Here is a 62,500-nt window from a genome sequence, read left to right on the forward strand (position 1 = left end):
CTCTGCGGGACAGGATTCCCTTCTCCCAATTGTCGCTTTCCTCTGTGTACTGCTTCTCTCTGTATATTAGAGTGTAAGCTCTGAGGGGCAGGATTCCCTTCTCCCAATTGTCGCTTTTATCTCTGTACTGAGTGTATCTGTATATTAGAGTGTAAGCTCTGTGGGCAGGATTCCCTTCTCCCAATTGTCGCTTTTTATCTCTGTACTGAGTGTATCTGTATATTAGAGTGTAAGCTCTGCGGGGCAGGATTCCCTTCTCCCAATTGTCGCTTTCCTCTCTGTACTGCATCTCTCTGTATATTAGAGTGTAAGCTCTGCGGGGCAGGATTCCCTTCTCCCCATGGTTCCTTTCGTGTCCTCCCTCTCACCAATACGTGCCACGGCGAGAGCCCGCAACCTCCCCAGTGCCTCGGGTCACGTTGCCCTTTCTCGCCCGCAGACGACGAGCACCCGAACACCAGCTTCAGCCCGTGCGGCCTGCAGGACCGGAAGTGCCTGCAGCGGCAGCACGCCAAGCTCCACCGCAGCCAGGGGCAGAGCGCCACCAAGCTCGTCAAGAACGGAAACGGCGCGGCGCCCGTCCCCGACGTCAGGATGGTGAGAGGGGGTCGTCTCAGCGGGTCACAGGCGCGCTCTGCGGGTTACTGACTCGCTCCGCGGGTTACAGGCACGCTCTGCGGGTTACAGGCACGCTCCGCGGGTTACAGGCTGGCGGCGCTCCGCGGGTCACAGGCGCGCTCTGCGGGTCACTGACGCGCTCCGCGGGTTACTGACGCACTCCGCGGGTTACTGACGCGCTCCACGGGTTACAGGCTGGCGGCGCTCCACGGGTCACAGGCACGCTCTGCGGGTCACTGACGCGCTCCGCGGGTTAATGACGCGCTCCGCGGGTTACTGACGCGCTCCGCGGGTTACAGGCACGCTCTGCGGGTTACAGGCACGCTCCGCGGGTTACAGGCACGCTCTGCGGGTTACAGGCACGCTCCGCGGGTTACAGGCTGGCGGCGCTCCGCGGGTCACAGGCACGCTCTGCGGGTCACTGACGCGCTCCGCGGGTTAATGACGCGCTCCGCGGGTTACTGACGCGCTCCGCGGGTTACAGGCACGCTCTGCGGGTTACAGGCACGCTCCGCAGGTTACAGGCGCGCTCTGCGGGTTACAGGCGCGCTCTGCGGGTTACAGGCGCGCTCTGCTGGTTACAGGCGCGCTCTGCGGGTTACAGGCGCGCTTCGCGGGTTACAGGCACGCTCTGCGGGTTACTGACGCGCTCCGCGGGTTACAGGCACGCTCTGCGGGTTACTGACGCGCTCCGCGGGTTACAGGCACGCTCCGCGGGTTATTGACGCGCTCTGCGGGTTACAGGCACGCTCCGCGGGTTACAGGCATGCTCTGTGGGTTACAGGCACGCTCCGCGGGTTACAGGCATGCTCTGCGGGTTACAGGCACGCTCCGCGGGTTACAGGCATGCTCCGCGGGATACTGACGCGCTCTGCGGATTACAGGCGCGCTCCGCAGGTTACAGGCACGCTCTGCGGGTTACAGGCACGCTCTGCGGGTTACAGGCACACTCTGCGGGTTACAGGCTGGTGGCGCTCCGCGGGTTACAGGCACGCTCCGCAGGTTACAGGCACGCTCCGCGGGTTACAGGCGCGCTCCGCGGGTTACTGACGCGCTCTGCGGGTCACAGGCGTGCTCTGCGGGTCACAGGCATGCTCTGCGGGTCACAGGCATGCTCTGCGGGTCACAGGCGTGCTCTGAGGGTTACTGACGCGCTCCGCGGGTTACAGGCACGCTCCGCGGGTTATTGACGCGCTCTGCGGGTTACAGGCACGCTCCGCGGGTTACAGGCATGCTCTGTGGGTTACAGGCACGCTCCGCGGGTTACAGGCATGCTCTGCGGGTTACAGGCACGCTCCGCGGGTTACAGGCATGCTCCGCGGGATACTGACGCGCTCTGCGGATTACAGGCGCGCACCGCAGGTTACAGGCACGCTCTGCGGGTTACAGGCACGCTCTGCGGGTTACAGGCACACTCTGCGGGTTACAGGCTGGTGGCGCTCCGCGGGTTACAGGCACGCTCCGCAGGTTACAGGCACGCTCCGCGGGTTACAGGCGCGCTCCGCGGGTTACTGACGCGCTCTGCGGGTCACAGGCGTGCTCTGCGGGTCACAGGCATGCTCTGCGGGTCACAGGCATGCTCTGCGGGTCACAGGCATGCTCTGCGGGTCACAGGCATGCTCTGCGGGTCACAGGCATGCTCTGCGGGTCACAGGCGTGCTCTGAGGGTTACTGACGCGCTCCGCGGGTTACTAACCCGCTCTGCGGGTCACAGGCGTGCTCTGAGGGTTACAGACGCGCTCCGCAGATGACAAAACGCAGAACTGAATATTAGTGGCTAGTGGGCGGCAGCATCTTTAACCATTACACCGCTCCCTGTCACTCGCAGGGATCCTGTCACGGGGAACTCAACAGGGCACTGGAGAGACTGTCTGCGTCTCACAGCCGAACGCAGGAGGACTTCCTGAGTATCCCCATCCCAAACTGTGACCGCAGCGGAAACTTCCACCCCAAACAGGTAATCAGGGAGGCTGGCACTGCCCACTGTGTGAGGGGGAGGCTGGCACTGCCCACTGTGTGTGTGAGGGGGAGGCTGGCACTGCCCACTGTGTGTGTGAGGGGGAGGCTGGCACTGCCCACTGTGTGTGAGGGGGAGGCTGGCACTGCCCACTGTGTGAGGGGGAGGCTGGCACTGCCCACTGTGTGAGGGGGAGGCTGGCACTGCCCACTGTGTGTGAGGGGGAGGCTGGCACTGCCCACTGTGTGTGTGAGGGGGAGGCTGGCACTGCCCACTGTGTGTGAGGGGGAGGCTGGCACTGCCCACTGTGTGTGTGAGGGGAGGCTGGCAATGCCCACTGTGTGAGGGGGAGGCTGGCAATGCCCACTGTGTGTGAGGGGGTCTGGCACTGCCACTGTGTGTGAGGGGGAGGCTGGCAATGCCCACTGTGTGAGGGGGAGGCTGGCACTGCCCACTGTGTGAGGGGGAGGCTGGCACTGCCCACTGTGTGAGGCGGAGGCTGGCACTGCCCACTGTGTGTGAAGGGGGGAGCTGGCCCTGCCCACTGTGTGTGAGGGGGGAGCTGGCACTGCCCACTGTGTGTGAGGGGGGGGAGCTGGCCCTGCCCACTGTGTGTGAGGGGGAGGCTGGCACTGCCCACTGTGTGTGAGGGGAGGCTGGCACTGCCCACTGTGTGTGAGGGGGAGGCTGCACTGCCCAGTGTGTGTGAGGGGGAGGCTGGCACTGACCACTGTGTGTGTGAGGGGAGGCTGGCCCTGCCCACTGTGTGTGTGTGTGTGTGAGGGGGGAGCTGGCACTGCCCACTGTGTGTGTGTGTGAGGGGGGGGCTGGCACTGCCCACTGTGTGTGTGTGTGAGGGGGAGGCTGGCACTGCCCACTGTGTGTGAGGGGGGAGCTGGCACTGCCCACTGTGTGTGTGTGTGTGTGTGAGCGGGGAGATGCACTGCCCACTGTGTGTGTGTGTGTGTGTGAGGGGGAGGCTGGCACTGCCCACAGTGTGTGTGTGTGAGGGGGAGTCTGGCACTGCCCACTGTGTGTGAGGGGGAGGCTGGCACTGCCCACTGTGTGTGTGTGTGTGTGTGTGTGTGTGAGGGGGAGGCTGGCACTGCCCACTGTGTGTGTGTGTGAGGGGGAGGCTGGCACTGCCCACTGTGTGTGAGGGGGAGGCTGGCACTTCCCACTGTGTGAGAGGGAGGCTGGCACTGCCCACTGTGTGTGTGAGGGGGAGGCTGGCACTGCCCACTGTTGTGAGGGGGAGGCTGGCACTACCCACTGTGTGTGAGGGGGGGAGCTGGCCCTGCCCACTGTGTGTGAGGGGGAGGCTGGCACTGCCCACTGTGTGTGAAGGGGAGGCTGGCACTGCCCACTGTGTGTGAGGGGGAGGCTGGCACTGCCCACTGTGTGTGAGGGGGAGGCTGGCACTGCCCACTGTGTGTGTGAGTGGGAGGCTGGCACTACCCACTGTGTGTGAGGGGGGGAGCTGGCCCTGCCCACTGTGTGTGAGGGGGAGGCTGGCACTGCCCACTGTGTGTGAGGGGGAGGCTGGCACTGCCCACTGTGTGTGTGAGGGGGGAAGCTGGCCCTGTCCACTGTGTGTGAGGGGGAGGCTGGCACTGCCCACTGTGTGAGAGGGGGAGGCTGGCACTGCCCACTGTGTGTGTGAGGGGGGGAGCTGGCCCTGCCCACTGTGTGTGAGGGGGAGGCTGACACTGCCCACTGTGTGTGAGGGGGAGACTGGCACTGCCCACTGTGTGTGTGAGGGGGGAGCTGGCCCTGTCCACTGTGTGTGAGGGGGAGGCTGGCACTGCCCACTGTGTGTATGAGGGGGGGAGGCTGGCACTGCCCACTGTGTGTGAGGGGGAGGCTGGCACCGCCCACTGTGTGTGAGGGGGAGGCTGGCACTGCCCACTGTGTGTGTGAGGGGGGGAGCTGGCCCTGCCCACTGTGTGTGTGAGGGGGGGGGAGCTGGCCCTGCCCACTGTGTGTGAGGGGGAGGCTGGCACTGCCCACTGTGTGTGAGGGGGAGGCTGGCACTGCCCACTGTGTGTGTGAGGGGGGAAGCTGGCCCTGCCCACTGTGTGTGAGGGGGAGGCTGGCACTGCCCACTGTGTGTGAGGGGGAGGCTGGCACTGCCCACTGTGTGTGAGGGGGGGAGCTGGCTCTGCCCACTGTGTGTGAGGGGGAGTCTGATACTGCCCACTGTGTGTGAGGGGGTGGCTGGCACTTCCCACTGTGTGTATGTGGGGGGAGCTGGCCCTGTCCACTGTGTGTGAGGGGGAGGCTGGCACTGCCCACTGTGTGTGTGAGAGGGGGTGGCTGGCACTGCCCACTGTGTGTGAGGGGGAGGCTGGCACCACCCACTGTGTGTGAGGGGGAGGCTGGCACCGCCCACTGTGTGTGAGGGGGAGGCTGGCACTGCCCACTGTGTGTGTGAGGGGGGGAGCTGGCCCTGCCCACTGTGTGTGTGAGGGGGGGGGAGCTGGCCCTGCCCACTGTGTGTGTGAGGCAGGAGGCTGGCACTGCCCACTGTGTGTGAGGGGGAGGCTGGCACTGCCCACTGTGTGTGAGGGGGAGGCTGGCACTGCCCACTGTGTGTGAGGGGGAGGCTGGTACTGCCTACTGTGTGTGAGGGGGAGGCTGGCACTGCCCACCGTGTGTGAGGGGGAGGCTGGTACTGCCCACTGTGTGTGAGGGGGAGGCTGGCACTGCCCACTGTGTGTGTGAGGGGGGGAGCTGGCCCTGCCCACTGTGTGTGTGAGGGGGGGGAGCTGGCCCTGCCCACTGTGTGTGAGGGGGAGGCTGGCACTGCCCACTGTGTGTGAGGGGGAGGCTGGCACTGCCCACTGTGTGTGTGAGGGGGGGAAGCTGGCCCTGCCCACTGTGTGTGAGGGGGAGGCTGGCACTGCCCACTGTGTGTGAGGGGGAGGCTGGCACTGCCCACTGTGTGTGAGGGGGAGGCTGGCACTGCCCACTGTGTGTGAGGGGGAGGCTGGCACTGCCCACTGTGTGTGTGAGGGGGGAGCTGGCCCTGTCCACTGTGTGTGAGGGGGAGGCTGGCACTGCCCACTGTGTGTGTGATGGGGGGAGGCTGGCACTGCCCACTGTGTGTGAGGGGGAGGCTGGCACCGCCCACTGTGTGTGAGGGGGAGGCTGGCACTGCCCACTGTGTGTGAGGGGGAGGCTGGCACTGCCCACTGTGTGTGTGATGGGGGGAGCTGGCCCTGCCCACTGTGTGTGTGAGGGGGGGGGGAGCTGGCCCTGCCCACTGTGTGTGAGGCGGGAGGCTGGCACTGCCCACTGTGTGTGAGGGGGAGGCTGGCACTGCCCACTGTGTGTGAGGGGGAGGCTGGTACTGCCCACTGTGTGTGAGGGGGAGGCTGGCACTGCCCACTGTGTGTGAGGGGGAGGCTGGTACTGCCCACTGTGTGTGAGGGGGAGGCTGGCACTGCCCACTGTGTGTGAGGGGGAGGCTGGCACTGCCCACTGTGTGTGAGGGGGAGGCTGGCACTGCCCACTGTGTGAGGGGGAGGCTTGCACTGCCCACTGTGTGTGAGGGGGAGGCTGGCACTGCCCACTGTGTGTGAGGGGGAGGCTGGCACTGCCCATTGTGTGTGAGGGGGAGTCTGGCACTGCCCACTGTGTGTGAGGGGGAGTCTGGCACTGCCCACTGTGTGTGAAGGGGAGGCTGGCACTGCCCACTGTGTGTGAGGGGGAGGCTGGCACTGCCCACTGTGTGTGAGGGGGAGGCTGGCACTGCCCACTGTGTGTGAGGGGGAGGCTGGCACTTCCCACTGTGTGCGAGGGGGAGTCTGGCACAGCCCACTGTGTGCGAGGTGGAGGCTGGCACAGCCCACTGTGTGTGAGGGGGAGGCTGGCACTGCCCACTGTGTGTGAGGGGGAGGCTGGCACTGCCCACTGTGTGCGAGGGGGGGGCTGGCACTGCCCACTGTGTGCGAGGGGGAGGCTGGCACTGCCCACTGTGTGTGAGGGGGAGGCTGGCACAGCCCACTGTGTGTGAAGGGGAGACTGGCACAGCCCACTGTGTGTGTGTGTGTGTGTGTGTGTGTGTGTGTGTGTGTGTGTGTGTGTGTGTGTGTGTGTGTGTGTGTGTGTGTGTGTGTGTGTGTGAAGGGGAGACTGGCACTGCCCACTGTGTGTGAGGGGGAGGCTGGCACTGCCCACTGTGTGCGAGGGGGAGGCTGGCACTGCCCACTGTGTGTGAGGGGGAGGCTGGCACAGCCCACTGAGTGTGAGGGGGAGACTGGCACTGCCCACTGTGTGAGGGGGAGGCTGGCACAGCCCACTGAGTGTGAGGGGGAGACTGGCACTGCCCACTGTGTGTGAGGGGGAGTCTGGCACTGCCCACTGTGTGTGAGGGGGAGGCTGACACCGCAGCTGCCGTACCCGCTCACCCAAACATGTCCCCTCCCCCCCCCCTCACAGTGCCACCCAGCGCTCGACGGGCAGCGCGGAAAATGCTGGTGCGTCGATCGGAAAAGCGGGACGCGGCTGCACGTCCCCTACGACCCCAGCGCAGACCCCGACTGCCAGATGACATCCGAGGGCGTCCGGGACTAAGAGGGGGGGCCTGGGGTTCCCCCGGCCGAAATCCTCCCACCCCCATCCTAAGGGACTCAATTCTAACCCGGACATCTCATACCCGGGCCGAGCTCAGAGGCACCGACAGGACCCAGAACCCCTCGGACTTCGCAGGGAACGGGTCCAAGTGCCACTCGCAGGACACGGGTGCCGGGGTCTGCCGTTCGGGGGGCTTATGTTTTTGTTATTTTTCTTAATTTAATTGTTTATTGCGGGGGGGAGGGGGAGGGGGGGGTCGGACGTGACCCCGCTCCAGGAATGAGCTGGGTGTTCAGGCCCAGGTTGGCTAAACGGTGCGAACCCAGGGGCGGTTCTGCGGGAGCGGGTAGGGCTTTTACCACCCTCTAGTCAATTTGGACGTAAGTGAGCAGGGGCAATGGGGGGGGGTGGAGCATTACTTTGTGTGAGTGTGTTAGGTGGCTTTGGGTCGAGTCTGAGTGCTTGGGGGCAATAGGACGAGTTATATGGGGCAATAGGAGGAGTTGTAGGGAGAGGTTATATGGGGTAATAGGAGGAGTTATAGGGAGGGGTTATATGGGGTAATAGGAGGAGTTACAGGGAGGGGTTATATGGGGCAATAGAAATTCTAGGGAGGGGTTATATGGGGTAATAAGAGGAGTTACAAGGGGCAATAGTAGGAGTTATAGAGAGGGGTTATATGGGGCAATAGGAAGTGTTATAGGGAATGGTTATATAGGGCAATAGGAAGTGTTATAGGGAGGGGGTATGTGGGGCAATAGGAAGTGTTATAGGGAGGGGGTATATGGGGCAATAGGAAGTGTTATAGGGAGGGGGTATATGGGGCAATAGGAAGCATTGAGGGGCGGTATTACAAGTGTTTGTACAGGATCAGTTTTAAAGCTAAAATGAAACGTTTTTTTGTGGGGGCCGCGCTGAAAATGACGCGAGCTTTTCACGTCCCCGTGGCCCCTGAAACCTTTCCTCCTCCTCCCCCGCGGGCCGACGACGAGCAGACCGCAGCTACGCACGCGCCCTGACGTGGGGATAGCCAGCCGCCCGGCACACCATCCCCCCGAGGCACTGCAGGGGTTAGTGGCCCCACGCACACGTTCGCACTTGAGTGTTTGAAATAAATGTAAATAAACCACTTCAGTTCGAAATTAAAATGTGAGCGAGAAAAGCTGCATCACTGGTTGCGCCCTTCTGGTCCTCCGCAGGCTGCGGCGTGTAGAGATTCCTCGCAGGACGCCGCGCTTTGCGCGTGACAGTTCCCCCGCCGCGCTCTGAACATGACAGCCCGCCGCGCTCTGCATGCGAAAGGTAATACCGGTATACACAGACACGTTCAGAATTACCTCTACATTTGTTACTGGACAGAGCGTCCAAATACAGAACAGTCCAGTTCAATACTGGACACATGGTCACCCTACGTCATTCTCGGGTGTATTCAGAGAGAGAGAGAATGAGAGAGAGAGAGAATGAGAGAGAGAGAGAGAGAGAGAGAATGAGAGAGAGAATGAGAGAGAGAGAGAATGAGAGAGAGAGAGAGAATGAGAGAGAGAGAGAATGAGAGAGAGAGAGAGAGAGAATGAGAGAGAGAGAGAGAGAGAGAATGAGAGAGAATGAGAGAGAGAGAAAATGAGAGAGAGAGAGACTGAGACACAGAGAGAGAGAGAGAGAGAGAGAGAGAGAGAGAGGCTGAGAGAGAGAATGAGAGTTAGAGAGAGAATGAGTGAGTGAAAGAGACAGAGAGTTAGAGAGGGAATGAGAGAGTAAGAGACAGATAGAGAGAGTGAGAGAGAGTAAGAGACAGATATATAGACAGAGAGTGAGAGAGAGTAAGAGACAGATATATAGACAGAGAGAGTAAGAGACAGATAGAGAGAGTGAGAGAGAGTAAGAGACAGATATATAGACAGAGAATGAGAGAGAGTAAGAGACAGATATATAGACAGAGAGAGTAAGAGACAGATAGAGAGAGTGAGAGAGAGTAAGAGACAGATATATAGACAGAGAATGAGAGAGAGTAAGAGACAGATATATAGACAGAGAGTGAGAGAGAGTAAGAGACAGAGAGAGTGAGAGTGTGAAAGAGATGTTTTGGGTATCAAGGTCAAGGGCAAGATGAAGGTCACTGAGCATGTCCCGTGTGTAACGGTGCCCGACTGTGTCAGCGTGCTACAGAGGGAGTCGCAGCGGCACTTTCTGGGTGCTGTAATATACGCAGCCTATATAATATATATACTATACGCAGCCTATATAATATATATACTATACGCAGCCTATATAATATATATACTATACGCAGCCTATATAATATATATACTATACGCAGCCTATATAATATATATAATATATATAATATATGCTGCCTATATAATATATATACTATACGCAGCCTATATAATATATATACTATACGCAGCCTATATAATATATATACTATACGCAGCCTATATAATATATATACTATACGCTGCCTATATAATATATATAATATATATAATATATGCTGCCTATATAATATATATATACTATACGCAGCCTATATAATATATATATACTATACGCAGCCTATATAATATATATACTATACGCAGCCTATATAATATATATACTATACGCAGCCTATATAATATATATAATATATATAATATATGCTGCCTATATAATATATATACTATACGCAGCCTATATAATATATATACTATACGCAGCCTATATAATATATATATACTATACGCAGCCTATATAATATATATACTATACGCTGCCTATATAATATATATAATATATATAATATATGCTGCCTATATAATATATATATACTATACGCAGCCTATATAATATATATATACTATACGCAGCCTATATAATATATATACTATACGCAGCCTATATAATATATATACTATACGCAGCCTATATAATATATATAATATATATAATATATGCTGCCTATATAATATATATACTATACGCAGCCTATATAATATATATACTATACGCAGCCTATATAATATATATATACTATACGCAGCCTATATAATATATATACTATACGCTGCCTATATAATATATATAAAATACGCAGCCTATATAATATATATAATATATATAATATATGCTGCCTATATAATATATATACTATACGCAGCCTATATAATATATATACTATACGCAGCCTATATAATATATATATACTATACGCAGCCTATATAATATATATACTATACGCTGCCTATATAATATATATAATATATATAATATATGCTGCCTATATAATATATATATACTATACGCAGCCTATATAATATATATATACTATACGCAGCCTATATAATATATATACTATACGCAGCCTATATAATATATATACTATACGCAGCCTATATAATATATATAATATATATAATATATGCTGCCTATATAATATATATACTATACGCAGCCTATATAATATATATACTATACGCAGCCTATATAATATATATATACTATACGCAGCCTATATAATATATATACTATACGCTGCCTATATAATATATATAAAATACGCAGCCTATATAATATATATACTATACGCAGCCTATATAATATATATACTATACGCAGCCTATATAATATATATACTATACGCTGCCTATATAATATATATAATATATATAATATATATAATATACGCAGCCTATATAATATATATACTATACGCAGCCTATATAATATATATACTATACGCAGCCTATATAATATATATATACTATACGCAGCCTATATAATATATATACTATACACTGCCTATATAATATATATAAAATACGCTGCCTATATAATATATATAATATACGCAGCCTATATAATATATATACTATACGCAGCCTATATAATATATATACTATACGCAGCCTATATAATATATATACTATACGCAGCCTATATAATATATATACTATACGCTGCCTATATAATATATATAATATATATAATATATATAATATACGCAGCCTATATAATATATATACTATACGCAGCCTATATAATATATATACTATACGCAGCCTATATAATATATATACTATACGCTGCCTATATAATATATATAATATATATAATATATGCTGCCTATATAATATATATACTATACGCAGCCTATATAATATATATACTATACGCAGCCTATATAATATATATATACTATACGCAGCCTATATAATATATATACTATACGCTGCCTATATAATATATATAAAATACGCTGCCTATATAATATATATAATATACGCAGCCTATATAATATATATACTATACGCTGCCTATATAATATATATAATATACGCAGCCTATATAATATATATACTATACGCAGCCTATATAATATATATAATATACGCAGCCTATATAATATATATACTATACGCTGCCTATATAATATATATACTATACGCAGCCTATATAATATATATAATATACGCAGCCTATATAATATATATAATATACGCAGCCTATATAATATATATAATATACGCAGCCTATATAATATATATACTATACGCAGCCTATATAATATATATAATATACGCAGCCTATATAATATATATAATATACGCTGCCTATATAATATATATACTATACGCAGCCTATATAATATATATAATATACGCAGCCTATATAATATATATACTATACGCAGCCTATATAATATATATAATATACGCAGCCTATATAATATATATACTATACGCAGCCTATATAATATATATAATATACGCAGCCTATATAATATATATACTATACGCAGCCTATATAATATATATAATATACGCAGCCTATATAATATATATAATATACGCAGCCTATATAATATATATACTATACGCAGCCTATATAATATATATAATATACGCAGCCTATATAATATATATAATATACGCAGCCTATATAATATATATACTATACGCAGCCTATATAATATATATAATATACGCAGCCTATATAATATATATAATATACGCAGCCTATATAATATATATAATATACGCAGCCTATATAATATATATAATATACGCAGCCTATATAATATATATACTATACGCAGCCTATATAATATATATAATATACGCAGCCTATATAATATATATAATATACGCTGCCTATATAATATATATACTATACGCAGCCTATATAATATATATAATATACGCAGCCTATATAATATATATACTATACGCAGCCTATATAATATATATAATATACGCAGCCTATATAATATATATACTATACGCAGCCTATATAATATATATACTATACGCAGCCTATATAATATATATAATATACGCAGCCTATATAATATATATACTATACGCTGCCTATATAATATATATAATATATGCTGCCTATATAATATATATAATATATGCTGCCTATATAATATATATACTATACGCAGCCTATATAATATATATAATATACGCAGCCTATATAATATATATACTATACGCAGCCTATATAATATATATACTATACGCTGCCTATATAATATATATACTATACGCTGCCTATATAATATATATACTATACGCAGCCTATATAATATATATACTATACGCTGCCTATATAATATATATAATATATGCTGCCTATATAATATATATAATATATGCTGCCTATATAATATATATACTATACGCAGCCTATATAATATATATAATATACGCAGCCTATATAATATATATACTATACGCAGCCTATATAATATATATACTATACGCTGCCTATATAATATATATACTATACGCTGCCTATATAATATATATACTATACGCTGCCTATATAATATATATACTATACGCTGCCTATATAATATATATAATATACGCAGCCTATATAATATATATACTATACGCTGCCTATATAATATATATAATATACGCAGCCTATATAATATATATACTATACGCTGCCTATATAATATATATAATATACGCAGCCTATATAATATATATACTATACGCAGCCTATATAATATATATAATATACGCTGCCTATATAATATATATAATATACGCAGCCTATATAATATATATACTATACGCTGCCTATATAATATATATAATATACGCAGCCTATATAATATATATACTATACGCAGCCTATATAATATATATACTATACGCTGCCTATATAATATATATAATATACGCAGCCTATATAATATATATAATATACGCTGCCTATATAATATATATACTATACGCAGCCTATATAATATATATAATATACGCAGCCTATATAATATATATACTATACGCTGCCTATATAATATATATAATATACGCAGCCTATATAATATATATAATATACGCAGCCTATATAATATATATAATATACGCAGCCTATATAATATATATACTATACGCTGCCTATATAATATATATAATATATGCTGCCTATATAATATATATAATATATGCTGCCTATATAATATATATACTATACGCAGCCTATATAATATATATAATATACGCAGCCTATATAATATATATACTATACGCAGCCTATATAATATATATACTATACGCTGCCTATATAATATATATACTATACGCTGCCTATATAATATATATACTATACGCTGCCTATATAATATATATACTATACGCTGCCTATATAATATATATAATATACGCAGCCTATATAATATATATACTATACGCTGCCTATATAATATATATAATATACGCAGCCTATATAATATATATACTATACGCTGCCTATATAATATATATAATATACGCAGCCTATATAATATATATACTATACGCAGCCTATATAATATATATAATATACGCTGCCTATATAATATATATAATATACGCAGCCTATATAATATATATACTATACGCTGCCTATATAATATATATAATATACGCAGCCTATATAATATATATACTATACGCAGCCTATATAATATATATACTATACGCTGCCTATATAATATATATAATATACGCAGCCTATATAATATATATAATATACGCTGCCTATATAATATATATACTATACGCAGCCTATATAATATATATAATATACGCAGCCTATATAATATATATAATATACGCAGCCTATATAATATATATAATATACGCCGCCTATATAATATATATACTATACGCTGCCTATATAATATATATAATATACGCAGCCTATATAATATATATACTATACGCTGCCTATATAATATATATAATATACGCAGCCTATATAATATATATAATATACGCCGCCTATATAATATATATAATATACGCAGCCTATATTATATATATAATATACGCCGCCTATATAATATATATAATATACGCCGCCTATATAATATATATAATATACGCCGCCTATATAATATATATAATATACGCCGCCTATATAATATATATAATATACGCCGCCTATATAATATATATAATATACGCCGCCTATATAATATATATACTATACGCAGCCTATATAATATATATAATATACGCAGCCTATATAATATATATAATATACGCAGCCTATATTATATATATAATATACGCCGCCTATATAATATATATAATATACGCCGCCTATATAATATATATAATATACGCCGCCTATATAATATATATAATATACGCCGCCTATATAATATATATAATATACGCCGCCTATATAATATATATAATATACGCCGCCTATATAATATATATACTATACGCAGCCTATATAATATATATAATATACGCAGCCTATATAATATATATAATATACGCAGCCTATATTATATATATAATATACGCCGCCTATATAATATATATAATATACGCCGCCTATATAATATATATAATATACGCCGCCTATATAATATATATAATATACGCCGCCTATATAATATATATACTATACGCAGCCTATATAATATATATAATATACGCAGCCTATATAATATATATACTATACGCAGCCTATATTATATATATAATATACGCCGCCTATATAATATATATAATATACGCCGCCTATATAATATATATAATATACGCCGCCTATATAATATATATAATATACGCCGCCTATATAATATATATACTATACGCAGCCTATATAATATATATAATATACGCCGCCTATATAATATATATACTATACGCAGCCTATATAATATATATACTATACGCAGCCTATATAATATATATAATATACGCTGCCTATATAATATATATACTATACGCAGCCTATATAATATATATACTATACGCAGCCTATATAATATATATAATATACGCAGCCTATATAATATATATACTATACGCTGCCTATATAATATATATAATATACGCAGCCTATATAATATATATACTATACGCAGCCTATATAATATATATAATATACGCAGCCTATATAATATATATACTATACGCAGCCTATATAATATATATAATATACGCAGCCTATATAATATATATACTATACGCTGCCTATATAATATATATACTATACGCAGCCTATATAATATATATAATATACGCAGCCTATATAATATATATAATATACGCTGCCTATATAATATATATAATATACGCAGCCTATATAATATATATACTATACGCTGCCTATATAATATATATAATATACGCTGCCTATATAATATATATAATATACGCAGCCTATATAATATATATACTATACGCAGCCTATATAATATATATAATATACGCAGCCTATATAATATATATACTATACGCTGCCTATATAATATATATAATATACGCAGCCTATATAATATATACTATACGCAGCCTATATAATATATATACTATACGCAGCCTTTCATTACCTTTAGTGAAAACGAATTACCTAAGCAGCCGATCGATTCGTTCTCCCGCGATCGATCAGCAACGATCCGGCTTCCCTGGGTTCATTAAATGGCCGCCTTTCAGTTTCCATCAATCCTTCAGCCAGTGTAACTCAGCAGCTACAATGTATCCTGATGTTTCTAAAATAACATTATGTATTGTTACAGCTCGCAGCTACAAACTGCTGGGAACATTGGCAACAAATTATCCCAAACAGGAAAGTGTTGCAAAGATCTTGCACTGCTGGGGAGGTGTGCCATAGAAATCAAAGGATGCTCATATTAAAGCTCATTAAAAATGGCATTAAGAGTTGAATTAAAAACAAAATGCAGTAAGATATACCACAGAACTGATTTATTTAAAAACAGATGTAGGATATTGCATGGATAACATGAAGAACCATATGATAATATGCAGAGAGATATAATAACACACAGAGAGATATAACGCGCAGAGAGATATAATAACACACAGAGATATAATAACACGCAGAGATATAATAACACACAGAGAGATATAATAACACACAGAGAGATATAATAACACGCAGAGAGATATAATAACACGCAGAGATATATAATAACACCCAGAGAGATATAATAACATGCAGAGATATAATAACACACAGAGAGATATAATAACGCGCAGAGAGATATAATAACACGCACAGAGAGATATAACGCGCAGAGAGATATAATAACACACAGAGATATATAATAACACGCAGAGATATAATAACACACAGAGAGATATATAATAACACGCAGAGATATAATAACACACAGAGATATAATAACACGCAGAGAGATATAATAACACGCAGAGAGATATAATAACGCGAGAGATATAATAACACGCAGAGAGAGATAATAACATGCAGAAAGATATAATAACGCGCAGAGAGATATAATAACACGCAGAGAGATATAATAACACGCAGAGATATAATAACACGCAGAGAGATATAATAACACGCAGAGAGATATAATAACACGCAGAGATATAATAACACGCAGAGATATAATAACACGCAGAGATATAATAACACGCAGAGAGATATAATAACACGCAGAGATATAATAACACGCAGAGATATAATAACACGCAGAGATATAATAACACGCAGAGAGATATAATAACACGCAGAGATATAATAACACGCAGAGATATAATAACACGCAGAGATATAATAACACGCAGAGAGATATAATAACACGCAGAGATATAATAACACGCAGAGATATAATAACACGCAGAGATATAATAACACGTAGAGCTATATAATAACACGCAGAGATATAATAACACACAGAGAGATATAATAACGAGCAGAGAGATATAATAACACGCAGAGATATAATAACATGCAGAGATATAATAACACGCAGAGATATATAATAACGAGCAGAGAGATATAATAACACGCAGAGATATAATAACATGCAGAGATATAATAACACGTAGAGCTATATAATAACACGCAGAGATATAATAACACACAGAGAGATATAATAACGAGCAGAGAGATATAATAACATGCAGAGATATAATAACACGCAGAGATATAATAACGGGCAGATATATAATAACACACAGAGAGATATAATAACGCGCAGAGATATAATAACACGCAGAGATATAATAACGGGCAGATATATAATAACACACAGAGAGATATAATAACACGCAGAGATATAATAACACGCAGAGATATAATAACACGCAGAGCGATATAATAACACGCAGAGATATAGTAACACGCAGAGCGATATAATAACACGCAGAGATATAATAACACGCAGAGATATAATAACACGCAGAGAGATATAATAACACGCAGAGAGATATAATAACACGCCGAGCGATATAATAACACGCAGAGATATAATAACGCGCAGAGATATAATAACACGCAGAGCGATATAATAACACGCAGAGATATAATAACACGCAGAGATATAATAACACGCAGAGATATAATAACACGCAGAGATATAATAACACACAGAGAGATATAATAACGAGCAGAGAGATATAATAACACGCAGAGATATAATAACACACAGAGAGATATAATAACGCGCAGAGAGATATAATAACGCGCAGAGAGATATAATAACACACAGAGAGATATAACGCGCAGAGAGATATAATAACACACAGAGATATAATAACACGCAGAGATATAATAACACGCAGAGCGATATAATAACACGCAGAGATATAATAACACGCAGAGATATAATAACACGCAGAGATATAATAACACGCAGAGATATAATAACACACAGAGAGATATAATAACGAGCAGAGAGATATAATAACGCGCAGAGATATAATAACATGCAGAGAGATATAATAACGCGCAGAGAGATATAATGACACACAGAGAGATATACTAACGCGCAGAGAGATATAATAACTCGCAGAGAGATATAATAACACGCAGAGATATAATAACATGCAGAGAGATATAATAACGCGCAGAGAGATATAATAACACGCAGAGAGATATAATAACTCGCAGAGAGATATAATAACACGCAGAGATATAATAACATGCAGAGAGATATAATAACGCACAGAGAGATATAATAACACGCAGAGAGATATAATAACACGCAGAGAGATATAATAACACGCAGAGAGATATAATAACACGCAGAGAGAGATAATAACACGCAGAGATATATAATAACACACAGAGAGATATAATAACGCGCAGAGAGATATAATAATACGCAGAGATATATAATAACACGCAGAGAGATATAATAACACACAGAGCGATATAATAACACGCAGAGAGATATAATAACACGCAGAGAGATATAATAACACGCAGAGATATATAATAACACGCAGATAGATATAATAACACGCAGAGAGATATAATAACACGCAGAGATATAATAACACGCAGAGATATAATAACACGCAGAGAGATATAATAACGCGCAGAGAGATATAATAACACGCAGAGATATATAATAACACGCAGAGTGATATAATAACACGCAGAGAGAGATAATAACACGCAGAGATATATAATAACACGCAGAGAGATATAATAACGCGCAGAGAGATATAATAACACGCAGAGATATATAATAACACGCAGAGAGATATAATAACACACAGAGCGATATAATAACACGCAGAGAGATATAATAACACGCAGAGAGATATAATAACACGCAGAGAGAGATAATAACACGCAGAGATATATAATAACACACAGAGAGATATAATAACGCGCAGAGAGATATAATAACACGCAGAGATATATAATAACACGCAGAGAGATATAATAACACACAGAGCGATATAATAACACGCAGAGAGATATAATAACACGCAGAGAGATATAATAACACGCAGAGATATATAATAACACGCAGATAGATATAATAACACGCAGAGATATAATAACACGCAGAGATATAATAACACGCAGAGAGATATAATAACGCGCAGAGAGATATAATAACACGCAGAGATATATAATAACACGCAGAGAGATATAATAACACGCAGAGAGATATAATAACACCCAGAGAGATATAATAACGCGCAGAGAGATATAATAACACGCAGAGAGAGATAATAACACGCAGAGAGATATAATAACACGCAGAGAGATATAATAACACGCAGAGATATATAATAACACGCAGATAGATATAATAACACGCAGAGAGATATAATAACACGCAGAGATATAATAACACGCAGAGATATAATAACACGCAGAGAGATATAATAACGCGCAGAGAGATATAATAACACGCAGAGATATATAATAACACGCAGAGAGATATAATAACACGCAGAGAGATATAATAACACGCAGAGAGATATAATAACACGCAGAGAGATATAATAACACGCAGAGATATAATAACACGCAGAGATATAATAACACGCAGAGAGATATAATAACGCGCAGAGAGATATAATAACACGCAGAGATATATAATAACACGCAGAGTGATATAATAACACGCAGAGAGATATAATAACGCGCAGAGAGATATAATAACACGCAGAGAGAGATAATAACACGCTGCACAATTTAACGCCCCTAACTGTTTCTAGCACAAAAATATCATTATCTGAACTTTCCCACAGAGAGAAACACAGACCGTTCCCTTAATCTTTAACATGTCCCGCGTGTCCTCTCCCGATCCCGCACGGTACTACTGCCGCCCAAAGTGCTGATTCAGGCGTCTGCAATAATGAACCCGCCATCCCTCGCTTCCCCCATTAATTAATGTAAAACCAGGAGGACGCGGACCGGCAGCCATGTGTAACGAGACGCTTTCTCGTCTAGAAAAGCTAATGAATGGCTCAGACACGGAGTGGGTTCAAACGATGCCACATTCCTCCCTGTCTGGGGAGTCACAGGGCCTGTCCCACGTAGGGGCAAAGTGACCTAATGACAGGGACGTGTGTAATGGGTAAAAGGGTCAGTCCCACGTAGGGGCAAAGTGACCTAATGACAGGGACGTGTGTAATGGGTAAAAGGGTCAGTCCCACGTAGGGGCAAAGTGACCTAATGACAGGGACGTGTTTAATGGGATAAAGGGTCAGTCCCACGTAGGGGCAAAGTGACCTAATGACAGGGACGTGTTTAATGGGTTAAAGGGTCAGTCCCACGTAGGGGCAAAGTGACCTAATGACAGGGACGTGTTTAATGGGTTAAAGGGTCAGTCCCACGTAGGGGCAAAGTGACCTAATGACAGGGACGTGTTTAATGGGTTAAAGGGTCAGTCCCACGTAGGGGCAAAGTGACCTAATGACAGGGACGTGGTCAATGGGTTAAAGGGTCAGTCCCACGTAGGGGCAAAGTGACCTAATGACAGGGACGTGGTTAATGGGTTAAAGGGTCAGTCCCACGTAGGGACAAAGTGACCTAATGACAGGGACGTGTGTAATGGGTAAAAGGGTCAGTCCCACGTAGGGGCAAAGTGACCTAATGACAGGGACGTGTGTAATGGGTAAAGGGGTCAGTCCCACGTAGGGGCAAAGTGACCTAATGACAGGGACGTGTTTAATGGGTTAAAGGGTCAGTCCCACGTAGGGGCAAAGTGACCTAATGACAGGGACGTGTTTAATGGGTTAAAGGGTCAGTCCCACGTAGGGGCAAAGTGACCTAATGACAGGGACGTGTTTAATGGGTTAAAGGGTCAGTCCCACGTAGGGGCAAAGTGACCTAATGACAGGGACCTGGTCAATGGGTTAAAGGGTCAGTCCCACGTAGGGGCAAAGTGACCTAATGACAGGGACGTGGTTAATGGGTTAAAGTTTCAGTCCCACGTAGGGACAAAGTGACCTAATGACAGGGACGTGTGTAATGGGTAAAAGGGTCAGTCCCACGTAGGGGCAAAGTGACCTAATGACAGGGACGTGGTTAATGGGTTAAAGGGTCAGTCCCACGTAGGGGCAAAGTGACCTAATGACAGGGACGTGGTTAATGGGTTAAAGGGTCAGTCCCACGTAGGGGCAAAGTGACCTAATGACAGGGACGTGGTTAATGGGTTAAAGGGACAGTCCCACTGTAAGAGACACGTGGAGAGGTACAACCAGGGAGACATATTTGGGGGAAATAGGAGGATACACCCCTTATCCCACCTACCCCTGTGTAAGGGATAACTCACTCTCCCAGTCCCTATCTGCAGGGCCAAAGTCCAAATGGGCACCTGTAACCCGGGGGCTCTGTATGCCATTCTCTGGGTTGCTATTTGTTGGGGGGGTGGGGGGGTTTGGGGGGGGGCACCCTCGGGTGGGTTGCAGGATCGGCTGCGCCCTGAATGTAGAGGGTTGGGGTTCAGGGTGTCTTGCTGGCAGCACACAGTCCTTCTGTGCTGATGAGTTCCCCCTGCAAGATGGCGGACGCGACAAACGCCAACCTGTTCAGAGCCACCATAGCCGAGGCCCGACGTGCAGGGGCAGAGGTGGGAGGGAGAGGTGGGCCACGGGACGGGAGAGGTGGGAGGGGTGGGGCAGGGGTGGACGGGAGAGGTGGGAGAGGTGGGCCACAGGATGGGAGAGCTGGGAGGGCTGGGGCAGGGGTGGACAGGAGAGGTGGGAGTGGTGAGCCACGGGACGGGAGAGGTGGGAGGGGTGGGGCAGGGGTGGACGGGAGAGGTGGGAGGGGTGGGGCAGGGGTGGACGGGAGAGGTGGGAGGGGTGGGGCAGGGGTGGACGGGAGAGGTGGGAGGGGTGGGGCAGGGGTGGACGGGACAGGTGGGAGGGGTGGGGCAGGGGTGGACGGGAGGGGTGGGGCAGGGGTGGACAGGAGAGGTGGGAGGGGTGGGGCAGGGGTGGACGGGAGAGGTGGGAGGGGTGGGGCAGGGGTGGACGGGAGAGGTGGGAGGGGTGGGGCAGGGGTGGACGGGAGGGGTGGAGCAGGGGTGGACGGGAGAGGTGGGAGGGGTGGGGCAGGGGTGGACGGGAGAGGTGGGAGGGGTGGGGCAGGGGTGGGCGGGAGAGGTGGGCCACGGGATGGGAGAGGTAGGCCACGGGACGGGAGCTTCTGTAGTATCAGTTGTGAACCGTTGCTCAGTGATCACAACGGGGTTCGCCAAAACACATCAGTAATGGCGGCTCCCGGGCAGTATAACGGGGTCTTGAGCCCGTGCGGGGGCCGCGCGCACTTTGTAAGGACCCAAGCTGCACCTTGGTGGGTGGGGGGGGTCTATAGCTGTCATTTACAGCAGGAGCTTCCCACACTGCTTAGCGTCCACAGCAGCAAGGCATTGTGGGGCGCGACTCTGGAAGTTCCATTAGTGACAGCTATACCCACTATAGCTCAGGACACTATACTGCCTGGGATCGGTCACACAAAGTGGAGAGAAGAGAGAAGAGAGAGGGGAAAAGAGAGGGGAAGAGAGAGGGGAAGAGAGAGAGAGGGGAAGAGAGAGGGGAAGAGAGAGAGAGGGGAAGAGAGAGGGGAAGAGAGAGAGAGGGGGAGAGGGGAAGAGAGAGAGAGGGGGAGAGGGGGAGAGGGGAAGAGAGAGAGAGGGGGAGAGGGGAAGAGAGAGAGAGAGAGAGAGAGAGAGAGACAGAGAGAGAGAGAGAAGGAGAGGGAGAGAGAGAAGGAGAGAGAGAGAGAGAAGGAGAGGGAGAGAGAGAGAGAAGGAGACAGAGAGAGAGAAGTGGAAGGGTTAAGCTGTTGCTGTGTTTGCATTGGCTGCCTGGTCTTCTATAGGACCTGCTGTGTTTATTGAAACCACATGCAATGTATTCCCTTGTACATCAGGTCTCACACACAGTGCAGCTGCCAGCACCGTCTTACCCTATACGAACTCACAGAGAGGAGGGGACGGGTACTCCGAGAGAGAGGAGGGGACGGGTACCCGGGGAGAGGAGGGGATGGGTACTCCGGGAGAGAAGGGGACAGGTACCCAGGGAGAGGAGGGGATGGGTACTCCGAGAGAGAGGAGAGGACGGGTACTCCGAGAGAGAGAAGGGGACAGGTACCCGGGGAGAGGAGGGGACGGGTACTCTGAGAGAGAGGAGGGGATGGGTACTCAGAGATAGGAGGGGGCGGGTACTCAGAGAGGGTAGGGGACAGGTACTCAGAGATCGGAGGGGATGGGTACTCCAAGAGAGAGGAGGGGATGGGTACTCGGGGAGAGGAGGGGACGGGTACTCGGGGAGAGGAGGGGACGGGTACTCCGGGAGAGAAGGGGACAGGTACCCAGGGAGAGGAGGGGATGGGTACTCCGAGAGAGAGGAGAGGACGGGTACTCCGAGAGAGAGAAGGGGACAGGTACCCGGGGAGAGGAGGGGACGGGTACTCCGAGAGAGAGGAGGGGATGGGTACTCAGAGATAGGAGGGGGCGGGTACTCAGAGAGGGTAGGGGACAGGTACTCAGAGATAGGAGGGGATGGGTACTCAGAGATAGGAGGGGACGGGTACTCCGAGAGGAGGGAATGGGTAATCGGGGAGAGGAGGGGACGGGTACTCGGGGAGAGGAGGGAACGGTTACTCTGAGAGGAGGAGTGGACAAGTACTCAGAGAGGAGACAGTATTCCGATAGGAGGAGATGGTACTCCAAGAGGAGGAGGGGACAGGTACCCCGGCGGGAGGAGGGGGACAGGTACTGGTTCATATGGGATAGTCAGTGTACGTATGACGGGACTGTCCTCAATTTATGTCCCTCTCTTTAAACCAACCTCAACCCTTTGCCCCAACCCCAAACCCATCTCTGAACCCCAATCATGGGGGAAATGGCCACAGCTTGATTTGAATTCCAACCTCACCGATAATGCCCGGTCAAATTAGCCTTCGACCAGGGTCCCTGACCCATGAAACCACATCAAGCACCACTTAAACCAACTAGCCACCCGGCCTAGTTGTGATCTTCCAAGGCCACAAGAAGGACACCGCCAGGGCCTGCCACTGCCCCCCCCCCCAATATACCCCCCCAAATCCAAGCTGTATGGATCAGCCCAGGAGCCATCTGATCAACTACATCGCTGTAACCTTAAGGAATGATAAAGAACACATTCGCGCCTCGGACAGGTCCCCGAAACCTGCCGCGCCCCCCCCCCCCCATAATCACACAGAATACAGCGATTCCCCCTGCAGCAGAGGGTTCTGGGTAATGACATGCAGATGAGCGCCTGCGTCACTGGCGAGAGAACCATGGCACTGCAATGTAAACGTACGTACGTGTGTGTGTGTGTGTGTGTGTGTGTGGGTGTGTGTGTGTGTGTGGGTGTGTGTGTGGTGTGGGTGTGTGTGTGTGTGTGTGTGTGTGTGTGTGTGGGTGTCTCTATGTGTGTGTCCCTGAATTATCCCTTTAATTTAAGAGGGTACACTAACCCCCCGCAGCGCTGACGTTCTGGCTGCACGAAGCGTGATCACTGAGCACTAATTGCATACAATACATTCAAATATACCGGTTTTATTGTGAACAAGTATACAGAGAAACCTAGTAGCACATTGCGCACATTACAAAAACAAATATATATATATATACAGTATATAAATAGTATCTCGGACACACAAAGTGATGCGGCCTGCCGGCCAGCAGGGTCAAAGTGCACTGAGAAGAACCCAACCTAAAACAAGTATTTAAAGAGCCAAGAGAAACAGCGCTGGGATCAGAGACCCGACCACGTGCAATCTCTCCCGGTGTGGCGCCGATGCAATCTCTCTCGGCGCGGGGCCGATGCAATCTCTCTCGGCGTGGCGCCGATGCAATCTCTCTCGGCGTGGCGCCGATGCAATCTCTCTCGGCGCGGCGCCGATGCAATCTCTCTCGGCGTGGCGCCGGTGCAATCTCTCTCGGCGTGGCGCCGGTGCAATCTCTCTCGGCGTAGGATCAGGGTTCAGAACGGCAGAAATTAGCACGGACAAATCCGCTCAGTACAACGCTGGGTATACACAATTACGCTCATTAAGTGCAACATTCAGATGTGTATTAGTAAACACACACACTCTCTCACACTCTCTCTCTCACACGCACTCGCTCTCTCGCACGCACGCACGCACTCGCTCTCTCGCACGCACGCACGCACTCGCTCTCTCGCACGCACTCGCTCTCTCGCACGCACTCGCTCTCTCACACTCGCTCTCTCTCGCACGCTCTCGCACGCACTCGCTCTCTCTTTTGCACGCACGCACTCGCACTCTCTCGCACGCACGCACTCGCACTCTCTCGCATGCACGCACGCGCACGCACGCACTCGCACTCTCTCGCACTCTCTCGCACGCACACACTCACACTCTCTCGCACGCACATACTCGCACTCTCTCGCACGCATGCACGCACTCTCACTCTCTCGCACGCACGCACTCTCACTCTCTCGCACGCACTCACACACTCTCGCACGCACGCACTCTCGCACGCACGCACACTCTCTCGCATGCACACTCTCTCGCACGCACACTCTCTCGCACGCACTCTCTCGCACGCACACTCTCTCACGTCCCCTTGGGAGCCCGATGGGACTAAAACAGCAGGTACCATCTACAGCAAAACCTTATTTACGGGACAGGTGTAACCAGCAACGACGAGTTTATTCTGCCACTACACCGCTGTGACCTTCAGGGATGATAAAGAACACATTCACGCCTCGGACAGGTCCCCGAAACCTGCCGCGCCCCCCCCATAATCACACAGAATACAGCGATTCCCCCTGCAGCAGAGGGTTCTGGGTAATGACATGCAGGTGAGCGCCCGCGTCCCTGGCGAGAGAACCATGGCACCGTTGCCCCCGGTGGCAGCGGCAGGAACTACACCCGCTCTTGCTGCTGGATGAGGTGCGTCAGGAAGCTGATTAGCGGCGAGGCGGGCTGGATGACGTCATACTCCGCGAAGAGGTGGCACACGTTGTCAGAGGGGTCGGTCGGGCTCTTTGCCACGAAGCCGAAAATCCTGGAGGCGGGAGGAGAAAGAGGGGGGGGGTCGGCGTGAGAGGCGTCGGCTAAAAGGGGAGACAATGCCCCACTAAAGCCGGTGGGTGGGCCAACGCCACCTTCAACTCTTCAAGGGTCACCTGCCCAATCAGGTTTTCAGGATATCCCTGCTTCAGCACAGGTGGGCCATTGACTGAGCCGCCTGCGCTGAAGCAGGGATTCCCATAAAACCCGATTGGGCAGGTGCTCTCATGCAAATAAAAGGATGTGGGGGGCGTGTAGGGTTCTGGAGACCTGGACGGAGATGTGCTGGGGACTGTGGCAGGGCGGGGGTTAACTGGCATGGACACAGGTCAGAGTATGTCCTCTGTCCCCTCTGCTTCCTCTCACTCTGACCTCCTGTGTCACTGCCCCCCTCCCCTCCCCCCCGGAGTCCAGGAAACTACCCCGCTGTGTCCGTGCCCCCTATGGACAGTCTCAGATAACGTGGTCAGATCGGGGGGCTGGAGCTTCGTTCAAAAATAAGGGGGGCTGGGTCTAAATCCGAGTATGTGAGTGTGACTGTGTGTGTGTGTGACTGTGTGTGGGACTGTGTCACATTCCTGGGCTCCCTTACCTGGATGAGCGGCAGTGTATATATATGTGTGTGTGTGTGACTGTGTGTGTGACTGTGTGTGTGAGTGTGTGTGTGTGTGTGTGTGTGTGTGTGTGTGTGTGTGTGACTGTGTGTGGGACTGTGTCACATTCCTGGGCTCCCTTACCTGGATGAGCGGCAGTGTATATATATGTGTGTGTGTGTGACTGTGTGTGTGACTGTGTGTGTGAGTGTGTGTGTGTGTGTGTGTGTGTGTGTGTGAGTGTGTGAGTGTGTGTGAGTGTGTGTGTGTGACTGTGTGTGTGTGTGTGTGTGACTGTGACTGTGTGTGTGTGTGAGACTGTGTGGGACTGTGTCACATTCCTGGGCTCTCTTACCTGGATGAGCGGCAGTGTTTTTGCCACCTGAAATACAATAAAACACAAGTTACAGAATATGAAGCAGGAAGGTTTCCCTCTGGTGGCAGGAGAGCAGAATTACAGTAATACCTGGGAACAACTGCCCCAAAACCCAGCACCTGTACCTGAGCTGCCCCTAAACCGCCTGTAAGTAACCGTCGTGCAATTACTGTATCATCGCTGCGAACAGGAAGAATATCAACGCACAGTCTGCTAATTATTCCTCTTACACTCGTCAGTGCTAGAAGAATTAGCAATGTAATGCAGTCTCGTTCACTGGGGGGCAGTCTCACTCACTAGGAGGGGCAGTCTCGCTCATTAGGAGGGGCAGTCTCGCTCATTAGGAGGGGCAGTCTCGCTCACTAGGAGGGGCAGTCTCGCTCACTGGGGGGCAGTCTCGCTCACTAGGAGGGGCAGTCTCGATCACTGGGGGGCAGTCTCACTCACTAGGAGGGGCAGTCTCGCTCACTAGGAGGGGTAGTCTCGTTCACTGGGGGGCAGTCTCGCTCCCTAGGAGGGGCAGTCTCGCTCCTTAAAACTCCTTAGTTAGGAGGACAGTCCTATTCACTTGAGGTCAGTCTCACTCACGGAAGGGAAACCTCACTCAATTGGAAGTCAGACACACGTATTGGAAGCCGTCTCACTTATAAGGGCAGTCTAGCTCGTTGGAAGACAGTCTAGCTCATTGGAAGACAGTCTAGCTCATTGGAAGACAGTCTAGCTCATTGGAAGACAGTCTAGCTCATTGGAAGACAGTCTAGCTCATTGGAAGACAGTCTAGCTCATTGGAAGACAGCCTGGCTCATTGGAAGACAGTCTGGCTCATTGGAAGACAGTTTGCTGGCTCATTGGAAGACAGCCTGCTGGCTCATTGGAAGACAGCCTGGCTCATTGGAAGACAGTCTAGCTCATTGGAAGACAGTCTAGCTCATTGGAAGGCAGTCTAGCTCATTGGAAGACAGTCTGCTGGCTCATTGGAAGACAGCCTGCTGGCTCATTGGAAGACAGACTGGCTCATTGGAAGACAGCCTGGCTCATTGGAAGACAGCCTGGCTCACTGGAAGACAGCCTAGCTCATTGAAAGACAGCCTGGCTCATTGAAAGACAGCCTGGCTCATTGAAAGACAGCCTGGCTCATTGGAAGACAGCCTAGCTCATTGGAAGACAGCCTAGCTCATTGGAAGACAGTCTAGCTCATTGGAAGACAGTCTGCTGGCTCATTGGAAGACAGTCTAGCTCATTGGAAGACAGTCTAGCTCATTGGAAGACAGTCTAGCTCATTGGAAGACAGTCTAGCTCATTGGAAGACAGTCTAGCTCATTGGAAGACAGTCTGCTGGCTCATTGAAAGACAGCCTGGCTCATTGGAAGACAGTCTAGCTCATTGGAAGACAGTCTGGCTCATTGGAAGACAGCCTGGCTCATTGGAAGACAGCCTGGCTCATTGGAAGACAGCCTGGCTCATTGGAGGACAGCCTCGCCCATTGGAAGACAGTCTAGCTCTTTGGAAGGCAGTCAAACTCTTTGGAAGAGGTCTCACACACTTCCATGGACTTTCCCACTTACAGTATCATTGTTTGATATTGCCCCCCCCCGCGCGACCCCCGACCCCCCAGATCCTGACATCTACTGTCTCCGGATTTCCGGATTGCATCATCCTGGTGCTGTTAATCACAGCCGGCTCAAGCTCCCCCTCCGGCTACACGTCTCCATAGGGTGGGAATCAGCGCCTCGCCCTGACCATGTCCCAGCAAGTCCTACAGTCTATAAATCACGTGGCACGTGGGGGTGATATCACGGGAGCAGCCACGCACACCCTGCACTCTCACTTTACTCCCCCTTCTGGTCATCAAGGCAAAGACAGCCTATTGCTCCCAATAACTCCTCCTTTTGCCCCATATAACCCCTACCTAAAACTCTCTATATTGCACCATATAACCAACCGCTCCCTATAACTCCTCCTATTACCCCATATACCCCCTCCCTATAATTCCTCCTATTACCCCATATAACCCCTCCCTATAACTCCTATTACCCCATATACCCCCTCCCTATAACTCCTCCTATTACCCCATATACCCCTTCCCTATAACTCCTCCTATTACCCCATATAACCAACCGCTCCCTATAACTCCTCCTATTACCCCATATACCCCCTCCCTATAATTCCTCCTATTACCCCATATAACCCCTCCCTATAACTCCTATTACCCCATATACCCCCTCCCTATAACTCCTCCTATTACCCCATATACCCCCTCCCTATAACTCCTCCTATTACCCCATATACCCCTTCCCTATAACTCCTCCTATTACCCCATATACCCCCTCCCTATAACTCCTCCTATTTCCCCATATACCCGCTCCCTATAACTCCTCCTATTACCCCATATAACCGCTCCTTATAACTCCTCCTATTACCCCATATACCCCCTCCCTATAACTCCTCCTAGTACCCCATATACCCCCTCCCTATAACTCCTCCTAGTACCCCATATACCCCTCCCTATAACTCCTCCTATTACCCCATAAACCCCTCCCTATAACTCCTATTACCCCATATAACCCCTCCCTATAACTCCTCCTATTACCCCATATACCCCTTCCCTATAACTCCTCCTATTACCCCATAAACCCCTCCCTATAACTCCTATTACCCCATATACCCCCTCCCTATAACCTGCTCTGTTGATGGCAGAAACCTATTCTCTGACTAAAAGCTGCTCTGCAGTGAAGCCCAGCAGCCATCTTTATATAACCCCCTAGCCAAGGTGTGAGATTTAGTGCGGGCTGATTTCTTACTTCCTCAGTTCGGGATCCACGCTGCAAAAGCTCAGGGACGAGACGGGGTAGTGACGGCGGAAAAACACTCTGAGGGGGAGAAATACAGGGTCAGTCCCACGTAGGGGCAAAGTGACCTAATGACAGGGACGTGTGTAATGGGTTAAAGGGACAGTCCCACGTAGGGGCAAAGTGACCTAATGACAGGGACGTGTGTAATGGGTTAAAGGGACAGTCCCACGTAGGGGCAAAGTGACCTAATGACAGGGACGTGTTTAATGGGTTAAAGGGACAGTCCCACGTAGGGGCAAAGTGACCTAATGACAGGAACGTGGTTAATGGGTTAAAGGGTCAGTCCCACGTAGGGGCAAAGTGACCTAATGACAGGGACGTGTTTAATGGGTTAAAGGGACAGTCCCACGTAGGGGCAAAGAGACCTAATGACAGGGACGTGGTTAATGGGTTAAAGGGTCAGTCCCACGTAGGGGCAAAGTGACCTAATGACAGGGACGTGTTTAATGGGTTAAAGGGTCAGTCCCACGTAGGGGCAAAGTGACCTAATGACAGGAACGTGGTTAATGGGTTAAAGGGTCAGTCCCACGTAGGGGCAAAGTGACCTAATGACAGGGACGTGGTTAATGGGTTAATGGGTCAGTCCCACGTAGGGGCAAAGTGACCTAATGACAGGGACGTGTTTAATGGGTTAAAGGGTCAGTCCCACGTAGGGCCAAAGTGACCTAATGACAGGGACGTGGTTAATGGGTCAGTCCCACGTAGGGGCAAAGTGACCTAATGACAGGGACGTGTTTAATGGGTTAAAGGGTCAGTCCCACGTAGGGGCAAAGTGACCTAGTGACAGGGACGTGGTTAATGGGTCAGTCCCACGTAGGGGCAAAGTGACCTAATGACAGGGACGTGTTTAATGGGTTAAAGGGTCAGTCACACGTAGGGGCAAAGTGACCTAATGACAGGGATGTGTTTAATGGGTTAAAGGGTCAGTCCCACGTAGGGGCAAAGTGACCTAGTGACAGGGACGTGGTTAATGGGTCAGTCCCACGTAGGGGCAAAGTGACCTAGTGACAGGGACGTGTTTAATGGGTTAAAGGGTCAGTCCCACGTAGGGGCAAAGTGACCTAATGACAGGGACGTGGTTAATGGGTTAAAGGGTCAGTCCCACGTAGGGGCAAAGTGACCTAATGACAGGGACGTGGTTAATGGGTTAAAGGGTCAGTCCGACGTAGGGGCAAAGTGACCTAATGACAGGAACGTGTTTAATGGGTTAAAGGGTCAGTCCCACGTAGGGGCAAAGTGACCTAATGACAGGAACGTGGTTAATGGGTTAAAGGGTCAGTCCCACGTAGGGGCAAAGTGACCCAATGACAGGGGCGTGTTTAATGGGTTAAAGGGTCAGTCCCACGTAGGGGCAAAGTGACCCAATGACAGGGGCGTGTTTAATGGGTTAAAGGGTCAGTCCCACGTAGGGGCAAAGTGACCTAATGACAGGAACGTGGTTAATGGGTTAAAGGGTCAGTCCCACGTAGGGGCAAAGTGACCTAATGACAGGGACGTGGTTAATGGGTTAATGGGTCAGTCCCACGTAGGGGCAAAGTGACCTAATGACAGGGACGTGTTTAATGGGTTAAAGGGTCAGTCCCACGTAGGGGCAAAGTGACCTAATGACAGGGACGTGTTTAATGGGTTAAAGGGTCAGTCCCACGTAGGGGCAAAGTGACCTAGTGACAGGGACGTGGTTAATGGGTCAGTCCCACGTAGGGGCAAAGTGACCTAATGACAGGGACGTGTTTAATGGGTTAAAGGGTCAGTCACACGTAGGGGCAAAGTGACCTAATGACAGGGATGTGTTTAATGGGTTAAAGGGTCAGTCCCACGTAGGGGCAAAGTGACCTAGTGACAGGGACGTGGTTAATGGGTCAGTCCCACGTAGGGGCAAAGTGACCTAGTGACAGGGACGTGTTTAATGGGTTAAAGGGTCAGTCCCACGTAGGGGCAAAGTGACCTAATGACAGGGACGTGGTTAATGGGTTAAAGGGTCAGTCCCACGTAGGGGCAAAGTGACCTAATGACAGGGACGTGGTTAATGGGTTAAAGAGTCAGTCCCACGTAGGGGCAAAGTGACCTAATGACAGGGACGTGGTTAATGGGTTAAAGGGTCAGTCCCACGTAGGGGCAAAGTGACCTAATGACAGGGACGTGGTTAATGGGTCAGTCCCACGTAGGGGCAAAGTGACCTAATGACAGGGACGTGGTTAATGGGTTAAAGGGTCAGTCCCACGTAGGGGCAAAGTGACCTAATGACAGGGACGTGGTTAATGGGTTAAAGGGTCAGTCCCACATAGGGACAAAGTGACCTAATGACAGGGACGTGGTTAATGGGTTAAAGGGGCAGTCCCACGTAGGGGCAAAGTGACCTAATGACAGGGACGTGTTTAATGGGTTAAAGGGTCAGTCCCACGTAGGGGCAAAGTGACCTAGTGACAGGGACGTGGTTAATGGGTCAGTCCCACGTAGGGGCAAAGTGACCTAGTGACAGGGACTTGTTTAATGGGTTAAAGGGTCAGTCCCACGTAGGGGCAAAGTGACCTAATGACAGGGACGTGGTTAATGGGTTAAAGGGTCAGTCCCACGTAGGGGCAAAGTGACCTAATGACAGGGACTTGGTTAATGGGTTAAATGGTCAGTCCCACGTAGGGGCAAGGTGACCTAGTGACAGGGACGTGGTTAATGGGTTAATGGGTCAGTCCCACGTAGGGGCAAAGTGACCTAATGACAGGGACGTGTTTAATGGGTTAATGGGTCAGTCCCACGTAGGGGCAAAGTGACCTATTGACAGGGACGTGTTTAATGGGTTAATGGGTCAGTCCCACGTAGGGGCAAAGTGACCTAATGACCGGGACGCGTTTAACGGCCAGTTCCTTACTTGCGCTGGACGTCAGTCAGGGTGACCCCCTGCTCCGTGGCCTTGAAGTGGACGATGGTTGGCGTGGGCAGGTTGGCCCTCTCGAAGGTGGCAGACACGGCTTTCTGGACGGCGCTGGTGCCCGTCAGCGTCTCGGTGCTGACCGAGTTCAGGTACAGGACGTTGCAAGCTACGGGAAGACAGGACAGCCATGAACCCACGGAGCCCAAAGCGGAGCAGGCACCCGGTCAGTTACATCCTCCTCTGTCCCCTCATTGGACCACAATGGCAGTGCCACGTTTAAAGGAGTCACGTCTGGGTACCGAGACTTGGGAAGCGGGTTTGGTTTCCTCCGACCGTGGTCTGAAATCGCTACGCTGAACAAGAGTTTGCGCAGGCAAAGGCCCCCCCCCCTTATTGGCTGTAATTGGAACACGGTGGGCTAGAGGTTGAATAATCACCCACCACTAGAGACCCCCGCACCCCCCCATAACAGGCAAGTCTTTGCGTTAAGCCTGGTCCCATTGGTTTAGGTCAGGGGGGCTCAACTTCAGCCTTCGAGACCCCCCCCCCCCTTAAACCGGTCAGGTTTGAAGGATATCCCAGCTTCAGCACAGGTGGCTCAATCAGTCCCTGCTTCAGCACAGGGGGGGGGGTTCAATCAGTCGCAGCTTCAGCACAGGTGGCTCAGTGGGCTCAGCTCTTCGAAGACTGCTCAAGCTGCGACTGATTGAACCCCCTCCCCCTGTGCTGAAGCAGGGACTGATTGAGCCACCTGTGCTGAAGCAGGGATATCCTGAAAACCTGACCTGTTGGGAAGGGGGGGGGGGTGGTTGAGGACAGGAGTTGAGCACCCTTGGTTAGCACACTATTTTCCTACTCTAGGAGGGAACTGTCCTTTGAAGTGGGACCTGTAACTTACCAGCGGACGACTTCAGCTCGGACCCGGCGCCCCCTGGAGGAGAATCTGGACTGCTGTCCCCGTCACTCTGATCTGTGAACCGCACGATGTTTGTTACAAGACGGAAAACTTCGGTCACTAGGGCCTGATTGACTAAACGCTGCTAAGCCCTAAAGGCACCGTAAACCCCATTAAAGAGGAGTGGTTTACCCTTGTTTAGTAAACACTGCCCTACAATGATATTAGTCTCTTTATATGGCGCCGACAGCGGCAGTAGCGCCGTACATAGTATTTCGCCGTCGCTGTCCCCAACAGCTCCCAATCTCATTTTGGATCTGGAGGAGATAACATTAGCCCGCGCTCAGCCACTGCAGGCAGTTAGGTTATCGGTGCAGCGCGAGGATGGCTCGTGACCGCCGCCTGCCGGTTTTATTATTGCTGCCGCTGTGCCGGCGTTTATATTTTATACGTAGCGACTACAAGCGCCGCGGGGTGAGCGCCATCACCCGTCTCTGGCAAACCCTGCCCTGCCCCGTTATCTCTCAGCGTACACTGCTCCCACTGCAGCAAGGGATTCTGGGAAATGACATGCAGCCCTGCCTTTCACCGTTATCCCCCAGCACACAGTGCTCCCACTGCAGCAAGGGATTCTGGGAAATGACATGCAGCCCCCGCCTTTCACCATTATCCCCAGCATACAGTGCTCCCACTGCAGCAAGGGATTCTGGGTAATGAGGCATGCACACGAGCACACACAGTGCGTGACTTTTGGCTTCTAATCCACTGCAACATGGGATCCCCAAATAAGCGGAGGCCTGTCGCGTTCCACCGCTTTTCCCAGCACAGCCTGGGTTACAGAGTGTGTCTGTGTGTGTCTGTGTGTGTCTGTGTGTTATACAACACACAAAAATACAGCGTGAGCACATTCACACGTCTTAGGCAGGGCTGCAACCCTGCCCTTCCCCATTATCTCTTAGCATACACTGCTTCCACTGCAACCGGGGATTCTGGGTAATGCCATGCAAATAATATATATATTTTTACACACACACAAATACACACACATATACACACACACACACATACACACACACATACACAAATACACACACACACACAAATACACACACACAAATACACACACACATACAAATACACACACACAAATACACACACATACAAACACACACACACACAAATACACACACATACACACACACAAATACACATACACCCACACACACACACACACAAATACACACACACACACACAAATACACACAAACACAAATACACACACCTATATGCACATACCTTTGTCTGTGATTAGAAGTTTGCAGGATAAGGATAAGGGTGTGATTGCGTGCTGATACACCAAGGCGGAAAGACTCCCTGTAACACAACACAGTGACACTGCTGTTATAATTACACAATATATATCTATATGTATATGTAAATAAATACATACATAGACACACACACAGATATATATAGAGAAGCACAGAAGGACACATTGACCATTGTAAGCGTGCATAAAGTTGAATAACACAGAGGACTGGTTTGCTAGTGTAGAATTGCAGAAGTGAGGGGTCCGGCGCCCGAATGTAGACCCCCCCAGGGTGGCCAAACTCCGTCATCAAGTGGTCACCAACACTTCAGCTCTGAGGCTATCCCGATTTCGGCACAGGTGGCCCAATCAGTGGATCCTTCGCTTTGACCGAACCGCCGGTGCTGAAGCCGGGATGTAATGGCGCCCCTGGTGGCTCTTGGGGACCATGGTTTGGCCACCCCACTGGTGTAGACTCGTCAGCATCGTTGTTACACCAGGGTGGGGGACATTGGGCGGGTTCCGAACCTCGACTTCGTGTGAATCAGCGGAGCGAGGCTACTGGAGCCTCACAAGCCCCCCTCCCCCCCCCCCTGTGTGGGGGGGGTCTCGGCACTCACCGAAATAAGGTTCCTCGGCGGCGCCTTTCAGGTGGACCCCTTTGGAAGACGATTCGATCAAGAAATGCCGTACAAGGTCATTCGTCACCTCCCCTACGAACGGACAAAAAAAACCGATATGAGAGTCCCAGCCGGTGGGGGGTGCAGAACATGTAAGGCAGGTTAAGTGGTTAAAGTTCTGTTTAGGTACGTTACTCAATTATATACATTGAAATGAATATATATATATTTATTTATGTCATTGTATAGAATTGTATTGAAAAATAATGACACATCCGATTTGGTTAAGGTGTCAATTAGCTGCATTTGCCCTGTTACCCTTTGCAGTACTTGGGGGGGGGGGGGGGGGGTCCGACAGCCGCAGAACGAGACGTGCTATGCCAGTAGGGCACGGTAAGGTGTCCGCTCACTGTCCTTCCCTCGGCAGGACAAACCCCTTTGAGGTGGTTTGAAATCGGAGGTGGTTGTGTGCCGAGGTAGGCGTGAGCATCCTGCTGCCTTATCAACTGACAAAGGGGCGTGACACGGGGGTATTGTACGGCCGCTGTGAGTCACCATGAGTCACACGGTAACACACAGTCGCCCAGTCTGTTTACCCTTCCAGGGATGGGTCCGTGTCTCCTTTCCTGGGCCTCTCAGTGACTAAAATGTTGCTAATTTCCAGGTGATCCACTGGACGTCACATCACAGGTCCATCCAGGGCACCTTACCTCCAGTCCTCAAGGGCCACCAACCGACCAATACCAGCGTCGGCACAGGAGGTTCCATCAAAATGACTGAGCCCCTTGAGTTGAAGCCGGGATATCCTTCAACCTTGGACTTTTTGGTGGCCCTTGAGAACTGGAATTGCCAACACCGGTCAAGGTGTACATGGCTACATCTCTTGAATCCGTGTCCCCATTAGACCTTCAAAGTGCTCCTTTTCACCCCCTTGTATTCCACGTGTATTTTATTCACCGTGGTCAAAATCTACCTTCAAAAAAATGACGTGTCCAGCCTTATTACTATTATCGTTTGTTTATGAAGCACCAGCATATGCTGCAGTGCGGTACAATGAAGGGGAACAGAATGATGTCGATGACATCAACAGAATGACATACCCGATAAGGAAAAAAATCAAGGGCATGAGCGCATACAGGAGATAATGAGGGCACCCTGCTCCTAAGACTGTACCATCTAGATAACGAGGCCCCAGGAGCTAAGTCCTGTTTATCTGATGACGGTTATCTACCTGGTTTGGATGGCATTGCCGGGACCTTCATGGCCAGCCCGAAGGAACCGCGGAAGGAGGTGCTGTCTCGGATAAGGAAAGACCCCGGCTCCTTCTCCTTCAGGAAGTCCACGGCTGCCGGGGGAGGGGGGAAGACAAAAAGACGTCAACGAAAACCCCACGCGGCTTACACGGCGACAACACCGATATCTGCCGTCACAGTCTCCATGGGTAACGAATTCACATTGTAACTGCCCTTACTGTAAAGAACCCTTTCCTTTGTTGCTGGTGAAATCTCCTTTCCTCCGACCTTAAGGGACGACCCCGAGTCCTTTGTACTGCCCTTGGGATGAATAGTTCTTTTGAAAGTTCCTTGTATTGTGCCCGAATTTATTTTTATATATTTATCATATCCCCTCCTTGACGCCTCTTTTCTAATTTAAACTAATCTAATTTAGCTCGCCTCCCCTCATCAATGAGATTTTCCATCCCCTTAATAGAGGAGCATAATTATGTTTACTTCCCTTCCAGCCATTTCCCGTTTAATGCAAGATAAGATCTTGTTCGCCTTTGCAGCTACTGCCTGACTTTGGGCACTATTCCCAAGCCTGCCGTCTACCAGCACTCCTAAATCCTTCTCCATCAAGTGATGTTAAATAAACCTAGCGTTTGATTTCTTTGGATGTTTTCTGAAGGCTGTGTAGCGAAAAAGGTACCCGCCATTGTTACTACCTGGTACGTCAATGTTACGGCAAAGTCCCATATAACTGGGTCACTTTGGTCTACACATTATTCGCTGCGTAACACACCAGGGAAGAACCTTGTGTATGTATGGTCCATCACATGTGTCCATAGATGTATGTATGTATTGATAAGCTTTGCATAGCTATGTCATAATGGATACATTGAGATCAAGGTTGTAGGATTCTCCTGACCTACTGCGTTACCGTGTGGACAGCTGGACAGCCACCGGTCCCTTACCTTGGTCTCTTGTGATGCCGGGCTTGAACCAGTATTTAGAAGTGTCCATGACGAACTTCATGCTTGGCTGCCCGTCTCTGATGGGACCTACAAGAATAAGATTATCCTGTCATGCAAAGTCTTCCACTAGACTTGGGCCACCGGCAAATGATATTTGGAGACACGGCGGCCGGACGTTGCCCTAGGCGGGGCAATGCATTAAAGCTACCGTCTTTCAAATGGTAAAAGATTGTATTGTGTTGTGCATCCGTTTCTAAGGGGTTTATTAACGGATCTGCAAAACCACCGGTCAGGGCACCCTCAGACGGAAACTCCCATTGATGTCAAGAAGTTCCCCGATCAGCACTATTGCAGTTTAATGAGTAGCTCCCCAAGTTTTATTCAACTGATATGGCTTTCGGCTTTGAACCAAAGTATACCATAGGCAGGCATTATATATATATATATCCAGTGGTCGACAAATCACAAAAAAATCTACTCGCCACCTAGTACCACACGTGTGCTGCTTGGGCCAATAGGAGCTCGCCACGATGTTAAATCCACTCGCCCGGGGCGTGCAAATGTATAGGTTTGTCGAACACTGTCTATATCTCTATATATATATATATATACGTCAACGGGGGGTCTTCAAAGCTCACTACCGCAGTACCGAGCGCTGTTTTCAGCCGCAAGAAGCCCTTCCCGTTACTATAACGGGCGTGGGTGCAAATGAGATGCAGGAGAGGCGTTCCTTGTCACAGCGCCGATCCCCAGATTTAACAATGCCTTTGTTAGGTCAGTGGTGTCTCAACTCCAGCCCCCCAACCCCTCCCCCCGCCCCCGCCAAACAGGTGAGGATTTCTGGATATTCCGGCCTCAAGCAGTCCCTGCTCAGAGGGCCTCTGATTGAGCCATCTGTGCTGAAGCTGGGGTATCCTGAAAACCTGATCTGTTGGGGGGGGGGGGAGCTTTAAGACTGGAGTTGAGCCCCCCTGAGGAGTTAGGTCACACCTAAAGGTGGTGTTGGCCTATTCCATAGCTTGACGCATTAGAGAGCGGACACTAACAGCCATTGTTTTTGCCTATCATCAACTTTGTGGATGTGCGTTAACCTCAAGGAACAAAACGTCCGTTGCCGATTTTGATAACAGGACGTCTTGGCCCTTGACTTGAAGGACCTCTGTGGATACGGGACTTAGTGTTTCCACAACCATTAGCTAATCTTTTTTCCCTGGGTCAGGCTGTTTGTGGATCGTTGGTCAGTTGGCCATCTCCATATCCTTAAATTGGTAAGTAATGATTATATTATGCTTGGCGAGTTTATACGACCCTCTCAGCCAATGGCTGTCCCGGCGACCGCGACGACTCACTGTCTGAGATGGATGAAAGGGAAGAGTCGGAGAAGGTCTTGTTGAACCTCGTGGCCGAGTTGACACTGGAAGATCCTCTTCGCAGGGGCCCGCCGAGCGAACTCTTGGACGATATAGGGTAGCTGTCGCCATTCTCTAGGCACCCGTTGACCAGAAGGATAGGGATATCCATGCTGGAGTTGCTGACGGATGGGGGGCAGCTGTTGGCGTGGACCTTTATTAAGGTGGGAGTGCGGGGGTCTGTCTTGCTTTGGTGGGGCATCTTGGGTTGACATGTGTTAGAGCTAAATATATCAGGGTTATTGTCAAAATAATATTTGGGCGTCATAGGGGACATTATTCCAGGGCTGTGTAAATTGGAAAAAGATCCCAAGGACCCAAAGGGGCTAAATGTTGACCTTGGAGTGAACGGTTGGCCGTCATAATCATCATGGGCCAGAGAATGGGTACTGTGAAGGTGGGAACAAAAAAAGCACGAGTGAATCCGAATGTCTTCTACAGGTCTACCAATCTGCTTCCTTCCACCCCCCCCCCCCCCCCCATTATCAAACATCATACATAAGAAAGGATGACCCTAACTGTTTGGTACACTTTGGGGATTATGTATGGAGTTCCCCGAATGGGTGTAGTATGAAGACAATAGAAGACCTCCAATCGTTGGTGTTAATGAAACTGTCCAATTCGGGAGGGCATTAACTTTACCTGCCAAACGAACATGTGTCCGTAGAGACGCAGACTTCATACATGTCCTACTTATGTGTGCTTTGTTTAACTCCTCCATAACTTCTCCTGTTGATGCCCCCCCCCCCCCGGCCCCCAAATCAAAAGCTGTATAACGAAATAGATTCCACGGAGGTCACTGTTCTCAAGAGCGTGAACTCTAAACGATTAAAACCCAGGGCTCGGCTCACCTCCCCAGGATATAGCTGGTGTCTGACCCGGGGCTGTTGGACAAACCGGAGACCTCGCTGGTTCGGAAAGAGGACCTCTGGCACTGCACGGTTTCTGAGCCCAGCGACGTGGACAGGGTGTAATCGTCGTGTTGGCGGGACATCTGAAGTGGGATGGGGATACTCTCCGTGGCTTGGTGGCTGTCTCCAGTGGAAGGACGTTGGTGATAACTCTGTCGGCCGCTGCTGTCCGCACGGGTCCCGCAGAAGACCACGCTGCCGTTGGGGGAGCAGTTGTCCCTCTGCGCCCCTCTGGAGACCAGGATGCCCTCGTGCTTCTGCATGGGGCTGGACGACCGTTGCATGGTCTCCTGGCACACCGCTCGCTTGGGATTCACCTCCACGCACCTTATCGCTGACAACGAACAAGACAAAAACACAACATTATGGAAGAACCCAATGCCTACTGGCAAATGCACACGTCAAGTGTCACTTTTTAGCTTCCCATGCGTTTTAAACACGGATTCCCCCGCAGCCTTTGCATCCAGCTTGCAGGGGTTAATACATTGCATTCATCCAAGGGACACGGAGTTTGACTTCAGTATCTGCGTTGCCTGGGGACCTTCTCACTCTGCTGGCCGCAGGACTTACATTCTGCTGGAAACAGCTGCCTTCTCAGAGAAAGAAAACACTCGTGTGCTAAGCTCTTACTAATGTGTAGTGACGGCAGACAGTGTTAGCGTGTGCGGAGTCTGTATGCTGAGGCGTGTTGGTACGTGTGGGGAAGGTGTGAGCCTCTGGGGTATGTGTGTTTTTAAACACTGCAAAATGTACGATATATATATATATACACACATATATATATATACACACACACACACACACACACACACACACATACACACGCATATACTGTATACAGTATATAGTGGCACATAAAGGGTTGTGTGTGTATGTGTGTATATATATATATATATATATATATATATATATGTCTCGTTCATTGGGAGGGCAGTCTCACTTAGTGGAGGGCAGTCTTGCTCACGGGGAGGGCAGTCTCGATCACGGGGAGGGCAGTCTCACTTAGTGGAGGGCAGTCTCGCTCATGGGGAGGGCATTCTCGCTCATGGGGAGGGCAGTCTCGCTCATGGGGAGGGCAGTCTCGCTCACGGGGAGGGCAGTCTCGCTCACGGGGAGGGCAGTCTCACTTAGTGGAGGGCAGTCTCGCTCATGGGGAGGGCATTCTCCCTCATGGGGAGGGCAGTGTCACTCAGTGAAGGGCAGTCTCGCTCATGGGGAGGGCAGTCTTGCTCATGGGGAGGGCAGTCTCGCTCATGGAGAGGGCAGTCTCGCTCATGGGGAGGGCAGTCTCGCTCATGGGGAGGGCAGTCTCACTCAGTGAAGGGCAGTCTCACTCATGGGGAGGGCAGTCTCACTCATGGGGAGGGCAGTCTCACTCATGGGGAGGGCAGTCTCACTCAGTGAAGGGCAGTCTCACTCATGGGGAGGGCAGTCTCACTCATGGGGAGGGCAGTCCCACTCATGGGGAGGGCAGTCTCGCTCATGGGGAGGGCAGTCTCGCTCATGGGGAGGGCAGTCTCGCTCATGGGGAGGGCAGTCTCGCTCATGGGGAGGGCAGTCTCGCTCATGGGGAGGGCAGTCTCGCTCATGGGGAGGGCAGTCTCGCTCATGGGGAGGGCAGTCTCACTTAACTTCGTACAGTATAACTTAGGTGCAGTCTCCCTCTCTGAAATAATAATTATTCTATGGCAATATGTTTTCGGTCTAGAACCTCCCAAATCTACATTTTGGGTTCCTGGTCCTTTATAGCTACACACCCTCTGCCAAAAGGCATCATTTGCCAAGGGTAACCACTCCAGCATAACCTTCTTCCCATGCCCGACCACCCTGTGACACGAGTGAACCACCCAGCCTACTCCTTCCCCCGGAGGTATAAGCCAGGGATACGATGCCTCACGCCTGGCGCATCCCGTGAGGCATTAAAATCTTTCCCCCTCAATAACAGAGCTACCTCACCCGGGCTGGGTTTTTAATTATTCAGAACAAACGAGCCTTCCGGGCATCAGATTGCAGAATGATCGGAACAGAACAAGTCTCTGCAAAACGCTAATCTCACACTCTCTCGCCAAGCCGCAGGGCCCCATCTCAATTACTTTGTTATGTCTGTTAGATGTTTGGACTTTTCCATAGGTGCAGGGACAATGGTACCATTTGTCTGTAGAACGTCTACTCTTCACCAGCCTGTCCATATCTGTGAGGTTACCTTGAAGACCTCAAACTGCCCCAGTTAGGGGAATTTGGGGAACCTCGTGAATACCCAGGATGACCAGAGCCACTTCAGAACCTCCCAGTAGTGAGGTGGTAAATGTCACTTGGCTTGGAAGCAGGTGACCACCAGGTCAAACCACTTCACCGACCTGTACCTCAAACTTAAGGCTTAAAAATGACAGGGGGGCACAGCACACTGGACATGTAAAATGTACAGTGCTGCACACACGGTCAGCACTACCCAAGAAAAACATTATAAAAGGAATGAGCTCTCTGGGACGTGTTTTGGGCATACCTCGTTTTAAGGGTTGTCCTTGCCTCTCTCTTACCTGGTGGGTTTGTGGTCTCCGTGGCCACTGGCCTACTTGGGGAAGGGTCGCGGGCTGAACTTCTTCTGACTTGGTTGCATTTGATGGGCAGGGGTTGGAAAGTGGGGTCTAGCTGCAAAATGAGCTTGTTTAGATTGTCTATGGATATGTCCAGGGAAGGAGACATTGGGTTTCCTGGATCACAGGCCTCCTGTTCTGGTTCACCCTTGGTTGGGTAAGTGGCCATACCTGTACCTCCTGGCACAGCCTGGTGATTATCCCGTGGTCTGTGAGCCACCTTCTCCACCACCCTGAAAACGGGATTGGAAGCCGGGTTCATCTCCCCGCCGTAGATACCGGTGCGTGCCAACGTGTGACCACTGACTTCCTGGGATACTTGTCCCACACATCTCTCTGAGCTGAAGTAAGAGCATTTAGTGGTGACAGAGACGCTTCCCGGGTACGTCGCTTGCCTCAAGACTCCGCCGTCTTCCTTGGGCGCCATGCACACGGATTGTCCCACACGTATCACGTGGTTGGGTATCACTTGAGACATGATGGGACCTTGTGAGCTTTATCCACCAGCGGGGATAGAAAGAGTCTGAAACACAGAGAAAATGTGGGGAAAAGTAGGTTTTAGTCAACTGTAAGAGGTAGGAAGTACTAATCAAATTTACATATACACACATAGGTATATAATATAATCTATATATGACCATCATTGTACAAAGATTGAACTAAACTGGATTCCAAGAGAGATTAAAAGACCAAGACGAAGACCCAAAGTAAGATGGGAGCATGAGATAAGGGAATGTGTGGGAGCGACGTGGAGAAGAGAGGCTGTAACCGCAGGACATGGGGGATCACTGGGGAGGCTTCATCCAGCAGTGGGGAGACACGGGCAGGAGAGGATGGGATGAGGGAATGTGTGGGAGTGACATGGAGAAGAGAGGCTGTAACCGCAGGACCTGGGAGATCACTGGGGAGGCTTCATCCAGCAGTGGGGAGACACGGGCTGGAGAGGATGGGATGAGGGAATGTGTGGGAGCGACGTGGAGAAGAGAGGCTGCAACCGCAGGACCTGGGAGATCACTGGGGAGGCTTCATCCAGCAGTGGGGAGACACGGGCTGGAGAGGATGGGATGAGGGAATGTGTGGGAGCGACATGGAGAAGAGAGGCTGTAACCGCAGGACCTGGGGTTTCACTAGGGAGGCTTCATCCAGCAATGGGGAGACACGGGCTGGAGAGGATGGGATGAGGGAATGTGTGGGAGTGATGTGGAGAAGAGAGGCTGTAACCACAGGACCTGGGAGATCACTGGGGAGACTTCATCCAGCAGTGGGGAGACATGGGCTGGAGAGGATGGGATGAGGGAATGTGTGGGAGTGACGTGGAGAAGAGAGGCTGTAACCGCAGGACCTGGGGGATCACTGGGGAGGCTTCATCCAGCAGTGGGGAGACACAGGCTGGAGAGGATGGGATGAGGGAATGTGTGGGAGCGACGTGGAGAAGAGAGGCTGTAACCGCAGGACCTGGGAGATCACTGGGGAGACTTCATACACACACACACAGTGCCACGACTTACTCAAACAGTATCCAGTTGACATGTCCCCAGTCTCTGCAAAGCAGGACGTATTTAGGTTTCCCTGCACCATTCCTTTTAAACGTTGCCTCATCCTGTCTAAAATACAGATCAGAGAGTTGTGCCCCGGTGTCTAACACAAGTCAACCGGGACACGTGTAGAACAGTGCCACTACTTTCCCAAGCAGACTGGCCACGGCATGCAATCACTTCCCACTAAAACAGCCGCCTAGAACATGTAGCAAGCTATAGAGGATCAGTAAGACGAGCTGCCCGATGCATTCTTTTCTACCCTTCATTTTTCAACTTGTTATGTACCCGTGGTAAACAGAGGGGGGAGGGGGGCGAGGGGTTCCTCACTATCTTTATCTAATGTCTTTTGGTGATAATCCTGTTTGGCAGCCCTCACACGCTTTGTTCTTTGTTTGCAAAGCAACGGTGAAGCCCCCTTCCCTCATAAATCTGACAGCTAAACAGCTGATAACATCCAACACATCCAAATCTCCTTATCCACCCCCCCCCCTGTACCTCAAGCTTCCACTTACCCTTTCTGATAGATTGCAAGCTCTTCGGAGCAGCACCCTCCTTTACCTGCTGCCACAAGCGTACGCTCGTTATTTTAATTGTTTTTTTCGTCCTCCCACCCTCTTGTACCGGGCCACGGAATATGTTGGGGGGGCGTTCAAAATAAATGCTCATAAAGAGTCTGGCATTCGGTGTTCCCGGAGAAAAGCGAAACATATTCAATTTTTTCCCCCTGGAGAGAGGCAAGTAAAGCAGTGTTCCGACCAGCTACCCAGGACTGAACCAAAAGAGGGCAAAAGCCGCGGGCTTCTCTACCCATAGCCCTACACAACAGCGCCCGGGTGTCCATCTTTAATAGTGGGCTACACAAACTAACTTGACGGGCACTGGGAGTGGCGCTTCGGAAATCGAGAGGGGCGACTTTGAACCAAAACGTCAAGTAACCAAGGACAAGATGGACCCGCTGTGGACTGGCCAATCTCCCCCCCCCCCCCCAACGCCAGCTAAGGCCAGGAGGCAGATGGCAACCTCGCTGATAAAGACGCCGCGGAAACATGGGGTAACGGGTATCGAGCTACATTGTTATTTTGACGGAGTGGAGCCCAAATATGTTATGGCAGAAAAACACCCCCCTCCCCCCCCTACGAGTGACTGCGACAACAATATTGCGGTCGCTGCGTAGGGATCTAGAAGCTGATCCTCCCCCCCTCCCCCGAGATCATGGGCCATGCTTGCTAAACGGTGCGGAAACACCTCCCAGACGGGCGGAGAGGCCGCCGGCCCGCCGTGCTGCCGAACGCCGTTTAGCGACCTCGGACTGGGGCGAGAGACGGACCTCGTTTCCCACTCGCTCTCGGTGGCGCCATGTCGTGACATATTGCGATAGCGCACTACGTGCCATGTGGGATCGATCACGAGATGCTGGGGGGACAGGGTTTGCCCAAACGTAGCACGGGGCCACTTTCCACGCGACTCCACGGGAAGGGAAGTAGATGCACGACACCGTCTCCCCGCAGAGGAGGTAAAATACCCTAGACAAACCCCCCCAAAACGGTGAGGAACGTGGATTGGGAGCGAGCAGGTGCCAGGAAGGTTTCGCGTTGGGTTGTTCCCAACCGATCGGCTTCAACATCCCTAAATCCAATGACAAAACTGACCCACATACCTGTGACTTGTGCTGATCCGATTTGTGTGGCCGGCGCCGGGGAAAGTCTGCGAGTAACCTGAATAGCTGCACTTGTGTGGGTATATACCGCGTGCGGAGGTACGCCTCCGTCTTAACCCCTGCAGTGCCGGCACGACGTAACATGGACTGCTCTGCCTGCCTGCTGCTCACCCCTTATCTCCTCTCTGGCGATGTCAGGGTTAAGTTCTCCCCCCCCCCCCATCCCCCAGAGGGGCGAGGCAGACAGGCAGGGCACACCCCCCCCCCTTGTGACGGAACTGGGTGAGTCCAGGTGTGCTCGGGAGCGAAGCCGCACCCCCCCCCCCCGCCCCCTGCACAGCCCCGGCTGCAGCCCCAGACATGTATGGATGGAGGGATCCTGACGTCAGCGCTGCTATATGGCAACAGTGTGTTTCATATAAGGCCATAACATAGCAACATGGTATAGGAGTATGACAGTAACATAACATGGTAACATAGTATAGGAGTATGATGATGAGTATCATAACATGGTAACATAGTATAGGAGTATGATGATGAGTATCATAACATGGTAACATGGTATAGGAGTATGGCAGTCATAACGTAGTAACATAGTATAGGAGTATGACAGTAACATAACATGGTAACATAGTATAGGAGTATGACAGTAACATAACATGGTAACATAGTATAGGAGTATGACAGTAACATAACATGGTAACATAGTATAGGAGTATGACAGTAACACAACATGGTAACATAGTATAGGAGTATGACAGTAACATAATATGGTAACATAGTATAGGAGTATGACAGTAACATAACATGGTAACATAGTATAGGAGTATGACAGTAACATAACATGGTAACATAGTATAGGAGTATGACAGTAACATAACATGGTAACATAGTATAGGAGTATGACAGTAACACAACATGGTAACATAGTATAGGAGTATGACAGTAACATAACATGGTAACATAGTATAGGAGTATGACAGTAACATAACATGGTAACATAGTATAGGAGTATGACAGTAACATAGTATAGGAGTATGACAGTAACATAACATGGTAACATAGTATAGGAGTATGACAGTAACATAACATGGTAACATAGTATAGGAGTATGGCAGTAACATAACATGGTAACATAGTATAGGAGTATGACAGTAACATAACATGGTAACATAGTATAGGAGTATGACAGTAACATAACATGGTAACATAGTATAGGAGTATGGCAGTAACATAACATGGTAACATAGTATAGGAGTATGACAGTATCAAAGATAACATGGTAACATAGTATAGGAGTATGGCAGTAATATAACATGGTAACATAGTATAGGAGTATGACAGTATCAAAGATAACATAGCAACATGGCTATAATACTAGATGAACCTATAATAAGCGCTCCGCCTCTTAATAAACAAGTAGTGATCTAATTACCTCTACACACGGTAATTACAATACAAACGGTGCACCACACATGATATAAACGTGACTTGTGAAGAAAGGATCACTAACGATCAATAAAAAGTTCAAGCGCGATCAGTCCCAAACAAACATCAAAGCGAATGATAGGACGGCAGCCGCGGGGCAATGGAACGAGGCGATCCCAAGACTCGTAATGAATGTTATAAACAGTCAGAGGACATGAAGTCCTGGGGCGCAGTACATGGCAGAGTATACCCGTCCTTCGACCACGATACTTCTAGAGATGGAACTCTTACACTCCACCACTGGTTACTCAGGCGTAGGGCGCTACCAATGGCAAAAATGTCTTCTAAAAACGCACGGTCACAAGAAAGGCGCTCGCATGTGAAATGGTCTCGACGTGTGAATTACACCGCGGCGTCCGCTTGCGCGTGTACCCTGAGCTCGGAGCCAAGAGTTGGGGTCGGTTCCGCACCCCCAGGGCCGCGAGGAGTAGGGGGTGCTATGTCTGTGTGTGTACACACACACACACAGGGTTGTGGTGTGATATTATATGATATTGTGCATTATCACTGCAATTAAACTCTATGTTCATGTTCCCGGCTTCTATACAGTACCTCCTCTTGTCTACTAATACCCTCCAATCTGTTTGCTTCTCATAACCGCCCCGTCTGACGCTGGCACACATTCACTAAATGGTGCCGAGCCACAAGACGGCTTATCCGGCCCGGGGAGTCACCTGCCGACCCCATTGAAGTGAAATGTCGCCTCTCGGCACCGGAAAGGGGGGGGGGGGTGTCTTCCGGCATAGCACCGCTTAGCAGACATGCACCCACAATGTAGCGTTGTTGCCTCCCATCATCACATCTCAGAAAAGACAGCGCACGCCGCCTGCGTGTTGCGCAATGCGGCAGCTTGTCCTGCCAGAGCCAACAACAGGGGTTACGTTGTCCTTAGTGGAAGTCGAAGGTTCAGGGTCTTTCTATCCGGAGTAAACAAGACAGTCTACCGCCCCCCCCCCCCCCGGGAGCCGCAGGGCGGGGGGGGGGGGGATGTCCTCACTTTTCGTCATTTTAGAAGCAGAAAAACACAAAGCAAAGTGCAAAGTCAAAGCCAAGGCGTAAACACCCCACCATACTAACAACCTCGCGACCCTATGTCCACTTACTCCCTCTCCTCCAATCCCGTTGGCCCATGCGTAGCAACACGTTCCAGCCCACCAAATCTCAGCGTGCTTCGGCTCTGTGGTGGTTGGTTAAAGGTTCTCCCAGAATCCTCTGCTCATCTCACGCACCCCTGTCCTGCGTCTTTGATTCCACCCGCCATCTTGTATCTCAGACGGCATCAGAAGGGCTTGCGCCCCCCAATCCTTAGAGAAGTCCAGGGAAATGTTGTTTTCAAAATTGTATTTATTTATTTATAACATGTGTTACCAGGAAGTAATACATAGAGAGTTACCTCTCGTTTTCAAGTATGCCCTGGGCACAGAGTTAAGATGACAAATACATGGTTACAAATACGTAGTTACATAAGTGAGCAGGGTTATACGTTATATACAAGACATTGCATGCACGGTTAGATATAATATATATTATAGGCGTATGTAACAGTTACAGATAATATATATTATAGGCGTATGTAACAGTTACAGATAATATATATTATAGGCGTATGTAACAGTTACAGATAATATATATTATAGGTGTATGTAACAGTTACAGATAATATATATTATAGGCGTATGTAACAGTTACAGATAATATATATTATAGGCGTATGTAACAGTTACAGATAATATATGTTATAGGCGTATGTAACAGTTACAGATAATATATATTATAGGCGTATGTAACAGTTACAGATAATATATATTATAGGCGTATGTAACAGTTACAGATAATATATATTATGGGCGTATGTAACAGTTACAGATAATATATATTATGGGTGTATGTAACAGTGACAGATAATATATGTTATAGGCGTATGTAACAGTGACAGATAATATATATTATAGGCGTATGTAACAGTGACAGATAATATATATTATAGGCGTATGTAACAGTGACAGATAATATATGTTATAGGCGTATGTAACAGTTACAGATAATATATATTATAGGCGCATGTAACAGTTACAGATAATATATATTATAGGCGTATGTAACAGTTACAGATAATATATGTTATAGGCGTATGTAACAGTTACAGATAATATATATTATAGGCGTATGTAACAGTGACAGATAATATATATTATAGGCGTATGTAACAGGTACAGGTAATATATATTAGTTATAATAGTTATAATAGTTATTCTTCGAGTAAGGTGGGCTGCTTTTGCGTGACGTGGAGTCGAAGTAGCACAAGTAAAAGGTTTGTTTGATACGTATATTAAATATCAGTAGTGTTGTTTAGCAGCACTGAGGAAACATCGGTTGAAACCCTTCCCAGTAAAACTCATTCTGCGAAAGGGTTTGTCAGACACGACGTGACTCTTTTAATAAGGCCAATTAGCGGCAAACGCAAGCAAAGTCCACCGCGGATTACCGAGAATAAAACCATTTATATGAGGCCTACCAGCACGCGTACACACACGTGTGATGTGTAAATTAGGAGGAAAAACGTTTGAAGCCATATTCGCTAAGCCATAACAACAACAAACAGAGGTCTATGCAAACTCAAAGACAAGTACACAAGTGAGAGTATAGACGATAAATAGGATGGGGTCGGGATAACGCGCCTACATCACGGACGCAATACAAGCAGCGTCGAAGATGAAGGACTGGACAGCGCGCCAAAATACGGATCAACCACATTCATCAAAGGGGCAGACGTTCCGGTCAAGAGGGACCTTCCTCTGGGCGAGGGGGCTATTCTATACGACGGCCCGTTCAAGTCAAGAGACCATACGCAAGGTCCTATGTCCTGGGCAGCCGCCTGCCATGGGAAGTCAACAAGCTGGAGGGCGTCTTCCATGGCCGGGAGAAGACCGCTTAGTGAATAGAAGGTTGAGGTGTCTTTTCGGGGCCAGAACTTGTCTCATCGACAGCTCAAGCTGGCCCTTAATCCAAGAAATATTTAGGGGGGTTTTTTGGTGAAGGGGGGGGGGGGGTTGGGTGGGGGGGTTGGGGGGGTGGTCGTTGTATGACTTATTGAAGGTCTTCAAGGAACGGAGGATATTTTGAAGGGAGGGGTGTGGTCTGCGAGTGGACACAGGGGGTGTGCACGGGGCACGTGGCTTCCCGATAGGTGACAGGTTTGGGGGCTGAATCACAGACAGGAAGCAGTCAGGTGGCACTACGAGAGAGAGTGAGTGAGAGGGAGAGCTGCAGGCGTGAAAGGATAGCGTTCAGCACACATTCTTCACATATCCCGCTGATGAGCAGCACAAAGCTTCAGAAGTAACAAATCATCGGGCTAATCCGTGATGGGGCTGACCATATATGTGAGGAATAAGCAGCAGACAGTGACATGTATTTATGCAATACCCGGGGTGACACATATCTTCAGCACACTGCCTGTAGCTGCAATACCAGAGCAAATAAAGCTTCCACTGCAGCAAGGGATTCTGGGACATGACATGCAGCCCTGCCTTTCACCGTTATCCCCCAGCATACAGTGCTCCCACTGCAGCAAGGGATTCTGGGAAATGACATGCAACCCTGCCTTTCACCATTATCCCCCAGCATGCAGTGTTCCCACTGTAACAAGGGATTCTGGGAAATGACATGCAACCCTGCCTTTCACCATTATCACCCAGCACACAGCGCTTCCACTGCAGCAAGGGGTTCTGGGAAATGACATGCAACCCTGCCTTTCACCGTTATCCCCCAGCATACAGTGCTCCCACTGCAGCAAGGGATTCTGGGAAATGACATGCAGCCCTGCATTTCACCGTTATCACCTAGCATACAGTGCTCCCACTGCAGCAAGGGATTCTGGGAAATGACATGCAGCCCTGCCTTTCACCATTATCCCCCAGCATACAGTGCTCCCACTGCAGCAAGGGATTCTGGGAAATGACATGCAGCCCTGCCTTTCACCGTTATCCCCCAGCATACAGTGCTCCCACTGCAGCAAGGGATTCTGGGAAATGACATACAGCCCTGCCTTTCACCGTTATCACCCAGCATACAGTGCTCCCACTGTAGCAAGGGATTCTGGGAAATGACATGCAGCCCTGCCTTTCACCGTTATCACCCAGCATACAGTGCTCCCACTGCAGCAAGGGATTCTGGGAAATGACATGCAGCCCCGCCTTTCACCGTTATCACCTAGCATACAGTGCTCCCACTGCAGCAAGGGATTCTGCGTGGATAATCGCTCCCTACACCTCGTGCCTCTCTCCCCCTCTGTGACCCCCGCTGCACAATGAACTGTGTCGGATTTTCCGAAAAAGCGCGACACTGCGGCAGGAGGCAGCTCATATAATATGGAGTCCCCGCGCGGGCACCGTCAGAACCGCTCCCAGAAATACTTCACCGGCTCACCGCAGCGTTCCACCAAGCACGCATTGTTCCAGCACCTACTTGTAGCATCGCGTTTATTTGGCACCTTGGGCTTGACATTCCCCTTCCGAGAATGTTTACAGCGCCGATTAAAAACATATATATCTTAAAGCTCAGTTTTGGGGGGTTATATATTTCAACAGAAACCTGTACAGCATAGCGCTTTAATAAAACACAGAACCCCAGCAAGCTCTTTTTGGGAACCCCTGAGCCCCCACAATATATATATATGTATATGTGTCAAAATGGAGTGCTATTGAGCGTGGCATATGTATACAACAGACGACAGAGAAGCCCAATGCTACATCCAACATGACAGAAATACACAGTAACGGGTGTCTGCCTTGACGTGGCTCGCAAGCTTACAGCGCTTTGGCCAAAGGGTTAAACTGGATGACCCTATTTCAAGAGAATATATGGGTATTTTACTGTGTATTTCTGTCATGTTGGATGTAGCATTGGGCTTCTTTGTCGTCTGTTGTATACAGCGTTTCGCTTTGCAAGCTACGAGACACAGGGAGATAAAGTGACTTGCCCAAGGTCATCAGAAGGTGACTCCGGGAATTGAACGTGCAAACTGAAGGTCGTTCTGTGTCTTCCCTCACGGAGGTCCTTCTGCAGTCTGAATATACATGCAAATACAGCTCAACCCCCTTATAACGCTGTGCTTGGGGTCCAAAGAATCACATCGCGGTATAAGCGGATCGCGTTAGAAATAATGTACCATTGTGTGCGTTGTACAATAACGTATTTAAGACGCCAACAATCGTGTTGTAAAGTATTCATACGTACGATAAATTGGGAGCCACGCGTGCACCGCGCTATAAGCGGATCCGCGCTGTAACGGATCGCGCTATAACGGGGTTGAGCTGTATCATCATTTGAGCTGGGCACTCAATTTGAATGCATGCCAGTAAAGAAACAGCCACGCAGCCGACGTTTCAACCTTATTATCAGACCTTCACCTGGGCTTTGGATATTACAAGTCTCATATAACGTTACTCACGGCGTTCTCAATGGGGGAAAAAAAAATAGCTCAGACACAGGAATACCACGAAAACCCACGTGTGGCGCCCGATCAATTTGATGTCGAAAACCAACATTTTACAGACAAAGTCTCGATACCCCATTTGGGAGCGCTAAGAACACCAGACGCGGAAACCTAATGTACGCTGAAATCGGACACCGGCAAAATACCAAAACGTGAATCTAATACCGGAACCTCGCCAGTCCGAAACCGGGAGAAATCGGCAGGAAAAATATTCAATGGATGGGGGGGCTACGTTTCGGGTACGAAGACCCTTCTTCCAGCCCATTGCCACCTCTTTGTGGTACTTCCATAATCCAAAGTCCTCTGGCTCATATAAGAGACGTCAACCCCCCATCGCTCGGAGCGTTTCAACGCCGCGTCTCTGGCGCCCGCCTGAATCAGTCTCTGGAAGCGTCTGTCGCGGGGGTTACCGTAGAAGGTACGTTTATATGCTCCGAGTGATGCTGGCGTATAGGGGATCCATGTTAAAAATGGACCGGAAGCCAAAAGGGGAGACACATTGAGAGTGCTTATCTGCATGCCATTACCCAGAATGCAGTGCAAGCACTGTACGCTGAGAGATAATGGGGAAGGACAGGGTTGCTGCCCTGTCTGATGCGTGTGAATGTGCTCACACATCCAAAGATAAAAACCCCCGCGTTGTGGTCACAGTCACGTCTCAGACAGGACTGCAGCCCCTGCTCTTCCCCATTATCTCTTAACATGCAGTGCTTCCAATGCCGCCAGGGATTCTGGGTATTGCAAATGAGCACTCACAGTGTCACCTTTGGCTTCTTATCCGTTGTAACATGGGACCCTCCTATAAGCTTCTGCCTGCCGCATTACACAGCGTTCCCAGCACCGAAGTGCAGAGCCGGGCAACCCTACTCACAGGCAGCAGTGTCCACCGGACTCTGCAATGTGAATCTGGGAGTGGCTACAACCAGACACACAGCTATGCTGTGTGTGTGTGTGTCTGTGTGTGTGTGTGTCTGTGTGTGTGTGTGTCTGTGTGTGTGTGTGTGTGTGTGTGTGTGTGTGTGTGTGTGTGTGTGTGTGTGTGTGTGTGTGTGTGTGTGTGTGTGTGTGTGTGTGTGACACAGCCAGTAATAAGGATTAAGATCAGGCGCGGGGGTAAACAGAGCTGAGCAAACAGAATTCAATACTCCGCAGGGCTTCAAAAGAAGTGAGTACGTCACCCGTCTTCCTGGGAAGCGGGCAGGAGAGATTTCCCATCCGAACCCCCCCCCCCCGTCTTCCCGGGAAGCGGGCAGGAGAGATTTCCCACCCGAACCCCCCCCCCGTCTTCCCGGGAAGCGGGCAGGAGAGATTTCCCATCCGAACCCCCCCCCCCCGTCTTCCCGGGAAACTGGCAGGAGAGATTTCCCATCCGAACCCCCCCCCCCCCGTCTTCCCGGGAAGCTGGCAGGAGAGATTTCCCATCCGAACCCCCCCCCCCCGTCTTCCCGGGAAGCGGGCAGGAGAGATTTCCCATCCGAACCCCCCCCCCCCCCGTCTTCCCGGGAAACTGGCAGGAGAGATTTCCCATCCGAACCCCCCCCCCCCCCCGTCTTCCCGGGAAACGGGCAGGAGAGATTTCCCATCCGAACCCCCCCCCCCCCCCCCGTCTTCCCGGGAAGCGGGCAGGAGAGATTTCCCATCCGAACCCCCCCCCCCCTCCGTCTTCCCGGGAAACTGGCAGGAGAGATTTCCCATCCGAACCCCCCCCCCCCCGTCTTCCCGGGAAGCGGGCAGGAGAGATTTCCCATCCGAACCCCCCCCCCCCGTCTTTCCGGGAAGCTGGCAGGAGAGATTTCCCATCCGAACCCCCCCCCCCCCCCCGTCTTCCCGGGAAGCGGGCAGGAGAGATTTCCCATCCGAACCCCCCCCCCGTCCCCCCGTCTTCCCGGGAAGCGGGCAGGAGAGATTTCCCATCCGAACCCCCCCCCGTCTTCCCGGGAAACTGGCAGGAGAGATTTCCCATCCGAACCCCCCCCCCCCCGTTTTCCCGGGAAACGGGCAGGGGAGATTTCCCATCCGAACCCCCCCCCCCCCCGACTTCCCGGGAAACGGGCAGGGGAGATTTCCCATCCGAACCCCCCCCCCCCACCGTCTTCCCGGGAAACGGGCAGGAGAGATTTCCCATCTGAACCCCCCTCCCCCCCATGCCAACTTCGGTCTTCCATAGCAGGTCAGGTTTTAAGGATATCCCTGCTTCAGCACAGGTGGCCCAATCAGTGGCTCCGTCTAATTGAGCCACTTGTGCTGAAGCAAAAGACTGAATGAGCCACCTGTGCGGAAGCCAGGACTGATTGAGCCACTTGTGCTGAAGCAGGGATATCCTTAAACCCTGAGGTGTGTGTGTGTGTGTGTGTGTGACACAGCCAGTAATAAGGATTAAGATCAGGCGCGGGGGTAAACAGAGCTGAGCAAACAGAATTCAATACTCCGCAGGGCTTCAAAAGAAGTGAGTACGTCACCCGTCTTCCCGGGAAGCGGGCAGGAGAGATTTCCCATCCGAACCCCCCCCCCCCCGTCTTCCCGGGAAGCGGGCAGGAGAGATTTCCCACCCGAACCCCCCCCCCGTCTTCCCGGGAAGCGGGCAGGAGAGATTTCCCATCCGAACCCCCCCCCCCCCGTCTTCCCGGGAAACTGGCAGGAGAGATTTCCCATCCGAACCCCCCCCCCCGTCTTCCCGGGAAGCTGGCAGGAGAGATTTCCCATCCGAACCCCCCCCCCCCGTCTTCCCGGGAAGCTGGCAGGAGAGATTTCCCATCCGAACCCCCCCCCCCCCCCCCGTCTTCCCGGGAAACTGGCAGGAGAGATTTCACATCCGAACCCCCCCCCCCGTCTTCCCGGGAAGCGGGCAGGAGAGATTTCCCATCCGAACCCCCCCCCCCCCGTCTTCCCGGGAAGCGGGCAGGAGAGATTTCCCATCCGAACCCCCCCCCCCCCGTCTTCCCGGAAAGCGGGCAGGAGAGATTTCCCATCCGAACCCCCCCCCCCCCGTCCCCCCGTCTTCCCGGGAAGCGGGCAGGAGAGATTTCCCATCCGAACCCCCCCCCCCCCCCCGTCTTCCCGGGAAACTGGCAGGAGAGATTTCCCATCCGAACCCCCCCCCCCCCCCCGTCTTCCCGGGAAACGGGCAGGGGAGATTTCCCATCCGAAACCCCCCCCCCCCCCCGTCTTCCCGGGAAACTGGCAGGAGAGATTTCCCATCCGAACCCCCCCCCCCCCGACTTCCCGGGAAACGGGCAGGGGAGATTTCCCATCCGAACCCCCCCCCCCACCGTCTTCCCGGGAAACGGGCAGGAGAGATTTCCCATCTGAACCCCCCTCCCCCCCAGGCCAACTTCGGTCTTCCATAGCAGGTCAGGTTTTAAGGATATCCCTGCTTCAGCACAGGTGGCCCAATCAGTGGCTCCGTCTAATTGAGCCACTTGTGCTGAAGCAAAAGACTGAATGAGCCACCTGTGCGGAAGCCAGGACTGATTGAGCCACTTGTGCTGAAGCAGGGATATCCTTAAACCCTGAGGACCGGAGTTGGGGGGAGGGGGGAGTTTAGAGGAGAAGGGGGTCAGAGAGGGAGTGGTATAGGGAATGGGGGAGAGAAAGAGGGGAGGGAGGTGAGAAAAAGGGGGGTGAGAAAGTGGGAGAGAAAGAGGGGAGGGAGGTGAGAAATAGGGGGTGAAAAAGTGGGAGAGAGAGGGGAGGGAGGTGAGAAATAGGGGGTGAAAAAGTGGGAGAGAGAGGGGAGGGAGGTGAGAAATAGGGGGTGAAAAAGTGGGAGAGAGAGGGGAGGGAGGTGAGAAATAGGGGGTGAAAAAGTGGGAGAGAGAGGGGAGGGAGGTGAGAAATAGGGGGTGAGAAAGTGGGAGAGGGAGAGAAAGAGGAGAAAGAGGGAAAGAGGGGAGGGGAAAGAGGGGGGGAAGAGTGAGGGGGGAAAGAATGAGTGAGGGCGAGGGGCCGGGGAGAGAGGACGCAGGGGGAGGAACTCGCAGTGCCTCCGACAGGTAGGGAGCGAACACCTCCCCTCACTCAAGAACCTGGTGGAGAGCCTCTCGCCCTGGGGTCCCGGGAAAGCCGGCGACAGCAAACCGCCGCTAAGAAAGTCGCACACACACTGCCTCTCTCCCCCCCACCGCTCCTAGATTGTAAGCTCCTGGGGGCAGAAACCTCCTCCTTACTGCGTCAGTCTGTCTTAACATACACTCTCCTGACACACAATGTTATTTCCCTCCCTCTCACATTGTACTGCGGAAGGACTGTCCAGGGTGCCCTTGACCAGGGGTGTATGTCCAGGGACCATCCTGGAGGTTGGAGACTTATTTGACTGTGCTGAAGCAGATACAAGTTGTGTTGCCGTGTATGCAGAGAGACAACAAAGTGTTCCAGTTAACTATAAAAAATAAATAAATAAAAAAGAGACTCCCGAGGCTACTAGGATACGTAAGAGGCTGAATCACCGGGATGATATTTGTGACTTGTTATATATTAATTACATACACGGACGTGCCTCTCTGTAGGGCGTGACGGACAGCCTTTCTTTAGGAAATATCACGTTACCAGAAGGCACTCACTTTGTCCTCCACGGGTTGGCGGCTAAAGCCCTTCATTCTTTTATGGGAATTGCCAATGGGGGTAAAGTAACTTCCCGGCGTGTCCCCACCCCATACAATTCCTGGGTGTTTGGTCACTGGCTGCTGTGTAACTCCTAGAGAGGCCTGGCAAATGTCCCGTTACGGGGGGGGGGGGGGGGGGGGTTATATGGGCTCACTCCGGCACCCCAACCAATCCTACTGTTCCTCCACTATTTAAAGTCGAGTAGGGAGACAGTGAGCTAATGACAGGGACGTGGTTAATGGGTTAAAGGGTCAGTCCCACGTAGGAGCAAAGTGACCTAATGTCAGGGACGTGGATAATGGGTTAAAGGGTAAGTCCCACGTAGGGGCAAAGTGACCTAATGACAGGGACGTGTTTAATGGGTTAAAGGGACAGTCCCACGTAGGAGCAAAGTGACCTAATGTCAGGGACATGTTTAATGGTTAAAGGGTAAGTCCCACGTAGGGGCAAAGTGACCTAATGACAGGGACGTGTTTAATGGGTTAAAGGGACAGTCCCACGTAGGAGCAAAGTGACCTAATGACAGGGACGTGGATAATGGGTTAAAGGGTCAATCCCACGTAGAGGCAAAGTGACCTAATGACAGGGACGTGGTTAATGGGTTGAAGGGTCAGTCCCACGTAGGAGCAAAGTGACCTAATGACAGGGACGTGGTTAATGGGTTAAAGGGTCAGTCCCACGTAGGGGCAAAGTGACCTAATGACAGGGACGTGTTTAATGGGTTAAAGGGACAGTCCCACGTAGGAGCAAAGTGACCTAATGTCAGGGACATGTTTAATGGTTAAAGGGTAAGTCCCACGTAGGGGCAAAGTGACCTAATGACAGGGACGTGTTTAATGGGTTAAAGGGACAGTCCCACGTAGGAGCAAAGTGACCTAATGACAGGGACGTGGATAATGGGTTAAAGGGTCAATCCCACGTAGAGGCAAAGTGACCTAATGACAGGGACGTGGTTAATGGGTTGAAGGGTCAGTCCCACGTAGGAGCAAAGTGACCTAATGACAGGGACGTGGTTAATGGGTTAAAGGGTCAGTCCCACGTAGGGGCAAAGTGACCTAATGACAGGGACGTGGTTAATGGGTTAAAGGGTCATACGTAGGGGCAAAGTGACCTAATGACAGGGACGTGTTTAATGGGTTAAAGGGGCAGTCCCACGTAGGGGCAAAGTGACCTAATGACAGGGACGTGTTTAATGGGTTAAAGGGGCAGTCCCACGTAGGGGCAAAGAGAACTAATGACAGGGACATAGTTAATCTGCTGAAAATGCCCTTAAAAACACAACATATGCATTTTCTGCCGGGGCCATTAAAGATGGCCGACACTCAGGTCCAGAACAGACACATTTCAGTCACGCATGCGCCGTAGAACTCGTCCTACCTGCCAGTTGTCATGGTGACCGCCACCTCCTTTTGCGTTCCAAGCCTCTGTTCCGCGCCGAAGCCCCGCCCACCGGACTCCGGTGATTGGCTAGTGACCGCTCCGGGTAGCACGGCGGTCGGGAATGGAGGCTGGGTTGCCATGGTGACCGAGAGGGGGGGGGAGGGAAATGTCTGCACCGCCACCGCTGGAGACCAGGGCCGGGCACCCTCCCGCAGGTGGGAGCCATCCGCATGGGCCTGACCCCGATATACAGCTCGCCTGCACCTCATAGGGTCGCCCTATTGTGTCCCCCATAGACAAAGTCCCCCTATAGGACAGGGCAGTGGCACATAGGGGGGGTGACCCTATACCATACATCGAGGCACATAGGGGGGTGACCCTATACATACATCGAGGCACATAGGGGGGTGACCCTACAACATACATCAGTGACCAAATGTGGGGGTGACCCTATAAGATACATCAGTGGCACATAGGGGGGTGACCCTATAACATACATCGAGGCACATAGGGGGGTGATCCTATAACATACATCGAGGCACATAGGGGGGTGATCCTACAACATACATCAGTGACCAAATGTGGGGGTGATCCTATAACATACATCAGTGGCACATAGGGGGGTGATCCTACAACATACATCAGTGACCAAATGTGGGGGTGATCCTATAACATACATCAGTGGCACATAGGGGGGTGACCCTATAACATACATCGAGGCACATAGGGGGGTGACCCTATAACATACATCGAGGCACATAGGGGGGTGATCCTACAACATACATCAGTGACCAAATGTGGGGGTGACCCTATAACATACATCAGTGGCACATAGGGGGGTGACCCTATAACATACATCAAGGCACATAGGGGGGTGACCCTATAACATACATCGAGGCACATAGGGGGGTGATCCTACAACATACATCAGTGACCAAATGTGGGGGTGATCCTATAACATACATCAGTGGCACATAGGGGGTGACCCTATAACATACATCGAGGCACATAGGGGTGTGATCCTATAACATACACCAGTGGCACATAGGGGGGTGATCCTATAACATACATCAGTGACCAAATGTGTGGGTGACCCTATAACATACATCAGAAGCCACCTTTGGGGGTGACCCTATAACATACATCAGTGGCCACCTTTGGGGTGTGATCATATAACATACATCAGTGGCACATAGGGGGGTGATCCTATAACATTCATCAGTGACCAAATGTGTGGGTGACCCTATAACATACATCAGAAGCCACCTTTGGGGGTGACCCTATAACATACATCAGTGGCCACGTAGGGGTGTGATCCTATAACATACATCAGAAGCCACCTTTGGGGGTGACCCTATAACATACATCAGTGGCCACGTAGGGGTGTGATCCTATAACATACATCAGTAGCCACCTTTGGGGGTGACCCTATAACATACATCAGTAGCCACCTTTGGGGGTGACCCTATAACATACATCAGTGGCCACGTAGGGGTGTGATCCTATAACATACATCAGTAGCCACCTTTGGGGGTGACCCTATAACATACATCAGTGGCCACCTTTTGGGGGTGACCCTATAACATACATCAGTAGCCACCTTTGGGAGTGTCCCTATAACATACATCAGTGGCTACATATGTGGATGACTACGTAACACACATCCTTCACCCCAAATGGGATGACCCAAGGATTGAAGGAACTAGTTTTCGGGTGGGGTACGCCGCACATACCGAAATCAGCAACATACATTTCCAAAATGTCCAAATGGAGGGGGGGATTCAGCACCCCTAGTTCCAGCTTCCATGGATGACCCTGTATCAGTGGCCCCGTGGATATCAATGGGTTCCTCACCCGATATCGTACAGCAGTTATCCTATACATCTCAACAGGATCATCCTCTTAATAAACCAGGTTCACCATATAACAAAAACATCAGTTTCCCCTTCGGCTTTAGTGGGACAAACCTTTTAGAAGCCACAATACCCTCCTACACACGTTGCTCCCCCTTCAAACGTATACCCATCAGCTACCCCCATAGTCCTCAAAAGAATACGCCTTTTAAAAGGGGGGGGGGGGGTCCGTTCCCAAGGGATCCCTGCCTTACACATAGCTATCCCCTCTTAACCCCCTTACGTGTAGGAAGAACTGCCCCCATGGCTCATGAAAAGACATCACAACCTCCTTCTCATCCCTCTCTCCATCCCAATACCCTCTGGGACTTGTAGTTCTTACCAGCAGACTGTAGCTAGCTGCTGTCCTAGTCTTTCAGTGTGTCTACATCTGTGGGGAAGACCACGCCCTCACCGGTGACCCCACGGCACAAGTCCCCAGTTTTAGGAGCCGGCCTTTTCACCCATGGTTTATGACTCGTTTCCACCCCCCCGCAGTGAAAGCCGGTGGCAAGAGGATCGTGCGCAAACACCACAGCAGCGGAGACTCTCAGGAGAAAGATGGGAAAGAGTGTGAGAGCAGCAGGTAAAAGTCTGCTTTGTGTGTATATCTCATTACCTCATCCCATCCTCTCCAGCCCGTGTCTCCCCACTGCTGGGTGAGGTCTCCCCAGTGATCTCCCAGGTCCTGCGGTTACAGCCTCTCTTCTCCACGTCGCTCCCACACATTCCCTCATCCCATCCTCTCCAGCCCGTGTCTCCCCACTGCTGGATGAAGCCTCCCCAGTGATCTCCCAGGTCTTGCGGTTACAGCCTCTCTTCTCCACATCGCTCCCACACATTCCCTCATCCCATCCCCTCCAGCCCGTGTCTCCCCACTGCTGGATGAAGCCTCCCCAGTGATCTCCCAGGTTCTGCGGTTACAGCCTCTCTTCTCCACGTCGCTCCCACACATTCCCTCATTCCATCCCCTCCAGCCCGTGTCTCCCCACTGCTGGATGAAGCCTCCCCAGTGATCCCCCAGGTCCTGCGGTTACAGCCTCTCTTCTCCACATCGCTCTCACACATCTTTTCATCTCATCCTCCCATCTTATGTTGTGGGGGGGAGGGGGGTGTGTGTGCATGTTGACATTTTAGCAGGAGGAGACCGTCCTTTGGTCTCCGAGGACTGTGAGGTCTTCTTGTGGGCGCTCCAGTTGACGAACCCTTGTTCACGACGATCTCAAACCTGGTGGTTTCTTTGTTGACCCGCTCCAAAAAAAAAAAAAACGAGGGGGAAATGAGACTTCCAAGAGAAGGTTGTCCACTGACTCCATTATCTTCTTGTTTTCCAGCCCGCCCAAACACGCTATCATCATCTCGGGCGCTCTGACTCGGGTAAGGATTCGCCTTCTTCAATGAAAATGTGATTGGCGTC

At 49.6% G+C, this 62,500-nt stretch overlaps 3 protein-coding genes across 3 annotated transcripts in view; 2 read left to right on the forward strand and 1 right to left on the reverse strand.

Moving 5' to 3' along the window:
- The window catches only part of LOC142473220 (insulin-like growth factor-binding protein 4), a 21,176-nt gene extending 12,875 nt beyond the window's left edge, over positions 1 to 8,301 (forward strand). The window contains exons 3-5 of the mRNA XM_075580421.1: positions 440 to 597; positions 2,447 to 2,575; positions 7,019 to 8,301. Of these exons, the coding sequence (XP_075436536.1) occupies positions 440 to 597; positions 2,447 to 2,575; positions 7,019 to 7,153 (422 nt within the window). The 3' untranslated portion in view covers positions 7,154 to 8,301. The remainder of the gene's footprint in view (positions 1 to 439; positions 598 to 2,446; positions 2,576 to 7,018) is intronic.
- A 16,612-nt stretch (positions 8,302 to 24,913) lies between these two features.
- On the reverse strand, positions 24,914 to 46,381 carry TNS4 (tensin 4). Its single transcript, XM_075580310.1, has 13 exons — positions 46,225 to 46,381; positions 42,973 to 43,552; positions 40,376 to 40,769; positions 39,465 to 39,913; positions 38,116 to 38,202; positions 37,156 to 37,269; positions 35,925 to 36,017; positions 35,292 to 35,369; positions 33,999 to 34,070; positions 33,098 to 33,266; positions 30,181 to 30,249; positions 27,359 to 27,385; positions 24,914 to 26,405 (listed from the first exon to the last, which is right to left on the reverse strand). Exons 2-13 carry the CDS (start codon positions 43,505 to 43,507, stop codon positions 26,264 to 26,266), a joined length of 2,229 nt encoding a protein of 742 aa, XP_075436425.1. The 5' UTR covers positions 43,508 to 43,552; positions 46,225 to 46,381; the 3' UTR covers positions 24,914 to 26,263.
- A 12,868-nt stretch (positions 46,382 to 59,249) lies between these two features.
- LOC142473140 (death-associated protein 1 homolog) overlaps positions 59,250 to 62,500 on the forward strand; it is a 3,871-nt gene continuing 620 nt past the window's right edge. Inside the window, exons 1-3 of the mRNA XM_075580311.1 lie at positions 59,250 to 59,406; positions 61,582 to 61,669; positions 62,418 to 62,460. Of these exons, the coding sequence (XP_075436426.1) occupies positions 59,358 to 59,406; positions 61,582 to 61,669; positions 62,418 to 62,460 (180 nt within the window). The 5' untranslated portion in view covers positions 59,250 to 59,357. The remainder of the gene's footprint in view (positions 59,407 to 61,581; positions 61,670 to 62,417; positions 62,461 to 62,500) is intronic.

This window comes from Ascaphus truei, chromosome 23 (genome assembly GCF_040206685.1).
Source record: "Ascaphus truei isolate aAscTru1 chromosome 23, aAscTru1.hap1, whole genome shotgun sequence".
Classification (NCBI taxonomy): Eukaryota; Metazoa; Chordata; class Amphibia; order Anura; family Ascaphidae; genus Ascaphus; species Ascaphus truei.

Bases quoted from the DNA above. Each gene is read 5' to 3' on its own strand.
- TNS4 (XM_075580310.1), bottom strand. From the start codon at position 43,507: ATGTCTCAAGTGATACCCAACCACGTGATACGTGTGGGACAATCCGTG. The intron at 38,203-39,464 runs GTGAGTCGTCGC...TTATTCTTGTAG, and splicing joins CCTTTCATCCATCTCAGACA to GTCCCATCAGAGACGGGCAG. The intron at 34,071-35,291 runs GTATGTGCATAT...TGCGGTTCACAG, and splicing joins ACTTCTAATCACAGACAAAG to ATCAGAGTGACGGGGACAGC.